The sequence below is a fragment of the Equus quagga genome, unplaced genomic scaffold (assembly GCF_021613505.1).
Source record: "Equus quagga isolate Etosha38 unplaced genomic scaffold, UCLA_HA_Equagga_1.0 HiC_scaffold_68_RagTag, whole genome shotgun sequence".
Lineage (NCBI taxonomy): Eukaryota > Metazoa > Chordata > Mammalia > Perissodactyla > Equidae > Equus > Equus quagga.
This window is the reverse complement of record NW_025794381.1, coordinates 228,140-300,228: the sequence shown is the minus strand read 5'-3', so window position 1 is coordinate 300,228 and position 72,089 is coordinate 228,140. Positions and strand designations below refer to the sequence as shown.

General features: G+C 40.4%; 2 protein-coding genes and 2 pseudogenes across 2 annotated transcripts; 2 read left to right on the top strand and 2 right to left on the bottom strand.

Annotated features, from left to right (window-relative positions):
* Nucleotides 1–17,899: 17,899 nt before the first annotated feature.
* On the top strand, nt 17,900–24,022 carry LOC124232501 (SLA class II histocompatibility antigen, DQ haplotype D alpha chain-like). The gene is made up of 5 exons (XM_046649462.1): nt 17,900–18,033; nt 22,138–22,386; nt 22,847–23,128; nt 23,371–23,545; nt 23,713–24,022. Exons 1-4 carry the CDS (start codon nt 17,952–17,954, stop codon nt 23,523–23,525), a joined length of 768 nt encoding a protein of 255 aa, XP_046505418.1. The 5' UTR covers nt 17,900–17,951; the 3' UTR covers nt 23,526–23,545; nt 23,713–24,022.
* A 9,437-nt stretch (nt 24,023–33,459) lies between these two features.
* Nucleotides 33,460–38,967, bottom strand: LOC124232499 (HLA class II histocompatibility antigen, DQ beta 2 chain-like; annotated as a pseudogene).
* A 7,214-nt stretch (nt 38,968–46,181) lies between these two features.
* On the top strand, nt 46,182–49,830 carry LOC124232498 (SLA class II histocompatibility antigen, DQ haplotype D alpha chain-like; annotated as a pseudogene).
* A 10,295-nt stretch (nt 49,831–60,125) lies between these two features.
* Nucleotides 60,126–65,989, bottom strand: LOC124232503 (HLA class II histocompatibility antigen, DQ beta 1 chain-like). The gene is made up of 6 exons (XM_046649465.1): nt 65,816–65,989; nt 64,075–64,344; nt 62,276–62,557; nt 61,613–61,723; nt 61,035–61,119; nt 60,126–60,487 (listed from the first exon to the last, which is right to left on the bottom strand). The coding sequence occupies exons 2-5, from the start codon at nt 64,277–64,279 to the stop codon at nt 61,052–61,054; spliced, it is 666 nt and encodes a 221-aa protein (XP_046505421.1). The 5' UTR covers nt 64,280–64,344; nt 65,816–65,989; the 3' UTR covers nt 60,126–60,487; nt 61,035–61,051.
* Nucleotides 65,990–72,089: the final 6,100 nt, after the last annotated feature.

Here is a 72,089-nt window from a genome sequence, read left to right as displayed (position 1 = left end):
ACTCAGTACACGTGTAATAGAGAAAACATCTTCTTTCCAAGTGCTCATGAGATATTTATGAAACTGATCATATTTTAGGTCACAAAAAATAACACTACAAATTCCATAAAGTAGAAATAATACAAACAGTATTCTCTGTGTACACAGTAGAAATTAGAAAATAATAACAAAAAAACAAAAATCCCTAAATGACATGCTGCTTATAAATTTGAGAGCTTCCGAAAATAATTCTTGATTTAAAGGCAAAAGAGAAATAAAAAATTTTAATTTCAGAAAAATGAATTAAAAACATGACATACACTGTGATATTAATTAAAGCAGTGTTAAGTATAAAATTCATAATAGTCTTACGTACACACAATCGATAATCAAATTTCCAACTCAAAAGCTACAAAACGAATAAAACAGTAAACTGAAAGACAGAGAATAAGAAATTAGCATGAAGCAGCTGACTGTCTCATCCTCCCCCACCCAAACTTTCTGAGTCTGGTTTCTGTGTCAGATCACTAACCTCTCTGTTCACAGCAGATACTGGACTTAACTATCCTTTCTGCTGAGAGGGGCTCTGGTATTACTTTGAGCTCCTTTAAATCTTTTTTTTTTTTTTCTGGAATAGTAGAGAATTACCTTTCTTACATCTAGTCTCATAGCCCCTAGGAATAATTCACAAAAATGGAATTCGAGAGAAGCTGCACTTCACTTAGTAGAAAATTGTTTTTCTTGCACTGTGAGTACGTTCAATTCCATCTGATTTCCATTAAAGAAGGTTTTTTGGCAGCTGCAAAAATATCTTTCCAAAGACAAAGAGAACAGATGAGAAAGAGAACTAGCAGCCTAGATAGTGCCAACAGAATGACCAACATTCCCACATCTCAAAGGTGAGAATTAATGCATGACTTTCTCAAGTGCACAGACAGGGAGAGACAAAGTGGGCTGTGTGTACATTCCCCTATTCCCTCATCCTCTCTCTTCAGTGCACTCTAAGCCTTCTCAAGATTTTCTATCTCTCAGGTGCAAGATTGTCTCTGTCCAGACATGGTCATTGAATTTTGTTATAGGATAGCTTTGGAGAAAATTTTCCAGCAGGGACAATTTATAATAAACTTCTATTATTTTAAATAAAATTTTATAAGGTATTTCTTTCATTTGAAGTATTTTACAAAAATTCCCAAACTTTGCATATCTGTAGATTACTTTTGCCCAGTATTCTGAGATATTGAAAAATTAAAATTCTACTTGTGTTATTTGCATTTTTAAAGTTCTGGTTAAATTATAATTTAAAATTCTCTAGGCAAATTACTTTAAACATATACGTTGACATTTGTTTAAAAAATATGTACTTTAAACAATATTTTTAAAGTTTTTGAGGAGACAGTGTCAAGATGCAAGTGTAGGTAGATTCTGAACTCACATCCTCCCATGGACACAACAAATTTACAACTAATCTTGGAGCAATTAAACTGAGAGAGAACTGAAACCTGAATAAAAAGGATCCCCACAATGAGGGACAGTGCTGACTGAGGTGGAAAAGGCAGAAATTCCTTCCTGGAGGAAAAAAAGCCACCTTTGTGAGGCATGGTGCTGCATGGCCAGTCAGCTGGGAGCAATCCTAAGGTACAAAGCCTTCCCTGGAGGAGTGGGGGGATCCAAGCAGGGCAGTGTTACCACTATAAACAGCTTTTAGACTCACCACAACTGAGATGAGTGTCATAATATCTGGCTGACTACAAACAGCAATGAGGAATACCCCTAGAAAAGCTATCAGACATAAGGGAAAGAAAAGCCTGCTCTTAAGTAGTCCATGCACAAATTTACCCATTTTGGAAAGCAACCTAAAATCACCAGAAAGAAAGTTGTGCAGTTCTTTGGTGAAAAGAGACTCACCTGATATGCTCTGGGTGCATCTGGGTGAGAGGTGAGACCTCCCCAGGGACTGCTACATTGGTGGCAGCCATTATTGTGACTTAGTGCAGGAGTGCTGACACAAAGCTGGCAGATGCCGTTGGAGTTGTTCCTAGCTTGGTAGCCCAGGCTCTGCTCCACCCACCAAAGCACTGATTTAATCCAACTCAACTAGGGAAAGCAACCTGCCCTAGGGACTGACACCACCCAAAAGCAAGCCCTTGAGTAACTTGTGGGCCTGCATAGGTGGAGTGCCTGGGAACTCTGCAGCCCTATGAGTGGGTCCACCCCCATGGAGTAGGGTGTGTGCAAGGAACAGGCGGAGTGTGTGGGGCATTGGTAGAGTGTATGGGACCTCTTCAGTGGGGTGATTGGATTTGCTTCAGTGGGTCAGGGCATGCACATGGTGCAGGACTGTGTTGACAGTGTGTGTGGCCCTGTGGGTGGTGGGGCTTGTCAGCTGCAGAAGATTTGTGCTTTTCAAACAGCCACATAGGGGACTAGTCCTACCTTACAAAACCTGAAACAATTGTGTGCTCCCATGCCTGGGGGGGGGGGCTATAATCCTGAGAGAGCTGACAACAGCCTTGCAGGCCAGAGGTCTACAGCAATTGTAAGTCTCTGAGCCTAGCAACCAGGCATGCTGGGGGCCTACTCACTTAGAAAAACTGCAAGAGGAATGTGGTATTAGACAATGCAACCAACTGTGCTAGGGCTCCCCAAACCTTATAAAGTGACTGAAGGGTCCATAACAGCCACACACAGCTGAGCATTACAACCAGCTGGCCAGGGGGACAGCCTAGCCTCCCCAGGCACTTGCAGCAAGAACAACTCTGCCACAAAAGATGGACAAATATAGCCCTCACAAGAGACCCTCCTGGAACATTTAGAATTGGTGATGAGAAGGAAGTGCACTTCTGAGTCTCATAAGGCATCTTTTACATAAAACCACCTCTCCAAGATTGGGAGACATAGCTGACCTACCTAATACATAGACATAAGTAGAAAGAAAGAGTCAAAATGAGGAGGCAAAGGAATACATTCCAAGTAAGAGAACAGGAAAACCCCAGAAAAAGAAAGAAACAATCTCTCCAACAAAGAGTTCAAACAAAGAGTCACAAGGATGCTCACTGATCTTGGAAGAAGAATCAATGAACTCAGTGAGAACTTCAACAAAGAATTGGAAAATATAAAAAATAACAAATAAGAAATAAAGACTACAGTACTGGAAATGAAAAATTCACCAGTGGGACTCAATAACAGAGTAGATGATACAGAAGAATGGATCAGTGAGCTGGACAAAAGACTACAGGAAATCACCCAAGCTGAACAGACAAAAGAAAAAAGGATTAAAAAGAATGCGGACAGTCTAAGAGACCTCTGGAACAACATCAAGCACACTAATATCTGTATTATAGGAGTCCCAGAAGGAGAAAAGAGAGACAAAGGGGCAGAAAACCTATTTAAAGAAATAATAGTCTAATACTCTACATGGCAAGCTTATCATTCAGAATGGACAGAGAGATAAAGAGTTTCCCAGAGAAGCAAAAACTAAGAGTTCATCACCAAGAAACCAACCTTACAGGAAATGCTAAAGGGACTTATGTAAGTGGAAAAGAGAAGACCACAAATAGGAATAAGAAAATTATTTTTGCAAAAAGCAATAAAATCACTGGTAAAGGCAAATATAGAGTAAAGATAGCAGATCAACAAAATGAAGGTCAAAAGACAAAAGTACTAAAATTATCTATTTCCATCATAAGAGGGTAATGGATACAAACACAGAAAAAAGAGGTGAGAAAAGATATCAAAAACGCAACATGGAAGGAGGGGAGTAAAAGAGTAGAGCTTTTAGCAACACGGCAAACTAAAGAGAGAATCAACTTAATATAGATTGCTATATATGTAGGTTATTATATATGAACTTCATGGTAATCACAGCCGGGAATCTATTATAAAAACACAAAAAATTAAGAGAAACGAACCCAAGCATAATACTAAATAAAGCCATCAAAGCAGAGGGGAAGAGAGCAAGATAAGAAGAAAGGAATAGAGAAGAACTACTAAAACACACATAAAAAATAACAAAATGTCAATAAGTACATACTTATCAATACTTACTTTAAGTGTCATGGACTAAATGCTCTAATCAAAAGGTATAGGGTGGCTGCTTGGATAAAAAATTAAGACCCATGTATATCCTGCATATAAGAGACACACTTCAGACCTAAAGACACTCACAAACTGAAAGTAAAGGGATGTAAAAAGATACTCCATGCAAATGTCAACGATAGGAAAGCTGGGTTGCCAATACTTATATGAGACTAAATAGACTTTAAAACAAAAACTGTAACAAGAGACAAAGGAGAGCACTACATAATGATAGAGGGAACAATCCAACTAGAGGATATAACACTTATGTCTATGCACCCAACATAGGAGCACCTAAATATGTATAGCAATTATTAACAGACATAAGAGGAGAAATAGTAACACAGTAGTAGTAGAGGACTTTAACATTCCACTTACACCAATGGATAGAGCATCCAAACAGAAGATCAATAGGGAAACCTTGGCATTAAATGACACATAAGACCAGATGGACTTATAGATATATACAGAACATTCCATCCAAAAAACACAGAATACATATTCTTTTTAAATGCACATGGAACATTCTCTTGGATAGATTACATATTAAGGCACAAAACAAGTCTCAATAAATTTAAGAAGATTGAAATAATGCCAAGCATCTTTTCTGACCACAATGGTGTGAAAATAGAAATCAACTACAGGAAGAAAATCAGAAAAGCCAAAAAATATGTGGAGATTAAACAAAAGCTACTGAACAATGATTGGGTTAATGAAGAAATCAAAGTACAAATTTTAAAAACCTGGAGACAAACGAAAATGAAAATACAACATGCCAATATTTATGGGATACAGGAAAAGCAATTATAAGAGGAAAGTTTATAGCAATACAGGCTAACTCAACAAACAAGAAAAATCCCAAATAAACAACCTAATGTTACAAGTATTTTTGGAAAAATTACCCTGGATAGAAAACTGAAAACTGGATAAAAAGAACCCCCACAATAAGGGACAGCTATGACTAAGGTGGAAGAGGCAGAAATTCCTTCTGGAGAGAAAAAGAGCCACCTTCAGGAGCAGTGGAGATTCTCAGCCGGCCAGGTGTCAGCCACACTAAGGTACACAGTCCTCCCTGGAGGAGTGAGGTCTGGACGGGGGGCCAATATTGCTATAAGCGTCCTTTAGACTCAGCACAACTGAGACAAGGGTCTTACTATCTTTAGCCGGCTATTAACTGCAGTGGAGAATACTCCCAGAAAAGCTATCAGATGAAAGCTGAAAAGACCTGGGCGTTTTTTTGTTGTTGTTGTTTGAGGAAGATTAGCCCTGAGCTAATATCTGCTGCCAGTCCTCCTCTTTTTGCCAAGGAAGACTGGCCTTGAGCTAACATCTGTGCCCATCTTCCTCTACTTTATATGTGGGTCATCTACCACAGCATGGCTTACCAAGTGGTGCCATGTCCGCATCCAGGATCCGAACCAGCAAATTCTGGGCTGCTGGAGCAGAACATGTGCACTTAACTGCTGCACCACAGGGCCACCAATGAAAAGACCTGGGTCTTAAATGGCCAATGCATACACTCACCCATCTCAGCAATCTAAAATCACTAGAGAGAAGGCTGACAATCCTTTGGTGAAAAGAGACTCACCTGACGGGCTCTGGGTGCATCTCAGTGAGAAGAGAGACCTCTCTGGAGAGTGAGACATTGGTGATGGCCATTGTTGTGACATAGTCCAGGTGTGCTGACACAGACCCCAGCAAACGCCATTGAAATTATTCCCCTGGCCTGTTAGCCCAGGGGTCTCCCACACCCAGTGGAGCACAGATTTAATCCAGTTCATCTAGGGCAGGTAGCCTGTCCTAGGGACCAGTCCCACTCAACAGCAAGCTCTCAGGCTGCTTGTTGCCTGCATTGACTGGGTGCCTTGATCCTCTACAGGCAGGAAAGTGTGTCCACCTCTGTGTGGCAGGATCTGTGTGAGGACAAGGTGAACTGTAGAGGGCACTGGTGGAGAGGTAGGGGCCTCTGGAGTAGGGCATCAGGATACACTCCAGGGGGTTGGGATTGTGCAGAGACCAGGACTGTGTTGATAGTGTGTGTGGATCTGTGAGAGCTGAGGCTTATCAGTGGCAGAAGACCTGTGTTTCACAAATAGCCATAAAAAGGATCAGCCCCACCTTCCAAACCTGAAACAATTGAGTGCTCCTGTGCCTAAGGCCAGCCCCACACAGCTGCACTCCTAAAAAGAACTTACAATGGCCTTGTAGGCCTGAGGCATATAGAAATTGTAAGCCCCTGAGCCTAGCAACCAGCTACACTTGGTACCCACCCAATTAACACAAAAACAGCAACAGGAGTGTGCTCTTAGACCTTCTAGCCAATGGTGCTGAGGCTCCCCAAACCGGAATTATAAACAGCTGGCCAGGAAAGGAAAGACTAGACTCCCTGGGTACCTGCATTAAGAGCAACCCTGCCACAGCAGAAGGACACAAGTAGTCCACAAAGGGGTTACTCTTGCGTCATTTGGACTGCAGATGAGAGGGAAGTACACTGCTGGGCCTCAAAAGGCATCCTTTACAGAAGGACACATCTCCAAGATCAGGAGACACAGCCAACTCAATTACATGTAGATATAAGCACAGAGAAAGAGGCATAATGAGGCAACAAAGGAATAAATTCCAACAAGGGGAACAGGACAAAACTCCAGAAAAAGGACTAAGTGAAACAGAAATAGCAACCTACCTGAGAAAAATTTCAAACAAAAACTGATAAGGATGATCACAGATATTGGGAGAAGACTGGATGAACAAAGTGAGCTCATCAACAAAGAACTGGAAAATATAAAAAAGAACCAATTGGGAATGAAGAACACAATACTGGAAATGAAAAATTCACAGATGGACTCAATAGCACAGTAGATGATACAGAAGAGCAGTTCAGTGAGCTAGATGAAAGACTAGAGGAAATCACCCAAGCAGAACAGAAAAAAGAAAAAAGAATTAGACAGAATGAGAACAGTCTAAGGGAATTCTGGGACAATATCAAACGCACTAACATTCATATTATAGGTGTCCCAGAAGGAGGAGAAACAAAGGGGCAAAAAATTTATTTGAAGAAATGATAGATGAAAATTTTCCTGACCTAAGGAAGGAAACAGACATCCAAGTACAGGAAACACAGAGAACTCCAAACAAGATAAGCACAAAGAGGCCCACACCAAGACACATTATAATTAAAATGTCCAAAATTAAAGATAAAGACAGAATCCTAAAAGCAGCAAGAGAAAGACAACAAGTGACATACAAAGGAAAACCCATAAGGTATTAGCAGACTTCTCAGAAGAGAATAGGATGACATATTTAAACTGCTAAAAGGAAAACACCTAAAGCCAAGAATACTCTATCCATCAAGGTTGTCATTCAGAATGGAAGGAGCGATAAAGAGTTTCTCAGACAAGCAAAAATTAAAGAAGTTTATCACCAAGAAACCAGTTCTACAAGAAATGCTGAAGGGATTTATTTAAGTGGGAGCGATGACCTCAAATAGGGATAAAAAAATTATCAAAAACCAGGCAATAAAATCACTGGTAAAGGTAAAAATATACTAAAGGTAGCAGATCAACAACCTGTGAAGATAATATGAAGGTTAAAAGACAAAAGTGCCAGGGCTGGCCCCATGGCCGAGTGGTTAAGTTCATGCGCTCTGCTGCAGGCAGCCCAGTGTTTCGTTAGTTTGAACACTGGGCGCAGACATGGCACTGTTCATCAAACCACGCTGAGGCAGCATCCCACATGCGACAACTAAAAGGACCCACAAGGAAGAACATACAACTATGTACTGGGGGGCTTTGGGGAGAAAAATGAAAAAAATCTTAAAAAAAAACACAAAAGTGCCAAAACTACCTGTTTCAATGATAAGAGGGTAATGGATAGACACACACAAAACAAGAGATTAGATATGATTTCAAAAACATGAAATGTGGGAGGAGGGGAGTGAAAAGTAGAGCTTTTAGAAAGAGTTCAAGCTAAGGAGTCTATCAGCTCAATATAGACTGTTATATACATAGAATATTATTTAGGATCCTCATGGTTATCAAAATCAGAATAACAATAATAATAAGTAAGCAAATTAGTAAGACAAAAGAAATCAAACATATTACTGAAGAAAACCGTCAAACCACAACGGAAGAGAGCAAGAGGAAAAGAAAAGAAGAGAGAAGAACTACTAAAACACCCAGAAAAAAAGAAACAAAATGGCAATAAATGCATATTTATCAATAGCTCCTTTAAATGTCAATGGACTAACTGCTCCAATTGAAGGCCATAGGGTTGCCAATTGGATAAAAAATGACCCATATATATGCTGAACACAAGAGACACACTTCAGACCTAAAGACACTGACAAACTGCAAGGGGGAAGATGGAAAAAGATATTCCATGCAAATGGCAGAGAAAAGAAATTGGGGGTAGCAATACTTATATGAGACCAAATAGACTTTAAAACAAAGACTGTAACAAGAGACAAAGAAAGGCACTATATAATGATAAAGGGAAAAATCCTTCAAGAAGATATAACACTTGTAAATATCAATGCAGCCAACATAGGAACATCTAAATATATAAAGCAACTATTAACAAATATAAAAGGAGAAATAGAAAGTAACACAATAACAGTAGGGGTCTTTGACACTCCACTTACACCAATGGATAGATCATTCAAACAGAACATCAATAAGGAAACACTGGCCTTAAACGATGCATTATACCAGGTGGACTTAGTGAATATATATAGATCACTCCATCCCCAAAACCACGGAATATACATTCTTCTCAAATGCACATAGAACATTCTCCAGGATTGATCACATATTAGGCCACAAAACAAGTCTCAATAAATTTAAGAAGATCAAAATAATACCATGCATCTTTTCTGACCACAAAGGTATGAACCTAGAAATCAACTACAAGAAGAAAACCAGAAAAGCCACAAAAATGTGGAGATTAAACAAAATGCTACTGAACAACAATTTGGTCAATGAAGAAATCAAAGGAGAAATGAAAACATTCCTGGAGACAAATGAAAATGAAAATACAACATGCCAAAATCTATGGGATACAGCAAAAGCAGTTCTAAGAGGGAAGTTTCTAGCAATTCAGGCCTACCTCAACAAAGAAAAACCCCAAATAAGCAATCTAACAGCACATCTAAAGCTACTGGAAAAAGAAGAATAATCAAAACCAAAAATAAGCAGAAGGAAGGAAATAATAAATGTCAGAGCAGAAATAAAGGAAATAGACACTAAAAAAAAGTAGAAAACATTAATGAAACCAAGAGTTGTTTCCTTGAAAAAATAAACAAAATTGACAAACCCCTAGCTAGACTCATCAAGAATAAAAGAGAAGTCTCAAATAAATAAAATTAGAAATGAAAGTGGAGAAATTACAACAGACACCTCAGAAATACAAAAGATAATAAGAGAATACTATGAAAAGTTATATGCCAACAAATTGGATAATATAGAAGAAATGGACAAATTCTTAGAAACATACAACCTTCCAAAACTGGACCAAGAAGAAGCAGGGAATTTGAATAGACTGATCACCAGTAAGGAGATTGAAATACAATCAAAAATCTCCCCCAAAATAAAAGACCAGGACCAGATGCCTTCCCCAGTGAATTCTACCAAACACTCAAAGAAGACTTAATACCTATCCTTCTCAAACTATTCCATAAAATTGAAGAGACAGGGAGGCTTCCTAACTCATTCCAGGAAGCCGACATTATCCTGATACCAAAACCAGACAAGGACGCCACAAAAATAGAAAATTACAGGCCAATATCACTGATGAACATTGATGCAAAAATCCTCAAGAAAATACTAGAAAGTTGAATACAATAATACATTTAAAAGACCATACACCATGATCAAGTGGGTTTGATTCCAGGGATGCAGGGATGATTCAACATCCACAAATCTATCAACGTGATACATCACATTAACAAAATGAAGAATAAAAATCACATGATCATCTCAATAGATGCAGAGAAAGTGACAAGATATAGCATCCATTTATGATAAAAAATCTAAATAAAATGGATATGGAAGAAAAATACCTCAACATAATAAAGGCTATATATGACAAACCCACAGCAAATATCATTCTCAACAGAGAAATACTGAAAGTTATCCCTCTAATAAGAAGAACCAGACAAGGATGCCACTTTCGCCACTCTTATTTAACATAGTACTGGAAGTCCTAGCCAGAGAAATCAGGCAAGAAAAAGAAATAAAAGGGATCCATATTGGAAAAGGGAAGTGAAACTGTCACTCTTTGCAGATGACATGATTTTATATATAGAAAACCCTAAAGAATCCACTAAAAAACTTTTAGAAATAAATGAATGCAGTCAAGTCGCAGGATACAAAATCAACCTACAAAAATTGGTTGTGTTTCTATACACTAAAGACGAAGTAGCAGAAAGACAAATTAAGAATCCAATCCTATGTACAATGGCAACAAAAAGAATAAAATACCTATGAATAAACTTAACCAAAGAGGTAGAAGGTCTGTACATTGAAAACTACAGAACATTGTTGAAAGAAATTGAAGAAAACACGAAGAAACGGAATGATATTCCGTGCTCTTGGATTGGAAGAATTAACATTGTTAAAATGTCCATACTTCCTCAAGCAATCTACAGATTCAATGCAATCCCTATCAAACTTCCAACACTTTCAACAGAAATAGAAGAAAGAATCCTAAAATTCATATGGAACAACAAAAGACCCTGAAAAACCAAAGGATTCCTGAGAAAAAAGAACAAAGCTGGAGGAATCACACTCCCTGACTTCAAAATATACTACAAAGCTACAGTAACCAAAACAGCATTGGACTGGCACTAAAACAGACACACCAATCAATGGAACAGAATTTAGAGCCCAGAAACACATTTATGGACAGCCAATATTCAACAAGGGAGCCAAGAGCATACAATGGGAGAAAGGAGAGTCTCTTCAACAAATGGTGTTGGGAAAACTGGACAGCCACATGTAAAACAATGAAAGTACACCATTAACTTACACCATGCACAAGAATCAACTCAAAATGGACTAAAGACTTGAATGTAAGACCCGCAACCATGAAACTTCCAGAAGAAAACATAGGCAGTACGCTCTTTGACATTGGTCTCAGCAGCATATTTTCAAGTACCATGTCTGACCGGGCAAGGGAAACAAAAGAAAAAATGAACAAATTGGACTACATGAAACTAAAAAACTTCTGCACAGCAAAAGAAAACATGAACAAAACAAAAAGACAACCTAACAATTGGGAGATGTTTACAACCCATATATCAGATAAGGGGTAAATATCCAAAATATACAAAGAACTCATACATCTCAACAACAAGAAAAGTAACAACCCAATTAAAAAATGGGCAAATGATCTAAACAGAGATCTCTCCAAAGAAGATATACAGATGGCTAACAGGCATATGAAAAGATGTTCAACATCAGCTACCAGGTAAAGCCAAATCAAAACTACAATGAGATATCACCTCACTCTGGTCAGGATGGCTATAATAAACAAGACAGGAAACAACAAGTGTTGGAGAGGATGTGGAGAGAAGGGAACCCTAATACTCTGCTGGTGGGAGTGCAAACTGGTGCAGCCACTACGGAAAGCAGTATGGAGTATCCTCAGAAAGTTAAGAATAGATCTACCATATGATCCAGCTATTCCACTGCTGGGTATCTTTCCAAAGAACTTGAAAAGGCAAAGGCATAAAGATACCTGCACCCCTATGTTCATTGCAGCATTATACACAATAGCCAAGACTTGGAAGCAACCTAGGTGCCCATCAAGGGGCAAATGAATAAAGAAGATGTGGTATTTATACACAAAAGAATACTATTCAGCCATAAAAAATGATGCAATCTGGCCATTTGTGACAACATGGATGGACTTTAAGTGTATTATGCTAAGTGTAATAAGTCAGAGGGAGAAAGTCAAATGCTGTATGATCTCAACCATAAGTAGAAGATAAAAACAACAACAATCACGACAGAGATTGGACTGATGGTTGCCAGAGGGGAATGCGGGAGGGAAGAGGATAAAAGGGAGGATTAGGTACATAGATGTGGTGATGGATTGCAATTAGTTTTTGGGTAGTGAACATGATGTAATCTACATAGAAATTGAAATATAATGATGTACGCCTGAAATTTATATAATGTTATAAACCAATGTAAGCACAATAAAAACTTAAAATTTTAAAAATGTGTATAAAAACAAAGTACACAGTCATATGTTTGTATAAAATTTACAACAATAAATATTTTGTGTACTTTATCTTCAAAAAATAATAAAGTTTTCATTTAATATTCTTTTTCTTTGTTTTCTGACTAATGCTAAGTTAAGATTTCTGCACAATGAATGTTCACAGTAAATACATTAGGATTGGCGAGCTCCTGGGAAGAGAACTGGTGACCACTGAAGCTGAAGAACATCATCTGTCTCCAGGAAGTCAGTCTGTAACCTGATTCAGATGAATTCAGGGCTTCAGTTCAACTCAAGAAGCATTTGTTTACTATATGCTATAATGTCAACACAAAGTCCTCATCAAATAACCTATTCAGTTCAGCTGAAGAGTTCCCTTGAGCTATGGTGAGAGTAGATCTTGACATGGAGATAATGCTGTATATTTTTCAGTGGAAAACTATTAGGGAGCAGTTTATTTAAGAGAGTCATCTAAAGCAACTAGCTCATAACATAGGAGTTCTTGGTGGTAAAGAATCAGTGGGAATGATATTTAATGAAAAACAGAATTGTCTTTGTAAGATTCATCTGTTTCATTAACTTTATCATTGTGATAACATGTGACAGGGTATCAACACACAGGCCTTTGTATCAGAATAACATGCTTGGTGACCACAAGATTACTTACAATTGTCCAAGTTTCTGTGTTTTCATCTGCAAAACTCTAAAAGAATCTTTGTGAAAATAAATCACAGCATTTTGAGCATATTGGAATTGAGAAAGCTGTGCTCTGTTTTCAATGGAGAAAAAGTAAAACAGTGACAGGAAGGTGAGTGGGTGGAATTCATTTCACATATGGAGGCACTCCAACTCTCACACACCAAACTTCTTTATACACTCAAAAGCCAGAGGACATTTGTGGTAAATTGAAAAAAATAGTCACAAATTCTTTGAGCTTGTTCTGTCAAGAAATGCAATCTGCTAACCCACTTGTTGATTAGAGCTGGTACTGTGACTTGCTTTGACTAATAGAATGTAGTGGAAGTGATGTTATGAGTCCAAGTTTAAACTCAACAGGCCCTACATTTTCTTTCTTGTACTAGGAGGCCTTCCAGCACCTGTGAATAAGCTTCAGTCAGCCTGCTCGCTGATGAACTTACATGGGGGAGGGGGGAGGCCCCGCAGTCCCAGCTGAACCAATTGAAGCCACAGACATGTGAGGGAGCCCACTTTAGAACAGCTGAGTCCAGCCCAGAACATAAATACTGCCCAAATAGGCCTAGCACAGAATCAAGAGAAAATAATAAATCCTTGCTTCAAGTCATTAAAGTTTGGGGTAGATTATTACATAGAAAAATTTGATGCAACTCTCTTCAAAGAAATTCTCTTTTCCAGGGAGCTTCTTAGTGCTTCTGTGGCTCCCAGGCTCCCATGTGCCTGGACTGCCACAGGGAGAAGATTGGATGAATGAGGGAAAAGTTATGGACTGTCATTGGCCTAGGAATGATATTATCATTAATATTTATATAGTATAAATATTATCTTATAAAGATCTTCCTTGACTTACAATGGGGTTACATGTCAGTAATCGAGTTGAAAAAATGTCTAAAATGTACTTAACCTACCAAACATCATAGCTTAGACTAGCCTACCTTAAACATGCTCAGAACACTTATATTAGCCTACAGCTGGGCAAAATCAACTAACACAAAGTATATTTTATCATAAAGTGTTGAATATCTCATGTAATTCGTTGAATACTGTGCTGAAAATGAGCAACAGAATGGTTGGATGGGTACAGAATGATTGTAAGTATATCAGTTATTTACTCTCTTGATCGCTTGGCTGACTGGGAGCTGTGGCTTGCTGCCTCTGCCCAGTATCATGAGAGAGATCAAGTATCCCACTACATATTCCTAGCCCGGGAAAAGATCAAAGTTTAAAATTTCAAGTACGGTTCTATTGAACGCATACCACTTTTGCACCATCATTACATATTAGTTATCATTTGGGAATACTTGCTATGTGCTAGGCACTGGACTGTATATAAACCTTATAATTTCTTCTTATAATTTTATTCATCATATTAACTATCACACAATAGTTTTTATCCCATTTCATAGAAAAGAACGCTTACATATTTTGAGTAACTTGCCCAAGGTGAGGCATCTGATAAAATCAAAAGCAATATTGAGTACTTATTTATTTGATTACAAAGCCCATCTTTTCACTTTGCTACTCTGGCCTCTGGTATTGTGAAGCACCTTTACTTCAAGACAGTGGACCTCTTGGCCTTTATAGTAAAACTTTATCAGTGCATAATAATTAGAGTTCTATCAGGGCAAAATAGTTGAAAGTTAGAACTAAAGAATTTGAAAATACACAGGTTCTTAGAGAGTGTTATAAATGTTAATTAGAATTAACGTGAGTTCTGTCTAAATAATTTCTTAGAGGGGTCACAAAGATGTAAATTTTAATGACATATTCCATTTATATTGACAATTACAATTATTAAATCAATGGCATGTAAATCAGTGCTTTTTAAGAAAATTGGTGGACAAAGTAATATTTTAAACTCCAAATTTTATTTCCACCATTAATTTATGAAAAGGGCCTTTTGTTTTCTTACTAGACAAAGGCAACATTAGACGAAAGTAACAAATTAATTTTGTCAAAATGGTACACCATTCCTCTGTCTGAGTCTAATTCACTAATAATTTTACCTTATGTTAAGATTATGACCTGAAGACAGAAGTGACTAGAACAAGGCTCAATATGTGATAGCTGGATGAAGCAGGAAGAGGAGAGACAGAGTCAGGTTAAAGACAGAGAGCTCATCTCCTATCTCTTAGTTAATGACAGTGCCTTGCTTCATCCCACAGGGTGTGAGACCTGAGACTGGACCTTCAACTTCTCATCCAAGATGTAATTCTGATCCTAAATGTTTAACACACTAACTACCTACTTCGAGCTGAATTTTTTTAACTGTAATATTAGTAGGTGAAATTATAAAGCATCATCAAGAAAGGTTTTGTCTATTCGCCCAAATCCTAAGCAATTTCTGCAAGATACAAGTCAGGTAAGTCTGGATCCAGGAAAAAGCATAGAAACATGTTATTTATTGCACAGAAAAGAGACTTCTGCATGGTAAATGGAGCACATCTCAAGTGCAACCTCAAAAATCCTCTTGGTTCAAAATGGCAGAGGCTAGAAAGAATGATAAGGCCACCTATAGGGTCAAGTGTCTATCCTAGTTATGTTAGGGCACTGAATTCTGAATTCATATGGAAGGAGACCCTCTCTCCCAGGAGAGAATCATGGCTTGTCCTTGTCACATTTTTGTTCTGCCACTTACCAGCTGTGTGACCCTGGGCAAATTCATTCACCTCTCTGAGTTTCAATGTCCTCCTTATAAAATGGAGAGGATATTAAAATATGACAAGTATATTTGAAGAGTCCTAGGAATTTTTCATTCCAAGTGCAGTATATCTATATTCTTCACAACAACCTAATGAGGAGCTGTTAATGCCTCCAGCCAAAGACCCTCAGGGCACCCCTATGGATGAACAAGTTGGTTTTATTGTTCATTGCAGTGAGGGAGTAAACTCCTCAGGGGGAATCATGAGGCATCTCAGAAAGAGGGTTTTAGAACTAAAGAAGCAGAATTCACAGGAGATATCTATTAAAAGAATTCTTGCAAGGAATTAGTTTACAGAATCATGAGGGTGGAGTGGGCAAATTAAAGATGGATGGGTTAGGCCATCGTCAGCAAGGGCAGGCTGGAACTCTCAGCACAGGCTGAAGCTGCAAGGTTGCAGTAGAATCTCTTGTCCCTCAGGGAAGCCTCAGCTCTGCTCCTGAGACTTCAACTGATTCGATCTTGTCTACCCACATTATCCTGGATAACCTCTGTTACTTAAAGTCGACTGATTGTGGACTTTAATCACATTTACAGAACATTGATGATTGATTGAGTAACTGGTGATTATAACTTAGCCAACACATAAAACTGACTATTAAATTCATAGGTTCTGGGTTTGTGTTAGGTGATTTTGAGGAGGCTTTAAGAACTAGAGACTTTGCTCTCAATTGGATTCTGTCAGAAGGTGGGTGGTGGAGTGGGGTAATTACATAATTTTGTATCTTAAGAAATCTTACCTAGAGGAAGGAAGACTATACTGAGGCTAAAGCTATAAATGGTAAAGAAGAAGCAGTCATTCATATTATCTAGGAGAGAGGTCTGGTTGGTCATTTTTTGGTCTGGACAATGTTCTTGTTTTGTCTGTGTTCAGACATGATTACTGAGCAGCTTTGTTTTCTGTTGTGACCCATTATGGTCACAGTATGGCTGTATGATACTGTCGTTCTATGACTGTTTATGTTATGCAGGAAAACACTAAAACCGAGCTGTGAGCACCAGGCCAGCTCCTGGCATCGCCAAGGCCTAGTTAATAGTATTAGGTAGCTCCCAGATGCCAAGGCTTTTTCTGTTTCACCCATCTTTACAGTTTTTGTCACTGTGAGGTAAGACAGAGTGTTGAGAAACTGAGGACCATTGAACAGGGTCAGGGCAATTGATTCTAAATGGAACCCCCATTAACTTGTGACTTCCATAACGTACAGAAAATTGATTCTTCTGAAAAAGAAAGTCTCCCTCCAATGACTACCTTTGACCTTAGCTCAATCCCTAATCCCTCACAAATCTCTGGAATATTAATGTCTCAGGATAAAGACTATGAAAAGATCCAGTAGGTTAAGGGAAGAAAACCACTTTTCTAAGTCACAGCAATTTCCCTCATTCCACTTCCAACATTTGACTTGAAGTTCTTAAACTAAAGAATAAAAAACAGTAAAAATCATAGATTAAGCCAGCCAGAACTTTCTTTAATGTAATCAATGTTTCCAAATTTTGTTTAAATGTAGAGATGCAGCACTGAAACACAGAGCACAAAGAATACTCAAGGCAGGGAAAAAATTCAGGTGAAAGATCATGCAGTTACTGCAGGCAGCAACATGATATTATAACTCCTTTTATTGCCCTGGGTGCAAATATTGAAGCTTTTGAGAGTATGAGAAGAAAAACTTACTCAACTAGATTTATGTAAGGAGAAAAGGCAAAGGTATTCCTTGGCTACTGCCTGCAGAGATTCCCTTGGTGAGTGAGTCAACTCAAAATTTAGAGAATTCCATACACACTATGGAAGCAAAAAGAAAGGCAGCCAAGCCACGTATAGAAGCCAAGGAAAAAGGAGGGAATGGGAACTACCAGGGAGGGGGACCTACTCAGGGGAGAATTCTTGGAGATTGTAACCCACAAAATCCCGAAGGACATCATATTAGTGATGACCTCATCTATCTGTGAGACAGCTCAGAAATTCCCACCCTTCTAGCCAGTAGTGGGATACACACATGTGAGAAGATTTGATTTAATACCATCTGTCCTTCCACAGAAAATTGCCTCAGGTCCTCTTTGAGTGGAGCCTGCATCAGAACCAGGGGATTTCCCAATCCGTTTCAGGCCTCTTAGTATAAAGTCTTCAACTGGCAACTGCAGTGTCATCACAGAGGATTTTTCTGATTGGCTAGAACCTAATCTGGGAGGGTTTGGTTTGGGTGTCTTTAGAGTTCTTTCTCAGCTTGGTCCTCACCACAGCTCTGCAACTCAGAACAGCAACTGCTGAGACCACCCTGAGAAGAGGATGATCCTAAACAGAGCTCTGATTCTGGGGTCCCTCGCCCTAACCACCTTGATGAGCCCAAGTGGAGGTGAAGACATTGTGGGTGAGTGCACGGTGAAGGGATGAGGGGACTAGTCTTGGGAAACAGGGAATTGGAAGGGAAAAAAGATAAAGATAGGCACAGAAATCAGAGAGATTCTTTAAAGGCATTCTCAATGTTAAGCAGATCTAAAAATTATGGTTGTTCCTCCATCAGGAAACTAGAGTCACAACCCGCTCTCTTTACTACCTGTGCTGTTGCAGAGTTCACCAAGGACATTATTCTGTTTCTGATATCGGATCCAGTGAATATAGCCTTGGGGGCTCTATGGCATTCATTCACGATTGCCTCAAAGATAAGAGGTGTTTTCACAAGTGGATGTTTTGTTTCTAAAATTTCATGAACTGTTGCTCCCAAATTTCTCTGAACAAGTTTTTTGTGTGTGAGGAAGATTGGCCCTGAGCTGACATCTGTGCCAGTCTTCCTCTATTTTATGTGGGATGCCACCACAGCACGGCCTGAGGAGCGGTGCTAGGTCCACGCCTGGGATCCAAACCTGCCAATCCCAGGTTGCCAAAGTGGAATGCATGAACTCATCACTATGCCACCAGGCTTGCCCCGAACAACTATTGAAGCTTTTTTTTTTTTTTTTTTGAGGAAGGTTAGCCCTGAGCTAACTACTGCCAATCCTCCTCTTTCTGCTGAGGAAGACTGGCCCTGAACTAACATCCATGTCCATCTTCCTCTGCTTTATATGTGGGACGCCTATCACAACCTGGTTTGCCAAGCAGTGCCATGTGTGCACCCGGGATCTGAACCTGCAAATCCCAGGCTGCCAAAATGGAATGTGTGCACTTAACTGCCGTGCCACCAGGCTGGCCCCTGAAGCTTTTTATATATTTCTCCTATAGTTTATCTTGGGGTAAACAGTTTCATGAATTACATATATTATGTAGCTTTAAAGAAGGGTGTCCTTTTCTTTGTCTCAGATTTGCACACATTTCCATGGTGGGAACTGGCACAGGTGAGGTGTGGGTAAATGTGCCCAGCTGAATGCCTTTAGACAAGTTATTTTACCATGTGGTCCTCACTTAATCTCAGTCACCTCATATGTGTCACCTCACACATAATCAAATAAAACAAGTATGTAGAAATGCTTTCCAAGTAATGAAAACATATAAATGTCAATGATCATTCTTGTTATTTAATTATTACTATTATAGGGGTAGCTTCATAATTTCTTTTCTTTAGCAAAGTAGAGAGTACTTGTTTTTATTTTAAAATTGAGAACTTTATCATGAAAAACTTGGTGAATTAAATTATATTATTCTCAAATCATCAGCCCAAATTACCTATCTTTCTCCTCACCTAATCAAGACCTATAAGGGAAAAACTGGGCAAGCACACGTTAATTATTTGTTCCCTTAGGCCCCTCTATCTTTGCTGTCCACCTCTTTCCACCCTCTCTTCATATATTACCCTATTCTTCTTTCCTGCCAGGACCTGTCTCTGGCTCTTTTCCCTGTTGTTTTATAGACATGAAGAGCGGGTTTGCAAAAACCAAAGTAGAAAAGCCAAATAGTTCAAATAGGAAGTGAAATGGAGGTTACTTTAATCTTCAGCAACTTTATTAACCATGGCTGCTCCCAGCCTAATTTGTTTGGTGGTAGAAGTTTCACCTGCTTCTCCAGAGCACTTCCAAGTTTTCCTTCTTCACACCAGGATGCCCTGCTCAGGCTTGACTTACACATTAGGCACAGTGGGCACAGTGCTGAAGATCTGCAATGCCTTTAGTGCCCCATAAAAATGTGTTAATTTCTTTTAAAATTAGAAGAAAAACTAGACTTCCAGGGTAGAATAAAATGTTTTAGTTTTTTATGTAGCCTGGATTTGATTTACCTTTGTACCAATTTTGTCATTAAAATGTGACTTGTAATATTTTTATGGAGGAAGGGGTCCATGAAAGCAGCAGTGCTTAGGGCTCACAAGTCATAATGAAGTCTTGGTCATTGCTGATCCTGACTTTCATATGGTTCTGCAACCTCTGTGCCTGTCAGTCTTCCAGAAATCTCTGTGATCCTCAAGAATAACAGTTGACATTCAATACACATTTTCAAGCATACAGTGCACTAGGTTTTGAGAATTCAAAAGTGAAAAGACTTGCTGTCTGCCCCCTAGAGTGTGCACAGATTAGTGAGGGAAAGGACATGGTGCAGAAAAGCAGAAGGGCCACTGGGGAGCAAGACAGTGGCCCCAGCTGAGGCTAAAACTATAAAAGTGAATTGGTTCAGTTGGCCCAGCACTGTGCTGTTCTTCATCAACAGTCAGAACCCCGAACAAGTACGAGATGAAAAGAGTAATTGCATATATTCATGTTTGAAAGGGATTTATTGCAAGGATAAAGAGGCTTTGTTAGAGGGCCCTTTAAATGATCAACTGAGGGGTTCATGCTGGATAGGGAAGGGAGTGAGCTGGGTGAGGAATAGACAAATCTAGAGAGCAGGACATTGAGATGGAGGGGTTGGAGGTCATAATATGGTACAAAACCTGTTTAACAAGAGAACTTAGCTAAAATGTTGGTAACTAAGCAGAAACTTCAAGAAAATTGGAGGTTTCTGGAAAATCTTCAAATATAACTTCATTTCAAAGAGAAAAATAGACCTCTTCAAAGACCAAAGAGGGGGCTGGCCCGGTGGCGCAGTGGTTAAGTGCCCACATTCTGGTTCTGAGGCCTGGGGTTCGCCGGTTTGGATCCCGGGTACGGACATGGCACTGCTTGGCAAGCCACACTGTGGTAGGCGTCCCACATATAAAGTAGAGGAAGATGGGCACGGATGTTAGCTCAGGGCCAGTCTACCTCAGCAAAAAGAGGAGGATTGGCAGCAGATGTTAGCTCAGGGCTAATCTTCCTCAAAAAAAAAAAAAAAAAAAAGAAAAAAGACCAAGGAACATGAAAAGATAATATAGTTTGGTTTGATTGGAAAATGTGGTATTTGTGGAGGATGTTGGGTTATAAGACTGTTGGTTTTCTCATCACTGAACTTATCACAATGTAACATATTGGCTTCTTTACTTACCTGGCTCTCCCACTATTCAATAAGCTCCTTGCAGGCAGAGACATGCTGATTGGTGTTTTTCTCCCTGCTCCTCAAAATGTCTGAAACCTCACTGATGCTCAGTAAATGAGGAAGAAAGGAAAGATGAAATAGTAAAAGGCTTGTATATGTCTTGACAAAATTATCCAGTTAGGCTGATGTGGGTGGAGTCATACTGTACTGGCTGCCATTCTGCTTTGGTATCCTCAGGTAAGTACATTGTCCAATCAAGGGAAAGGGTCTACCTTGAGTCCTCAATGAATATAAGTGTTGAGTCAGAAAATGGAGAGGTTCAGTAACCTCTTTCAAGAAAAATAAAGAGGAGTAAGGAATAAAAGAAAGCCAAAATCTAATAAAGCTTCCATTTTTTTTCAGAAGGAATCAGGTGCTCTCCCTTAAGGATCATTACTGTTAACAAAACAGAGAGCTTAGAAGCATTGCGTATTTTTAATGTATTTTTGTAGTATTGTCGCTATCCTTGTCATAATCTTTCTAATACCTGATAATAGTTAGAGGAAACTCTTTTAAAATAAAAAGATCCTGTGTGCTTTTCCTTGATCAAAAAAATGAGCAAGGAATCTCTGTATAGAAAATGTTCTGCTCTGAGCCAGTCCTGAGGGGAGAAAGGAACCATAATGAACATGTTATTAACTCATGAAAGGATCAAGCGAGAGAGAAATTTATGAAGCAGAGGGAAGTAAACTGAATCTCTAGGGTAGAAAGCTAATACCATGATAATTCATTCATTCCTTCTTTAATCTCATTACAGTCTTTATCATAAGCCTAGGATGTGCCAGGTGCTGAGCTAGGCATGCAGGGAACAGCAGTAAACACACCCATCAAATTTTGCAACATGGAGCATACATTATAGTGGAAAGACAGACTGGGTTCTAACTGGACAACTACCAACACTGAGGGGGAAGGAAAAAGGTGCTGGGAATTTTGCTTAGAGACTGTGCTAAAGATGAAGCCCACAATATTTGAAAGTCAGTTTCTTCTGTCACTTTGTTTGATAAAGTTGTTTTCTCTTCCTCTGTTTTCCACCTTCCTGCTCCTCACCTTCACTTATCAGCTGACCACGTTGCCTCCTATGGCACAAATGTCTACCAGTCTTATGGTCCCTCTGGACAATATACTCATGAATTTGATGGAGACGAGGAGTTCTACGTGGACCTGGAGAAGAAGGAGACAGTCTGGCAGCTGCCTTTGTTCAGCCAACTTAGACGTTTTGACCCACAGGGTGCACTGAGAAACATTGCTACGTTAAAACACAACCTGGAAATCATCATTAAACGCTCCAACACTTCTGCTGCTACCAATAGTATGTGTTCAGCATTCTGTCATTCTTTACTGAATCTATCCCTTCATACCAGGCCTCACTCCCTTCTTCCCTAGGAATAGATATCCTTCACAACTCTATAAAACTCTCTCCTTTCCAAAGAGTCTCCAGATTTTCTCATGATAATTACTGAACTCTCATCCTCTCCCTCCTTACAAATTATATTTCCATATAATACAAGGATCCTTCCTCCTATAACACAATCCTTGAATCTTTCAAGGAGAGGTCCTATAGACCTCCTACCTTAACAAGCAGGTCCACAGAAAGAAGGGAACAGGGATAAAGCAGAGGCAAGGTATTGGGGTTCCCAAGCAGAAGGGAAGCAAGAACTCTTCCACTATCATATGGGGAAATGTTGGTGGGAGAGCTCTTCCAGGATGCAATGCAGAACCTCAGGGCAGAGCTATTCTCAGTTCACACCAGTGCTGTTTCTTCACCATAGAGGTTCCTGAGGTGACTGTGTTTTCCAAGTCTCCTGTGATGCTGGGTCAGCCGAACACCCTCATCTGTCTTGTGGACAACATCTTTCCTCCTGTGATCAATGTCACATGGTTGAAGAATGGGAACTCAGTAACAGAAGGTGTTTCTGACACAAGCTTCCTCCCCAAGAGTGATCATTCCTTCTTCAAGATCAATTTCCTCACCTTCCTCCCTTCTGCTGATGATATTTATGACTGCAAGGTGGAGCACTGGGGCCTGGATGAGCCACTTCTGAAACACTGGGGTATGTATGAGTTCCACTCCTTTTGGAGACTTCTTTTCTCTGTCAAGTCCGGAACATACTGCCTATAATACCCTTACTATCATGGTCCTAAACTTAACACTTCAAGGGTTTCTAATGGTAGACTTCACTCCCCTCCTTAAGCCTTGTGCCCTAAGTCTTTCCAGAACCAACCCCTCCCCACCATCCCACAGACATGCACAGAAACGCTCTGTATTCTGACTTTCATAACTTCACTTTCACAGAAGCTGAGATTCCAACGCCTATGTCAGAGCTGACAGAGACTGTGGTCTGTGCCCTGGGGTTGGCTGTGGGCCTCGTGGGCATCGTGGTGGGCACTGTCTTCATTATCCAAGGCCTGCGCTCAGGTAGTACCTCCAGACACCAAGGGCCCTTGTGAGTCACATCCTAGAAGAAAAGGTAAGGATTCAGATTTATTAGACTGGAGACACACAGTACAGGAGGAAGGAAAGTGGGAGGAGCTTGTGGACATAAATGTGGTTGAAAAGTTGTAGAACTGGAAAACAGCATGATGACGGCAGAGGAGCCCCCTATGCCCCACTGATCTCATGTCTGTCCTGTTGCAGGTACATTGCCCATCTATGAGAGCAGAAGAGTGGACATGTTGGGTGACTTAGCACTATTTTTATGGTCAAGTTCATCATATTCCTTCTCTCTTCCTACACTCCTCCTCTCACTTCTTCTGTGGGACTTAAGGTGCTGTGTCCTCACAGAACTCACATATCTCTCAAAATTCTCCCCCTGACCTCCTAAGTTTTTCTTTTCTCAATTGTTACCTATTATGGGAACCCTGGAGTATCCTACTCTACTACCTAATCCCTCAGTGACCCCAAAAGAATGTCTCTATATAAACAATAAATCCCACTTTTTGATGTCTTTATTGAATTTTTTTCTGTCTTTCATCTCGGGGCTGACCAGAACCATGGCCCCTTATGCTACCTTTAATCTCATTTCCCAGATCATTTTTCATGCCCAATAACAAGGAGGAAACAAGTAGAGACTGATAATATTTTATATCTTGCCAGAGGCTAATATTTGTCTCTTCCTTTTGTTCCCACCCCCAATTTGGACATCAATGAAAATGATATATACCCTCTACCTTTTGTGTACTTCTTTTAGAACAGAAATTAAAATGTAAGAAATACATCTGTACTCATTTTAATGTAGCTTTTAAAAGTTATAAGAGGGAAATAAATTAGGAGAAAGGAATTTTGAATCTCAAAAGTACCAAAAGTCCAAATTGGTTTCCAAAATGTTTAACTTTTGAAGAACGAATGATGCTAAAAGAAGCTTTCTTCTTCCCTCCTCACAACTGAAGATATAAGAATTCTCTAGGCAGGAAAAGAAACGGAAGCTAGAGCATTAGGAAAGCATTAAAATAAAACAATAATGGGGGTATCTGAGAAGGATGAAATACTTTGTCCTTACTTAGGATTAGTAACAATGGGAAGAGGGATGAGAGTAGAAACCATAGACACATTTAGGGTCCCTAGAATACAGGTGTAGCTTGCCTCACCTCCTACATGAATTTCTGCTAGACAACCACATAGCGTTTCCTGTGCCACAATGGCATACAAGGGACAGTAGAGCAGGAGGTCTCTAGGCGATAAGCCTAAACCAGGCTCACTGAATCCCTGTGCATCTCCGTGTGCCCTAGGAAATAGCAAAACACCCCATATCCCCAGGCCCCGTCCCTTACCCTTCCACAATAAGGAAAGCATAAGCCTATAAGAGGGAAATCCCAGAAGGGACAACATGAATGAGATAATGTAGCAGCAGCTATGGATGTTGCATCCTCCTCTGGATTCACTGTGTCCTAGTGGAAACCCTTGCAGAGGAAACTGATCAACAGATGGGATTCTCTGGCTTTCCTGAGTGTGTCCAAGACGTCACTCTTGATTGTATGTAACCTGACTTAGAGTTTTACCCTTTGAAGTAGTTTTAGTCATGTTGCCTTAGTCGTTCCACTCTGCAATTACTGAGTCCATACATTGCACCTAGGATGGTATTATGGAAAAGCTATAAAATGTACGAGGCTGTCTCTGTCCATGTCATCTGCATTAGTGAGCTTAAAATATAATAGGGAAAAAAGACATGATATTAACAAAGTACTTGATACGGCATAGTTTGATGCAAATAAACTGAAGACCAAATCCAGGACTCAGCACTTTATAGCTAGTGTTTTAAACTTTATAACATTAGGTAAAGTATCCAACATTTCTGAGCTATATTTTTCTCATCCATAATGTGGGAGTGATAATACATTCCCTGCAGAGTTATGATCAGAATTTGAATAATCTTAATATATAGGCAGTGTCCCACACATAGTATACAAATACATAAAAAAGTTATTAGTTATATCCATAATTAAATCATTAGAAAGAATGGATTGTATATGAAAAACACTTTTGTTTTTCTGAGCCCTTTAATAACTTAAGAGATTCAAACATGGAGCTATGGATGAATTTCTTTCCATATGCTAATTGGAGGATTTTATTTTTAGAATGAGAGAGGCTGAGATTGGGTTAGGCTGAGAGAATAGATAGGGTATAGTGGTCAGTGACATATCATTGGTGAAAGGGGTGCTAAGAGAACTCAAGAGCAAGTTGTAATATTTGACTTTGAGTTTTTATTTTCTGATAAAAGATATGTCCCTTCCTTACGGCCTATAAATTTTTAGTCAAGCTATGTTATATGCAACAGATGTTTATGCATGTTTACTTTGGGCAGGAGGTGGGGGAGATTAAAAGCTACCTGTGTGGTAGAAGCAAGAGAATAATTAAAAATGCAGACTAGGAATTAGTAAATGCAGGGAATCTAAACCAGAGGTGATCCCGAAAATGTAGGTAATAGAGCGTACAGGATTTTTAGGGCAGTGAAACTACTTGGTAGGATAGTATAATACTGGATACATGTCATTATTTGTCCAAACTCACAGAATGTACAACACCAAGAGTGAACCCTAACGTAAACTATGGACTTTGATAATGATGTATCAATGTAGGTTCATCAATTGTAACAAATGCACCAGTCTGATAAGAGACGTTGCTAGTGGGGGAAGTTATGCATGGTGGAAGCAGGGGGCACATGGCAACTCTCTATATCTTCCATTTAATTTCGTCGTGAACCTAAAACTGCTCTAAAGTGTAGATGTTTAAAACTAGAAAAGATCAGCAATTATGATATCAAATGTATAAAATAAAATGTTTAGCATAGAAATAAAAATGTAGATCACTTAAAAATGCACAAACGTGCTGAGAAGTTTTTGGCAATAGGATTTCAAAAAAGTTTTATGTAAGTTTCAATAATTCATAAAACAGGAACCTAGAATTTTGGAGATGGTCTGTGTGTGTTATAGTAATAAAAGGGTTATAGTGAATGGCATTATGACCAGTGTCCCAGAAATACATAAATGCTGCCCACCTCAGACTCCTTCCCCATGAAGTCCTAAGGAGAGCAAATTTAAAGGTAGTTGCCTTTTATTAAAGGGATTCATTCATGAATGAATTTTGCATAATTTTAAAAAAGCAGAATTAAAATAAATTTAAAAATTTAAAAATTTAAAAAATTTAAAAAATAAGAGCAAATATTTCTTTTTATCATCTCAAAGCTAAAATTGGGATCACCACATGATATTACGATAAAGAAAGTTGGAAATCAGACCTCATGATTTTAAATTATGTGATTCTTAAACAATTATCTGAGCTATTTGAATTATTTCAGGTTGTGTGCATAAAGTGTGACTTTATTAGTATTTACTATCATACTATTTAAAATTTACATACTTTAAAAATCACATAAAATATATCGGGTTTGTACTTACCACATACAAATAAAATATTAAATATTTTATTACAAAACAAGCACTTTACACACTTCCCGGCACACAGTAAGCAGTTAGTAAATTTTATCCGTTGGTGTTCTTGTTATTTTCTGGAGCCCCAATCACAAATCCCATAGTAAATGACACCACAGGGGTGCAACCAGCAAGATCCAGAATATGGGAAGTTCTACTAAACAAACAACTCCATTTCTTCAGCAAATAATTTTCAAGGAAAAATAGAGAACAGAGAAACCATACATTAAAAAAACAGAAAAACTGGGGCTGCCCCGTGGCCGAGTGGTTAAGTTCGCGCGCTCCGCTGCAGGCGGCCCAGTGTTTCGTTGGTTCGAATCCTGGGCGCGGACATGGCACTGCTCATCGGACCATGCTGGGGCAGCGTCCCACGTGCCACAACTGGAAGAGCCCACAACGAAGAATACACAACTATGTACCGGGGGGCTTTGGGGAGAAAAAGGAAATAAATAAAATCTTTAAAAAAAAAAACAGAAAAACTACATCAACCAAATGCTAGGCATTCATATTAAAAAAAAATGTTAAAAAAAGTTTGGATTCATCTTCAAACAAAACAAATGTTAAAAATCAAATCAAAACAATTGAACACTGTATTAACAAACTATCTAGTTTTAGGTGTGGTAATGACATTATTTTTATGTTTCTAAAAAGTCAGCATATTTTCATAAAAATATTTATGTTTATATTTACATTTATAGTTATATGATGCCTGAGATTATCTTCAAAATAATCCAGTGTGTATGTAAGAGTAACTGGATGGGTTTGCAATATTGCCCATGAATTAACAATTCTTATAGCTCGACTGTTAATACATGTTACTATACTCCCTACTATTGTATATAGTTGAAATTTTCCATAATACAAAGTTAAAAAAAAATGTATTCCAGGAAAGCCAAAAAAAGGAGTAAAAGAAGGCTTTTGTTTGAAGTTATGTTGGTTTTTAAACTTTTCTTCATTTTTATCACACTTAGGAAACCCTGAGTATCCAAATGCTGCTCCAGACTACTGGAACCTCTCAGAAATGCAACCCTAGAGAATATGTATGCAACAAGGAATAATAGCAAAGCGAAGAAAAGTAATGCCCCCTTTATCATTGGTTGAACTAAGCCCCAAACCTTGTTAATATATTAGATAATTCAATCAATACTGCAAAAATGGTCATTGAGTACCAATGCTGTGATATATGACATACAATGCTCTGAGTGTAATAGAACAATGTGAAAACAGATACATTCATTGTCTTCAAAGAATTACACTTCAGTAGAAGGAAATATATGCATATGAAATAATTCCACAAACATAATTACAAACTCTGAAGAATTTACAAAAGAAAAGAACAGGGTAACATGGGAGAGTATTGTACAGAAACCAAGTATAATTTGGTAGAGTTTAGAGAAGACCTGAAGAAATGTACCTTGAGATGAAATAAGATGGTGTATAGCATGTGAAGCACAAGGTTAAGGAGGGCAGAGCAAATGTTTGAGAAAATCTTGCAATATGAAACAGAAGATGAGAATAAAATGAAAATTATCACAGACTTAATAGAGAAAGTTCATGTAGGAGCAAACAAGTTATTTAATGTATTTCTAATTAGAATTCTTAAGAGTGAAGAGATATTGCATCTATAAAAGTAATAATAGGGGGCTAAAAAAATGGAAAATTTAATAGAAAAGTAAGAAAGTTAAATCAAAATCTCCCCAAATTAAAAAGAAGACAAAGAGAGGTCTGGCCTCATGGCCGAGTGGTTGAGTTAGCGTGCTCTGCTTCAGCAGCCTGGGTTCACAGGTTTGGATACTGGGCACAGACCTACACACCACTTGTCAGGCCATGCTGTGGTGGCATCCCACACTGAAGAACTAGAATGACCTACAACTATCTACTGGAGATTTGGGGAGGGGGAAAAAGAAAAGAGGAAGATTGGCAATAGATGTTAGCTCAGGGCCAATCTTCCTCACAAAGAGAAGAAGAAAAAGAAGACAAAGAAATGTGATATATGGTAGAAAACATAAGACATAGAGAATAGACCCAGGAAGTCAACACCAAGTAACAGAGCTAGAGAGAGAAGTACAGAAAATGAAGGGAGAAAATTATGAAAACAAATAATAAGGTAAAATTTTCCAGATAGAAAGGATCTTATTCTTTACATAGAATGGAACTGCTCTATATTTAGAAAGATTAATGAAAAAAGCTTCATCCCTAAATACATCACTTTAAAACTTTCAGAACCTCAAGGGTTAAAGGAAGATCATAAAATATCCCAATGGGGGAATATAAAATAATCTGACAACAGAGAAAAAGTCAAACTGCCAGATATTTCTATCTTGGAAATTCTAAAGGAAAATTATTATAATTAATAAATGTATACCTTTTCAAAATCACAATCAAGCATTAAGAAAGAATAAAAATACTGTTAGACATGAAAGAATATAAAATTTACTTACCACACATAGTTTTATTGGAAGCTGATTAAGAATATGACTTAGTAAGTGAGGTTGTTATTCAGGAAATAGGAAGGCGAGGATTCCAAGAAATAGTGGATTCAACCCAGGACGCCACTGAAAAGAGATCCAAGTACAGTAGCTCAGTGGCGAGCCTAAAATGCTTGACTACGTAAGTGATATTTATAAAGTGATAAACAACTTTTTTTCAGCTTAGAATTAAGCTATGAGCAAAGCACAAAGACATTATTATAGTAGAATGTCAATATTTTCGGCTTTGACAATATAAAAAGAAGTTCAGATCCCTCAATTTCGCAAGTGGAGAGTAAAGGAGAGGGGAAAGAAAAGTTAGTGATGCTAATATCTTCATCTTTCAAGAATGGGTAAAGAAGACATTGCCACACGTAAGAGAAGAAGACACAGAAATAAATATATTTAAATTACAATAGAAACAGAAAGAAGAATTATGTAAGATGACTCATGAATTAAACCAGGATTTTAAGGTCAGGCTGTTATGGAGTCAAAACAATGTCCTCAGCCAAACGCCCAGGGAATTCTGATGCTTTAGGAGCCATTGAGAGTTGGCCCAAGTTAGAGTGGGGATCAGGACCTGTATACACCCACATTGAGCAGTCATTGGAGATGAGTTCTTGGGAAGTGGGATGAAATTGGATGAGACACTTCTCAAGCAAGGTAATTCCAGAGGAGGGCTAACATCTGAGGGCCGTCAGCCAGTAACATTCCTTGTGACTAAGGGAATAAATCCTTTAGTCTCAAAGAAAGGGATGTAGGTGGATCAGTAAAACATCCCCTATAAAAGCACTGTTATAGTCACTAGGAATACATATTTTTTTGAGTAGAAGAAAACAAACAAATGTTTTAAAAAAATCATCATCTCTTAACTTCCATTAACTCAACTGATTCACCCTTTTAACTTATGAACTCTATTCCTTCAGTTAAACATTCATCATCCTAGGCAGGAAGGGCAAGGTTATGCTGGAGTAAGATTTTAACCTGCAGTAAAAATTAAATCTCAGGGGACTGATCCCATGGCATAGTGGTTAAGTTCCCATGCTCCACTTCAGTGACCCAGGCTTTACTGGTTCGGATCCTGGGTGCAGACCTATGCATGGCCTATCAAGCTGTGCTATGGCAGGCATCCTACATATAAAATAGAGGAAGATGGGCAAAGATGTTAGCTCTGGGCCAGTCTTCATAAGCAAAAAGAGGAGGATTAGTGGCAGGTGTTAGCTCAGGGCTAATCTTCCTTGGGCAAAAAATAAACAAATAATTAAATCTCCGTGGCTTATCTCAATAAAAGGGACTCAAGTCCACAGTCATTCAAGGGACTCAGGTTATGGAGTTTCCAACATCTTGTACACTCTCACCTCAACAATGGCTTCCAGGCTTGCGGAGCAGTGGAAGACAAAGCAGACAGAGCTTACACCGCTTTTAACGCCATTGACTGGTACTAGTCACGTGACCCCCATCTAACTGCAGAGGAGGCTGCGAAATGTACAGAAGCTTATGGAATATTGGTGAACTGATATGATTGACGGTAAGACCACATGCTGATGACTAGTAGGTTGTTTTCCAGTACACCCATACACTTTTGCTCAAGGTATATGGCTACTAAGATTTCAGCTATTTTGTTAGCAAACTTGCTTATAAAGGGCATAGTTGTTATTTTAATTAAATTATGAATTAAAGATTTCATTACTCAGTGAAATCTGGGTGCAAAAAAATAACTCCTATGAAACTGCCACTGGAAGGAAGGGAAGATGACTCTGATCCTCTCATTAAGAAAAAAATCTTCCAACATGGGGCCAGTGTGACAATGTTAACTGTAAGAATGTCCCAGAATATAGTCTACCACTCACAATTATGATAGGGCTTAAGTTTCAACTACAAAAAAGTCATATCTTAATGTCTCCCTAAACTCTGAGTCTGGTTCAGTCTCCAGCCCTGCCTCTTGCCTTTGCAAGGTCAAAAGCAAAGAGCTACATATAGAGACCAAGGGCACCCAGTACAAGTCCTCCTCACTTGTCCAAGGTGTCACTCTTCTTGAACGCTATGGTGAATGACAATGCCCACCCTGAGGAAGGTGACAGAACCAGTACAGAATCTCGGACCACTCAGCATCTTGTTCTCGGCAAATTCAGACTACCACATTGGAGAGCAGAATCCAGAGTGTCACTGTCTGTCTCCACACCCCACAGTGTCCCTGCCTAACGACCTTTAGTACAGCCTGGAATAAAGGAGATGAATGTCTCAAGGAAGCTTAGTTCTTCATTCTGACCTCATCCAGGGGAGGGAAGGAACCACCATTGGCCCCTCAGGCCCAATGGGTAGCTGAGGGAGCAAGGAGGATGGGATGCCTACTGCTTAGGACCATGGCCTTCCATAACCTCAGAGATAAACTTAGTGGTCTTAATGCCAAAACCCAGAGACTAAGAAGGAGATCAGCTTTCAGGACTGGGTCCATGTCTAAGGAACCTTAGTGTATAGTGACCTCCTAACACCTGGGAAGAGAATGTCATCAGGAATCAACAGGTCATTATATTCACAAAGGGAATTCTGTCATCTGAGAATTCTAGCTCAGCAGTACCATCAGGTGACTGTATGGGAGACAAGCGAAGGGATAAGTCTGAGCCATCACTCTCCAAGGAGGGACCCTAGAACCAGAGGAAGCTCTGCCATTTGTCTTGTGTGGCCCACAAGAAACAAACTGCCCCTGACACCACTCAACTGCGAGGGGGCTCTGGATGCTGGGGGTGCTCCATGTAGCAGATGTAGACATCTCCACACTAGGAAGTCATTTCCAGCAACACAAGGATCTGGATAATCCAGTCTCTGTTCCTAATAAGGGTGAGGGGCACAACGCAGGCATTCTCCATCCCATGTACAGGATGAAGTTTTTGAAAGTTGTGCATGTTACCAAGGCTGGGCCAATCAGAATCTTTCCTAAAATGGTTAAAACTCTGGTAGACACTCCAGAAACATACAACACACACACACACACACACACACACGGAAACAGAGATGAGATAAAATGTAAGGTGATGAGAAAGAAAGATGCAGAAAATAGTGAGAGATGCAAAAAGAAACACAGAGATATGGAGAAGCAGATAATTAGTGACAAAGATGCAGACAGAGAAAAATGAGAGGGAGAGAAAGAGAGAGGAGGGCAGGAATGCACTGAAAGACACCCAACAAGGGAAACAGAGACAATGATGCAGAGAGACACAGTGAAAGAAATATACAGGGACAAAGAGAGACACAGAGAAAGAGAGAAAGGTGCACAGATAGAAATACAATAGAAAGAGATGAGAGATGAAATCTCACTGAATGTCTGGATCTGGTTGCTTCTGAAATCAATTTGACCCCAGGCTTCCTTGTAACATGCACAAAATAAACTTGTGTTGGATTGTTATCATTTAAAATCAAATTTGTTGCTGGTTATACTTTGCCCAAAATAAAAACTGTCCTCAATCAATGCGACTTGCCAGGATATATCTGAAACACCAGTGACCCAGGGTCATATATCGGTCCAAAAACAATTCCACCATGCTTACTTACTTAAACAATACTAACTAAAATGGAAGAGAGGCTGGCACATCCTAAGGCCACTGCACTAAACATCAATCCTAAAGAATGATGAAGGATCCCACAATTGAATTGATATTCTATCTCCTTCACCCAAACTTACATGACATGCAAGGTGCTTCTAGTCTCCTTTTAAGGAATAGCCCCTCTGTCTGGTCCCAGGTTCCTCAAAATATGTTCCTTCATTCTACAGTGGTTTCCTATCTCTGCTCATTTAAGGAAGTTCAGGATACAGATAACTCAGAATCGTGTTTAATTATGATAAACGTTCTATAGTCAGGTAAATGGTTTCAATGTGCTTCTCTTGAATGGTCTCTCAGGGAAGAACAGAAACAGAAAATACCCTTGGGGTCTGCGTAGATGCAGCTGGCAGCACACAGGCAGAGGCTACAAGGCCAGTGCAGGAAGCAGCGTCACAGTAAGCTACTCTGGTTGGGGGTCACAGGAGGTGAATTGGTGACTTTGTTAGAGTCACTGTAGGACTCTGATCTCAGAGAGGGACAGGCTGACAGGCAGCTGGGAATTCTGAGGAGGGATAAGCAGGCATTACAGAAGAATGAAGACCAATCCCAAAGTACCGTCAGGAATCAGTGGAAGAGAGAAAGAATGATCAGCACATGGCATCCTGAGGGATGTGCCCACTCCCCTCCCCTCAGGGTCCCTGCAGCTTCAGACAAAGAAAGCTGAGGTCCCGGGCATAGGGTCATCACCTCCTCCAATGTCTGTGTAAAAGGGAAATTAGCTAAAGAAGACGCAGCACTTCAGCTCCACACACATCTGTGGGAGGCAGAGGAGCAGCTGTTATCCTTCCGGGGAATATGAAGATTTCACTCTTTTTAATAAATTAGATGATAACTCATCTTCTTTCCATCACTAGTAGCCTCATTCAGTCACTTATAAATGCACAGAGGCAGTAGTCACCAATATGTGGCACAAAGTGGGCATCATCCTGGTGTCTAATATCCAAAATGTGGTTCTGGCTCCAAGTGTCACAGAAAGATGCCACCAAAGTTATGGCCTGGTTCTGGGGAACAACCTTGGGAGCTTCCTACAGAAATTGGGCAAACTTCTCACCTAACCTGGATGCCTGTAGCAGGGAAAACACCATGAACCCAGACCATTGTGCCCAGTACACTCACCTCAGCCCTTCCCTATTTACTTGTCCCCATGCCCCCACTGAATCCGAGCAGAAATAGTACCTGCTGGTGGAGGCCCACGAAGTCCTACGAAGGAAGTGACACAGAGAAATGTCTCATTACAGCAATAGCCAGTCCCCCACTCACCCCAAAGGGAAATGAGACACACAACTTGATTGGATATTTATTTCCTCCCTACCCATTGTCAGTGTCGCAATCCAATGTACACATCAGGATAGATGCAGAGAGGGCTCATGGCCACTCTGAGTTTATTATAACCAGCGTTTCAATATATACATAGCTTACATCTGTTAAACATACACAGGTGTTCTGGATGAAGTAATTAGCAAATGCCAAGAATTCTTAGTGATTTCTCAGGGAGCCCTCCCTCGGCCTCTGTTTTGATATTATCATGTTTTTGCTGTGCTCGTATATTTTTATCTCAGAGCAGGCAAGGGCTCCTAGGCAAAGGCCCCTCCTGCTCCCGATATTGATATCGTGTCTCCATCTGTGCCCCCAAGTAACCACGCCTGTCTTAGGTTGCCTCCCCCTGGAGGTCTTACCCGTCATTGGCTGACCAGCCTTCTCACCTCTGGGCCACAGTTTGTTGGCAAGCCTTTTCCAGTGATTATTAACCCTTCCTGCATCAGGGGCAGCTACACCCATCAGCCTCCAGGTCTTAACTGCCCTAAGTTAAAATCCTACAACATGAATGAAACTCTCATTAGAAGGAAAGGAAGCCTGACTCTGGTAAAGAAGGAAGTTTTTGGAAAGGAGCCAGTGAGACATGATGAACTGCAAGGAAGTCCTAGAATAAACTCCACCTGTTACCAGATTCCATAGTCTCCCCCTAGGGCTCCTCCCACCACCATCCCAACCTCCCGCCTTTCAGGGTCAGCAGAAAGAGGTCTCCCGGAACATCTAGAGGCCGATGACCCCTGGTCTCAGTCACAGCTCATCCTCCCCATTTCCCCACAGCACCTTACCTTTCTGGTTCCTGTGATGTATTATAAGGCCCAGCATGAGGAGGATCAGCCCCAGCACAAAGCCCCCGATGCCACTCAGCGTCTTGCTCTAGGCAGATTCAGACTGCGCCCCTGGGGAGCAGAGCCTGAGTGTCAGCGTTTGTCCCCGTGCCCCACAGCGTCCCTTTGGGAAGCCTGAGGTCCAGTCTGAGGTACAGGAGGTGGAGGCACCAAGGGAACCTAGTTCTCCATTCTGACCACTCCTAAGGGAGGGACCAGCCGATAGATCCTTGGACATAGTGGGTGGGTGAGACAAAGTGGGGAAGCAGATCCCTGCTCCTCAGGACACATCTAAATCTTAGACCCTAAACTCCAGTCACCAGCCATGGTAGCCAAGCCTTCAGACTTTTCAGGGCTGGGTTCTGGGGCCACAGTGTGTTAACTGAATTCCTAGTATCTGGAAAGGCAATGAGATCAGGATTCTTCTGATGCCCTTGCTATGGGGCAAGAGGCGCTCTAGTTTCCTGTGATTCCCAGATTAGTAGTGGCATCAGGGATAAGGGGTGAGAAGGGATGGGCTGAGCCAGAGAAGCTCTGCCCTCTGTCTTGTGGGGCCCATGGTGAAAGGAAACAAACTGCCCCTTACTCCACTCCACTGTGATGGGGCTCTGGAAGCTGGAGTGCTCCATGTGGCAGGTGTAGACATCTGCACGCTGGGGAGTCATTTCCAGCATCATGAGGATCTGGAAGGTCCAGTCCCCATTCCTAATAAGGGGGGCGGACACAACACCGGCTGTCTCCTCCTGGTCATTCCGGAACCACCGAACTTTGATCTGGCCTGGATAGAAGTCTGTCACCGAGTAGACCAGCAGGTTGTGGTGGTTTAGAGCCTCTGTCCTGGATGGGGAGATGGTGACTGTAGGTTCCACTGAGGAGAATAACAGACAGGAAAATGTATAGCAAGATGTGAGACCATACAAGTCTTCCCATGGGGAGAGTCCTCCTTGGCACCAGAGTGAAGAACCCTGGACTCCAAGTCTTGGGTTAGGATCTGAGCTTGGCCACTTTATTAGCTTCAATAAACGCATTAGTATGTTCACTTTTCAGAGTCACAAGAGATAATAGTAATCATCCTATGAGAGTTACTCTGTTGATACTAATTGATAAAAATGAACCACTTTAAAATCATAAATTGCTATGTTATACAAGCCACTATTCACAAAACTTTTAAAAATAAAAATAATAAACCTGGACTTATTTTCCCCAACACCTATTGAAGGTGACCAACAGGACTAGCTCTAGAGACTCATGGTAGGACAATGACATTGTTTTCTGTTAAACCGAGTGCTCCCCACAGTAGAGAAAATATAGCAGCTTTGACTCTCTCCTGCTGGCTGTGAGACCATTAACACAAGTCATGGCCCCACAAACAGTAACATGGACTGAGAACTAAGAATGTATAGATGTTTCTATGTCCAACAAAGTAGGATAGCAGTGACCATCACATCTTTCCTACAAAGCAGTGCTTCTCAAACAGTCTACATTCCATAATTCCCAGCCTGTAATACTAATGAAATTTAAGAGCAAGAGCACTGCATACAAGCTGCCAAACAACAAAACACCTCTCAGCTTTTAGCCTAAGCTTTGCTCTAATGCCACAAACGCCCCACAAAAAATGTATATTATTGAATACATGATCTTCCATCTCCCCATCATATATGCCACCTAAAGTTTTTTCATCCATTGATTCATTTTTTTTATCAATTCAACACATATAAATTTGACAAGCACTGGGAATCCAAAGATAAACAACAGACCATGGTCCCTGCCCTTACAGAACTTGCAATCTAGTAACAGACAAAAAATTAATGTTATTTCAAAAGCTTGTAATTTTTGAAGGAAAAGAAAGGGAACCTTGAAAATAAATAGCACTGATAAACACCACATTTGTCCACGCCTTGATTCCTATATCTTCTCAGATTGCTACTCAAGGTCAATACCACATACCTCTCCCTACCTATTTTATACATCTTATCCTTTACCTCTCCAGCCATTTTATTCCATCTCCCTTATTCTCTTAGCATGAAACTATAGTAAATATGTTATGTGTTTTATTTACTTGGTAATACATTATGTTTTCTCATTTTCTCTTTTTCCCTAATTTTTTTAACATTTGAGTTTAATTACTAGCTGCCTACCCTACTCCCTCCCCCCATTGTTAAGAATTACTTCCTTGTTCGGGTAATTAGACATTATTATCATGAATGTTCTCTATAGAAAATATTCTGAGATTCTTGCAGAGGTTGGCCTGGGTTAATGAGAATGTAATGTAAACGTGAAAGTATAACTGGGACTCACTGAGGTCAGCGGGCAGACTCTGCATCTGGATTAAATGGCACCCATGAGCCATTATCTGGAGGGAACCACGCTTCCAGTTTGACTTTAACTCTTGTTCAGGTTGTCCTTCCTTGGAGTCTGACTGAAATCAGGTCAGCTATACGGATTTACAAAATCTTTTCATCTTAAACAAATTGGGAGTAAAAATAGAAGGCAAAACTTCAAGAAAAGAATGTTAGAATAATTTTTATGAAAAAGAACTGAAATGGCAAAAATATAAGTACTTGGTTGCATTAGGATGTGAGTCAGAAGGAAAGAGAGTGTAAAGTCAGCTAAAAGTGATGTGAACATGATAGATAACACTGTGGTCAGATTAGGATTAATCAGTGAGTTTTTAATCCCCTGAAAGTATCATTTTGTTCCAATATTGAAAATAGGCAGGAACAGACTCATGTTGCTGCTTCCGGTCATAACAGGCTTTCAAGAGGTATTGCTTCCCTTTGACTCTACGAAGATGTAGTAAAGAACATCATGCAGGACACTCCCTGAGTGGTAGAAAGGAGCATTTTATTCATGGAAAGAGCACAGACTTTCGAATTAGATAAATTGGATTCTAATTAAACTTTGCCAGTTACCAGCTTGGGCAGGTTTCTTAGACTATCTAAATCGTAAGTACAAATGTATAAAAGGAAGTCACAACATCTACACATAGGGTATTAGGAAGATCGAGAGGGAATTTATATAAAGATACTAATCTGTGTCTGAAGTGAATGGTTTCTCAACATGTGTTATTTTCCTTCTTTACATTTTCATTTCTCCTAAATTTAGTTCACCATCAACTCAAGTCATGAATCCCACTCGTCACCATTTGACAATAAATCAGTGAAACTTGAAGACTGCCTGTCTGTTGTTACCCTGTCAGCTTCACTCAAATAGCAAGAATTCGCCTCCACCAGCCCTCCACTCAGAGTCAGGAGTGTAGAGTCCTTTTCTTCAAATATGAGACTACAGAGACCATTACTGCCCTCTGATTCCCCAACCCAGAGTCCCACAGTACTTAGCTCACATTCTGAAATGGGAAATCCCACTGTGTCTTCTTTGGAGAAATTCATATCTTCAAAAATAACCCCATGCTCACTTTGTCCTGTCTCTGGTGGTAGATGCACACTTTGTCTTCTCCCCATTATAACATGCCTGGGCTTGAGCCCATAGGATGAGGATTATCATCGCCTCATTATTAGAAGGTAGAAATGAGAATGTAACATAGCTCTCTTTCCCACAGAAAGGCTATATTCTAAAATCATAGAATCCCCACACCCCAGCCTTAGCGTCCTTCAGAGGCTGCTCCCCAGAGTGATGGCTCTGGAGAGCAGCGGCCCTGCACTTGCGTGGAGACTCTGCCCTCAGCCACTGGGGTGCTCAGCACCACCAGCATCCCCATCGCAGCTGCTGTCCAAAGGCCTCTGGGGATCTGTGGAGCCATCTTCCCAGACATAATGAAGAACAGAGGAAGAAGTAATGGTAGTCAACACAGCTCGCACCTGGTGGATCTGATGTACCCACTTCAGTGAATAAAGACTGAGGGAACTTCCATGCGCAGTAGGGTTGGAGAGTCCCTAGGAAAGGAACCAATCAGCACTGGAGCTAAAGGACCTCATCTGTCTCTGGGCAGACATTTTTTGTGAAGGTTCTCAATCTACTGCTTGGCACTGTGTCTTCATGAGATTTCACTGGATGAACGTTGAAGTGAAGATTTTCTCTCAGTTATAGAAAATCTGAAGATTGTATGCCTTAGGGGTTTAAAGAACTGAGAGAAAGGTGATTCAGGAGTAGACATCTTTGTCATATTTATTTAAAACATATTGTTCTTGTACTTGAGATTTTTTTGGTAAGGGAAAATAAATGGGGATCATATTTCAGGGGAGAGAAAATAATTGTCACAGAGATGTTCACTTCTGTTATCTTAGACACTCTGAGCAGCCTTAAGTTGTGGTGGGAGGAGCAGAGTTAGAAGGAAATGGTTTTGAGCTGCAGTTCTACCACTGATGTGCTTTATGAGAGTCTGCAAATGACTGAACTCTTTTTGCCTGAGGCGTCTCTGTAAAATGTGGATCATGTTTCATACATTTTATACCTACGTCTTCATATGTACAAACTTAAGTGTAACATGACTTGTTTAATATTATAGAATGTTCCTCAGCTGCCATGTGCAACTGTTGGGAATATCAGATTAATATGCGGAGCAAGAAAACAAGCAAAAAAAAAAATCTACATCGAGCCTTGCTGGCAAGTGATTCTTCATTAAGCAAGAATATATTACATTCCTGTTCTTTGAATGAAAGTATTTGAAAAGTTAAGTTGACTTTTCTATGATAAACTCTTCAGCTGCTTAAATCCTCCCTGAACTATGAAACAGTGGGGTCAACTGTGAACATAATAATCATCTTGTCACCAAAAGGGCCATGCAGGACCCTATTCTGCATTCACTTCAGGAATCAAAAAACACTGTATATTCTGAAGGGTTCTGTGGCGTCCTTAATGCCAGTAGCAATATAATTAGACATGCTGCCCCCAGAATATTATTTCCCTTTAATAAAAATTTATCAAGCAATTATCCATAATTTTTTCTAAGTGTTTGTGAAGCTACTTACATACGTTCACTATATCAACCCTTAGGTAACCAATTATATGAATTTTCCATGACAAACATAAAGTAGGTCCTTTATCCTTGAACAAAGTTATCTCTTTAAAATCACATTTTAAAGAATCTGAGGAAAGAGTCAAATTAGTAGCAGAGTGACCATGGACAAGCCATTTCAGCTCTGAAAGACTTGATTTTGCCCTATCTGTAGAAAGCATACACACTTCACAGGACCACTGTCATGAATGCAGATATAATTTGTAAAAGTTCTCTGCAATCTGTGGTGAGCGACATACCTATTAGTTTTTAATATAATTGTAGTGAGTTCATCTTTTTTTAACATCAGTAACAAAGACAGAAGAGTCTTCTTGTTATTTCTCATCTCTGTTCGGATGGTGGAATCATTATGGTTTCGAATCCCTTCCTCTTACCTCATCATTATGGAGAGAAAGAGCAGGGAGAGCACATTAGTTGTATTTGATCATGAATCCACAGCATTTTCCCTCTCTGAAGTGACACAACTACCCCTGCATAGAACTGCCATTTTAACTATAATTTCAGATCTCAGAACCTGGTTTTCCTCTCGGTGGTCACAAATGTGGAAAGTTGAGTACAAGACACAGAGCTTCAATACAAAGTGATGAAGGAAGAAGAAAGTGAATGCAGCTTTGTGAGCTACATGGACTTTTATGGCAGAGAGTTCAGGATCATATTTCACCCATCTTAATTGGATTTAGAGGAAGAAGGACTGGCCACTCCTCATTGTAGCTTCTGACAAATGTCTGAAAGCCTGTCCTGTGCCACAGCCCAAGTGCCCTGCATTCCTCGCCCTCAGGATTATGTATCCCCTGTGTGGAGCTCTGACACATCGTTGTGGTTTTGTTTGCAGTAGTTTGGTCTCCTTTCCCAAAAACCCAACAGATCCCAGGTGGTGAATATTGTCACTTAGCAGTATTTTTTACACCTCTACAGAGTTAAGGTCCTGAGTTTCAAAGATGAAAATACATGGATCCTGCGTTTTAGGAGTTCACACATTGGAGGGAAGACATAAATGGGGAAAAATAAAAGAAGCAAAAGTTCACAACAGCCAATAAGGGAAATGTCAGATACTACAGACTAAAGACAAGACTGAACAGTGTTGGACGTCATGAGGGACCCACTTAAGAACAGCTGAGGCCAGCCCAGAAAATAAAGACTGCCCAAGTTGGCCTAGCACATAATCATAAGAAAATAATAAATCATTAAGTTTTGGAGTAGATTGTTAAATAGAAAAGTTTGATGCGAGTTTCTTCAAAGAAATTCTATTTTCTGGTGATCTTTTGGTGCTTCTGTGGCTCACAGGCTCCCACATCCTGGATTGTCACAGGGAGAATGTTGGATGAATGAGGGAAAAGTTGTAGACTGTCACTGGCCTAGGCATGATGCTATCATTATTAATATTTATATAGCATAAATATGATACTATGCAGATCTTCCTTGACTTACAATGTGTTTACATCCCAACAAATCCATGGTAAGTTGAGAAAATAAGTCGGAAACGCACCTAACCTACCAAACATCATAGCTTAGCCTAGCCTACCTTAAATGTGCTCAGAACACTTATATTACCCTACAGTTGGGCAACATCAACTAACACAAAGCCTATTTTATCCTAAAGTGTCAGATATCTCGTGCAATTTATTTTATACTGTACTGAAAGTGCAAAACAGAATGGTCTTATGAGTCTAGAATGGTTGTCAGTGTATAGGTTGTTTACCCTCATGATCGTGAGGCTGAGTGTTAGCTGTAGCTTGCTGCTGCCTCCCAGCATCATGAGAGAGGATTGAGTATCACACCTCACATGGCTAGCCTGGGAAAAGAACAAAATCCAAAATTTGAAGTACAATTTCTACTGAATGAGTATCACTTTTGCATCATCATAAAGTTGAAAAATCATAAATTGAACTGTTGCAAATCTGGGACCATCTGTAGTATATATCACTATACAGTAGTTATCATTTGGGACTATATGCTATGTGCCATGCACTAGACTGTACTTAAACTTTATAATTTGTACTTATTTATAGCTTTTCTTCATATATTAAGTATCATATAACAATTTTCATCTCATTTTATAGAAAAGAAACCTAAGGCTTACATATTTTGAGTGACTTGCTCAAGGTGATGCAGCTGACAAAATCAAAAGCAGAACCAAATGCTTATTTATTTGATAAATAAGATAAAGTCTATCTTTTTACTTTGCTACTGTGAACTCTGTAATTGTTGTGAAGCACCTTTAATTATTTCAAGATGGTGGAGGTTTTTGCCTTTACAGTAAAACTTCACCAGTGCATAACTAGAGCTATATCAGGACCAAATAGTTGAAAGTTAGAAATAAAAAATTTGAAAATACACAGGTTCTTAGAGAATGTTATGAATGTTAACTAGAAATAACATAAGTTCTCCCTACATAATTTCTTATATGGCTCTCAATGATGTAAATTTTAATGACACATCTCATTTATATTGACAATTTTAATTATTAAATCAATGGCTTGTAAAGCAGTGCTTTTTAATAAAATTGTTGGACAAAGTAATATTTTAAACTCCAAATTTTACTTCCATGGTTAATTTATCAGAAGAGTCTTTCATTTTCTTATTAGACAAACGTAACATTAGACATAGACAACAAATCAGTTTTGTCAAAATCGTACACCATTCCTCTGTCTGAATCTAATTCACTAATAATTTTAGTTTATGTTAAAATTATGACCAGAAGACATTAGTGGCTAGAACAAGGCTCATTGTGTGATAGCTGGATGAAGCAGGAAGAGGAGAGACAGAGTCAGGTTAAAGACAGAGAGCTCATCTCCTATCTCTTAGTCAATGACAGTGCCTTGCTTCGACTTTCACTCCATCCCATAGGATGTGAGCTCTGAGACTGGGCCTTCAACTTCTTATCCAAGATACAATTCTGATCCTATATGTTTAACACACTAACTTCCTAATTTAAGTTGAATTTTTTTAAATTGCAATATTAATGGGTGAAGTTGTAGAGCACCATCAAGAAAGATTTTGTCCATTTGCCAAAATCTTAAGTAATTTCTGCAAGATACATTCTGGTAAGTCTGGATCCAGGAAAAAGCATAGAAACATGTTATTTATTGCACAGAAAGGAGACTGCTGCATGGCAAATGGAGCACATCTCAAGTGCAACCTCAGAAACCCTCTTGGTTCACAATGGCAGAGGCTAGAAAGAATGATAAGGAAACCTATAGGGTCAAATATCTATCCCAGATCTGTTAGGGTGCTGGATTCTAAATCCACATGGAAGGAGACCCTCTCTCCCAGGAAAGAATTAGGGGTTGCCCTTGTCACATTTTGGGACTGACATGTATCAGCTGTATGACCGTGGGCAAATTCCTTTACCTCTCTGAGCTTCAAAGTCCTTTTTTAAAATAAAATGGCAATGATATTAAATTATGAAAAGTCTATTTAAAGTGTCCTAGAAATTTTTCATTCCAAGTACTGTATATGTGTATTCCTCACATCAGCCTAATGAGGAGCTGTTAATGCCTCTAGCCATAGACCATCAGGAGCACAGCCATGGATGAACAAGTTGGTTTTATTGTTCATTGCAGTGAGGGAAAAAAAACTCACTGTGGGGAATCATCGGGTATCTCAGTAAGAGGGTTTTGGAACCAAAGAGGCAGAACCAATAGGAGATATCTATTAAAGGAATTATTGTAAGGAATTAGCTTACAGAATCGTGAGGGTGGAGTAGGCAATTCCAAGATCCATAGGGCAGGCCATTGTCAGCAAGGGCAGGCTGGAACTCTCAGCACAGGCTGAAGCTGCAGGCTGCAGTGGAATCTCTTCTCCCTCAGGGAAGCCTCAGCTCTGCTCTTGAGACTTCAACTGATTTCATCCGGCTCACCCAGATTATCCTGGATAACTTCTCTTGCTTAAAGTTAACTGATTGTGGACTTTAATCATGTCTACAAAATATCAATATTTGATTGAATAACTGGCCACTATAACCTAGCTGACACATAAAACTGGCTATTAAACTCATAGGTTTTGGGTTTGTGTTAGGTGATTTTGAGGAAGATTTAAGAAATAGAGGTTTTGCTCCTAAGTGAATTCTGTCAGAAGGTGGGTGTTGGGGTTGGGTAATTACATAATTTTGTATCTTAAGAAATCTTACCTAGAGGAAGGAAGACTATATTGAGACTAAAGCTGTAATTGGTAAAGAAGAAGCAGACATTCATATAATCTAGGAGAGAGGTATGCTTGGTCATTTTTCTGGTTTGTATAACATTCATGTTTTGTCTGTGTTCAAACATGGTTATTGAGTGGCCTTGTTTTCTGTCTTGATCCATTATGGTCACAGTGTGGCTGTCGGATAATGCTGTTCTATGAAATTGTTTATGTTTAGCAGAAAAACACTAAAACCCAGCTGTGAGTACTAGCCCAGCTCCTGGCATCACTAAGCCCTAGTTAATAGTACCAGAAAGCTCCCAGATGCCAAGAGTTTTCTGTTTTTACAGACTCTGATGCAGTGACATACAACAGAGTTCTGAGAAACTGAGGGAAATCTAACAGGGACAGGATAATTGACTCTAAATGGAACTCCCATTAACTTGTGGCTTCCATAACATACAGAAGATCAATTCTTCTGAAAAAAAAAATCTCCCTCTAAGGACTGCCTTTGACCTTAGTTCACTCCCTAGTCCCTCACAAATATCTTGAGTTTTAATGTGGCAGGAAAATGTGAAAAGATCCAGTAGGTTAGGGGAAGAAAACCAATTTTCTAAGTGACAGCTATTCCCCTCATTCCACCTGCAACATTTGACTTGACATTCTTAAATTAAAAAAATAAAATCATAGAATGAGCGAGCCAGAACTTTCTTTAATGTAATCAATGTCTCCAAATTTTGTTTACACATAGATAGGCAGCAGTGAAACACAGAACATAAAGAGTACTCAAGGCAGGAAAAAAATTCAGATGAAGGATCATGTAGTTGCTCTAGGCATCAACATGATATTATAATTCCTTTTCTTGCTCCAGGTGCGAATATTGGAACTTTTGAGAACGTAGTTGTTCTTCCTTCAGGAAACTAGAGTCCCAACGCACTCTCTTTGCTACCTGTGCTGTTACAGAGTTCACCAAAGATGTTATTCTGTTTCTATTATTAGATCCAGTGAATATAGCCCAGAGGGCTCTATGGCATTCATTCATGATTGCCTCAAAGATTAGGGATGTTTTCTTGAGTTGATATTTGGTTACTAAAATTTCATGAACTATTGCTCCCAAATTTCTCTGAACAGCTTTTGAAGCTTTTAATACATTTCTTCTATAGTTTATCTTGGGGCAAAGAATTGGATGAATTCCATATGCTCTGTACATTTAAAGAAGGATTTCCTTTTCTTTGTCTCAGATTTACATACATTTCCATGCTGGGAACTGGCACAGGTGGGGAGTGGGTAAGAGAGCCCAGCTGAATGCCTTTGGACAAGTCATTTTACCATATGGTCCCCCTTAATCTCAGTTACCTCATATGTATCACGTAACAAATGATCAAATAAAACAAGTTTATAGAAATTTTTCCAAGTAATTTAAACATATAAATTTCAATGATTATTCTTGTTTTTTAATTATTACTGTTACACGAGTAACTTCATATTTTTTCTTTAAGAAAGTAGAGAATATCTTTATATTTTAATTGAGAACTTTATGATGAAAAACTTGGTGATTAAATTATATTATTCTCAAATTTTCAGGCTAAATTACCTGTCTTCCTCTTCATGTAGTGAAGACCCATAAGAGGAAAACTGGGCAAGCACAGAGTAATTATTTAGTCCCTTATGCCCCTCTACTTGTGCTGTCCACCTTTTTCTAACTTCTCTTCTACATTCCTATATCTTCCTTTCCTTCCAGGATCCATTTCTGGCCCTTTTCTTTATTATTTTATACACATGAAGAGTGGGTTTGTAAAAACCAAAGTAGAAAAGCCAAATAGTTCAAATAGGAAGTGAAATGGAGGTTACTCTAATCCTCAGTAACTTTATTAACCATGGCTGCTCCCAGTCTAATTTTGTTTGGTGGTGGAAGTTTCACCTGCTTCTCCAGAACACTTCCAAGTTTTTTTTTGGATGTCACACCAGAGTGCACTGCTCAGGCTCGACTTACAGGTTAGGCACAGTGGGCACAGTGCCAAGAGTCTGCTTGTGGGGTCTCATGAAACGTTTTAATTTCTTTTAAAATAAGAATAAAGATGGACTTTCAGAGTAGAAGAAAATGTTTTAATTTTTAATCTAGCCTGTATTATATTTGCCTTTGTACCAATTTGGTCATTAAAATATGTTTTAACGTTTCTGTGGAGGAAGGGGCCAACAAAAAACAGTGTTCAGGGCTCACAAGCCATAATGCAGCTCTCATGACCACTGACCCTCACTTTCATATGGTTCTGCTACCTCTGTGCCTGTCAATCTTCCCTCAAATCTCTGTGATCCTCAGAATAGCAGTTCACATTCAATATACATTTTTAAGCACACGTGAGCTAAGTTTTGGGGATTCAAAAATGAAAAGATATGTTGCCTTCCTCCTAGAGGGTGCACAGATCAGTGAGGGAAAGCAAAAGGACCATTGCTGAGCAGAACAGTGGACTCAGCGAGGCTGAAACTGTAAAAGTGAATTGATTCAGTTGGCCCCTTACTGTGATGTTCTTCATCAACAGTCAGCAGCGCAGGACAAGGACCAGAGGAAAAGGATAATTGCATACATTCACGTTTGAAAAAGGAGTCAAAGAGATTCATTGCAAGGATAAGGAGGCTTTGTTGGAGAGCCTTTATAGTTTTCAACTGAGGGGGTCATGCAGGGTAGGGAAGAGAGTGAGCCGGGTGAGGAATAGACAAACTTGGAGAGCAGGACATTGAGATGGAAGGGTTGGAGGTCATAATGTGGTCAAAAACATGTCTAACGAGAGAACTCAGCTAAAAAATTGGTAACTAAGCAAAACTTCAAGAAAATTTGCGATGTCTTGGAAATCCTAAAAGATAACTTCATTTCAAAGAGAAAAACATATCCCTTCAAAGACCAAGGAACATGAAAGGATAATATAGTTTGGTTTGACTGGCAGATGAGGTATTTGCGGAGGATGTTGTGTTGTAAGGCTGTCGATTTCCTCATCACTGAACTTACCACAGTGTAACATATTGGCTCCTTTACTCACCTGACTCTCCCACTATTCAACAAGCTCCTTGAGGGCAAAGACCATGCTGATTGGTGTTATACCCTCTGCTCCTCAAGCTGTCTGAAACCTCGTTGATGCTCAGTAAATGAGGAAGAAAGGAAGGAGGAAATGGTAAAAGGCTCATATATGTCTTGACAAAAGTGCCCAGTTAGGCTGATTTGAGTGGAGTCATACTGCACTGGCTGCCCTTCTGCTTTGGCATCCTCAGATAAGTACATTGTCCATTCAAGGAAAAGGGCCATAGTTTACTTTGAGTCCTCAATGAATGTAAGTGTTGAGTCAGAAAATGGAGCAGTTGGGTAACCCCTTGCAAGAAAAAAAAAAGAAGGGTGGGTAATAACAGAAATCCCAAATCTGATAAAAGATTCCATTTTTTATTTCAGAAGGAATCAGGTGCTCTCCTTTAAGGATCAGTACTGTTAACAAAACAGAGACTTTAGAAGCATTGTGTGTTTTTTATGTATTTTGTAATGTTGCTGTCCTTATCATTCTCTTTCTTATACCCTATAATAGTTAGAGGAAACTCTTTTAAAATAATAAGATCCTGTGTGCTTTTCCTTAGTAAAAAAAGAAAAAATTAGGAAGGAATCCCTGTGTAGAAAATGTTCTGCTCTAAGCCAGTCCTGAGGAGGGAGGAACCAGAATGGATGTGTTTGATGAAAGGATTAAGTGAGAGAGAAAATTTACAAAGTAGAGAGAAGTAAACTGAATCTCTGGGGAAGAAAGTTAATACCATGCTAATTCATTCACTCCTTCTTTCATCTCATTACAATATATATCATATGCCTACCATGTGCCAGGCACTGAGCTAGGCATGCAGGGAATAGCAGTAAACATGACCTGTGAAATTCTGCCCTTGTGGAGCATTACATTGTAGCGGAAAGACAGACTGGGTTCAAACTGGGCAACTTTCAACACTGAGGGGGAAGGAATCAGATGCTGGGAATTTTGTTTAGAGACTGCCAGGATGAAGCCCACAATATTTGAAAGTGGTATCTTGTGTCACTTGGTTTAATAAGGTTCTTTTCTCTCCCTCTGTTTTCCACTTTCCTGCTCCTCACCATCACTCATCAGCTGGCCCTGTTGGCTCTAATGGCATAAACGTCTACCAGTCTTATGGTCCCTCTGGCCAGTTCACCCATGAATTTGATGGAGATAAGAAGTTCTATGTGGACCTGGAGAAGAAAGAGGCAATGTGGCAGCTGCCTCTGTTTAGCAAGTTTAGAAGTTTTGACCCACAGGGTACACTGAGAAACATAGCTGAGTTGAAAAACACCTTGGACATTCTGATCAAACGCTCAAATTCTACCACTGCTACAGATAGTATGTGTTCACCATTCTACTTCTTTTTATTGAATCTATCCCCTCACACCAGGCCTCACTCCCTTCTTCCCTAGGAATAGATACCCTTCACTACTGTGGAAAACTCTCTTGATTTCAAACAGTCTTCAGATTTTCTCATGGTAATTACTGAATCCTCATCCTTTCCTTTCCTACAAATTACATATTTCCAAGTAATACAAAGATCCTTACTCCTATAATGCAATTCTTGAATCTTTCAAGGAGGGGTCCCATAGACCTCCTACCTTAACAAGTGGGTCCCACAGAGAGAAGGGCACAAGGATAAAGTGCAGGCAGTGTACATTGTTTCCTAAGAAGAAGAGAGAAGCAAGAGCTCTTCCACTATCAGATTGGGAAATGTTGGTGGCAGGGCTCCTCCAGGATGCAATGTGGAACCTCAGGGCAGAGATATTCACAATTCATATCAGTGCTGTTTCCTCACCATAGACGTTCCTGAGCTGACTGTGTTGTTTCCCAAGTCTCCCGCGATGCTGGGTCAGCCCAATACTCTCATCTGTCTTGTGGAAAACATCTTCCTTCCTGTGATCAATGTCACATGACTTAGCAATGGGCACTCAGTCACAGAATGTGTTTCTGAGACCAGCTTCCTCTCCAAGAATGATCATTCCTTCTTCAAGATCAGTTACCTTCCCTTTCTCCTTCTACTCATGATATTTACGACTGCAAGGTGGAGCACTGGGACCTGGACGAGCTACTTCTGAAACACTGGCTTTGGTAAGAGTTCCACCTCTTTTGAAATCTTCTTTTTTCTGTCAAGTCCAGAACATCTTGCCTATTATCCCTTAACAGTCGTGATCCTAAACTTAACACTTCAAGGGTTTCTAATGATAGACTTCACTCTCCTCCCTAAGCCCCGTGCCCCAAGTGTTTGCAGAACAAACCCCTCCCCACCCATCACATATACATGCACAAGAACACTCTGTATTCTGACTTTCATAACTTCACTTTCTCAGAAGCTGAGATTCCAATGCCTATGTCAGAGCTAGCAGAGACTGTGGTCTGTGCCCTAGGGTTGGCTGTGGGCCTCGTGGAAATCATGCTGGGCACTGTCTTCATTATCCAGGGCCTGCGCTTAGGTGGTACCCCCAGACAGCAAGGGCCCTTCTGAATCACATCCTAGAGGGGAAGGGAAGGATTCAGATTTATTAGACTGGAGACACTGTAGAGGAGGAAGGAAAGTGGGAATAGCTTCTGGACATAAATGTGGTTGAAAAGTTGTAGAACTGGAAAACATCATGATGGCATGGGAGACCCCTAGGATCCATCCATCTCACCTCTGTCCTGTTGCAGGCATATTGCTGATCTATGGGAGCAGAAGAGTGAACATGCTGGGTGACCTAGCACTGTCTTCTGGCCAAGTTCATCATATTCCTTCTCTCTTCCTATGTTCCTCCTCTCACTTCTTCCCTAGGACTTAAGGTGCTGTATCCTTTCAGAGCTCACATACCCCTCAAAATTCTCCCCTGACCTCTTAAGTTTGTTTTTCTTTTCCCAATTGTTATCTGTTATTGGAACCCTGGAATATCCCATCCAGCTATCTAATCCCTCAGTGACCATGGACTAATATCTTTGTGTAAACAATAAATCCCCCTTTATGAGATCTTTATTGAATTTTTTTGTCCTATCTTTCATCTCAGCGTTGACTAGAACCATTGTTACCGAACCTGAAGTGAGTTCGCTCACCCGTTGCCCAGCAAGCCAATCTCTGACACTGGGTGTGGTGGAAGAAAGTAGGAATTTTATTTTTGCACAGCGCTGAGCAAGGAGAGAGGGCAGCTAACGCTCAAATCCCAAGCTCCCCGAAAAGCTAAAACGAAGGGTTTTTATTTGGGGTTTTAGGTAGGGGAGAGGGAGCATATGGCCTTGCTGGTCAGAGCTTTCCCACCAGCCTGTCTTTGACCTTGAGACACTTGCAGAGAGGAAGGAGCCCGTGACCTTGCTGGTCAGCAGCTTTCCCACCAGCCTGTATCTCTTTGCAGGGAGGAGATAATCCAGGTGCTTGTCCTTGACGGTGTCTGTCTCCATGGAGGATAGTGGATTCTGGAGCCAGGAAGCCAGAGAGTAAGAGGGAATGAGTGTTTTGGTTTTAACCACATATATGCTGGGTTTAACGTGGGGAAACTGATATCAGGGTCGATATCACCATGGCCCCTTATGCTTCATTTAATCTCATTTCCCAGATCATGTTTCATGCTTAGTAACACCAAAGCAACCAAGTATAGACTGATAATATTGATGTCTTAGCTGAGGTTAATATTTCCTTCTTCCTTTTATTCCCACCCTTGGCCACTGTCACCCACTGCCCAATTCAGACATCAATGAAGGTAACATATACCATCTGCCTTTGGTGTATTTTTGTTAGAACAGAAATACAAAGACCAAGAAATACATCTTTACTCATTTTAATATAGCTTTTAAAAGTCATGATGAAGAAATAAGTTAGGAGTAAGGAATTTTGATTCACAAAAGCACCAAAACTCAAAATGTTTTAACTTCTGAAGAGGAATGATGATAAGAGAAGCTTTCTTCTCCCCTCCTCACAACTGAGGAGATAAGAATTCTCTAGGCAGGAAAAGAAATGGAAGATAGAGCATTAGGAGAACATAAGAATAAAACAATAATGCAGTTATCTAAGAAGGACGAAATACTTCGTCCTTACTTAGAGTTAGTAACAACAGGGAAAGGGATGAGAGTAGAAACTATAGACATATTTAGGGTCCCTAGAATACAGGTGTAGCTTGCTCACCTCCTACATGAATCCCTCCTAGACAAGCACATAGCCTTTCCTGTGCCACCATGGCATGTCAGGGACAGTAGAGTAAATATGGCTGCAGGAGGTTTCTAGGCAGATAAGCCTAAACCAGGTTCTTTGAGTTCCTGTGCATCTCTGTGTGCCCTTGGGAAACAGCAAAACAGCTCAATATTCCCAGCCCCTTGCCCCTCATTCCTCTTCACTAAGGAGAGCACAAGCCTGTGAGAGACAAATCCCAGGAGGGACAAACAGTTAAGATAATGTAGGAGCAGCTATGGGTGATGCATTCTCTTCTAGATTTGCTGTCTCCTAGTGGAAACCCTTGCAGTTGAAATGGATCAACAGATGGGATTCTCTGACTTTCCTGAGTGTGTCCAAGACCTTACTATTGAGAGTGGATATGAGTTGACTTGGAGTCTTTTTACCCTTTGAAGTAGTTTTAGACACGTTGCCTCAGTCTTCCAACTCTGCAATTACTGAGTCCTTACAGTGCATCAAGGATGGTATTATGTATAAGATTGTTCCTGTTCATGCCATCTGCATCAGTTAGCTGAAAGTGTAATTGGGAAAATAAAAACAAAATAATTGATAAAGCATAGTTTGATACAAATAAACTTAAATTCAAATCCAGGACTCAGAACTTTATAGCTAGTATTTTAAACTTTATAACATTAGGTAAAGTATCTGACTTTTCTGTGCCTTATTTATCTCATCCATAATGGGGGAGTAATAAAACTTTCCTTGCAGTTATTGACAGACATTGAATAATTTTGACATATAGGCAGTGTCCTATACATAATATACAAATACATTAAAAAATTACTAGCTATATCCATAATTAATTCATTAAGATGAACGGATCGTAAATGAAAAGCACTTTTGATTTCTGAGCCCTTTAATGACATAAGAGATTCAAATTGGAGCCGTGGATGAATTTCTTTTCATATGTTATTTGGAGAATTTTTTCCAGAGTGAGAGAGGCTGAGATTGGGTTTGGCTGAGAGAACAAAGTATTGTGGTCAGTGACATATCTTTGACGAAGGGATTGTGAAGAAAACTCTTAGGGCAAGTTGCAATATTTGACTTTGGATTTTTCTTCTTTAATAAAAGATACATTCCTTCTTTACGGCCCACAAATTTTTAGTCAAGCTATATTTTATACAATGGATCTTTATGCATGTTTACTTTGGTGAGGAGGTGGGGAAGATTAAAAGCTACCTGTGAGGTAGAAGCAAGAGAGTAATTAAAAATGCAGACTAGGAATTAGTAAATGCAGGGAATCTGAACCAGAGGTGATCCCGAAAATGTAGGTAATAGAGCACAGAGGACTTTTAGAGAAATGAAATTACTCTATATGATACTATAATAGTAGATACATGTCATTATGCATTTGTCCTAACCCGCAGAATGTAAATCAAGAGTGAACGCTAATGTAAACTATAGACTTTGAGTGATAATGATATCTCAATGTAGGTTCATCAATTGTAACAAATGTCCCACTCTGATGAGGCATGTTGCCAATGGGGGATATTATGCCTGATGGGGGCAGGGGATATATAAGAAATCTTTATACCTTCCACTTAATTTTGCTGTGAACCTAAAACTGCTCTAAAATAAAGTGTACATATTAAAAACCACAAAGGATCAGCAATTATCCCAAAAGTGCAAAATAAAAATTTTAGTATGGAAATAAAACTGTAGGTCACCTATCAATGCATAAATGTGCTGAGAATTTTTTGGCAATAGGATTTTCAATAAATTTCAATAATTCTTGAAATAAGAACCTAGCATTTTTGAGGTGGGGGTGTGTGTGTATGTGTGTTATTATAATATAAGGATTATATTGAATGGCATTATGACCAGTGTCCCAGAAATATACAAATGCTGCCTTACTGAGACTCCTTCCCCATGAAGTACTAAGGGAAGCAAATTTAATGGTAGTTGCATTTTATTAAAGGGATTCATTCATAAAGTCTTCATATAATTTTAAAATAGCAGAATTAAAGTTAATTCTAAAAATAAGAGCAAATATTTCTTTTTATCAGCCCAAAGTTAAAAGTCAGATCACCACATGACATTACCATAAACAAAGTTGGAAATCATTCTTCATGATTTTAAATTATGTTATTCTTTTTTTTTTTTTTTTTTTATTAATGTTATGATGGATTACAAGCTTGTGAAATTTCAGTTGTACATTTTTGTTAGTCATGTTGTGGGTACACCTCTTCCCCCTCCGTACCCTCCCCCCACCCCCCCCTTTTCCCTGGTAACCCCCGATCGGATCTCCTTCTCAATATACTAATTTCCACCTATGAGTGGAGTCATATAGAGTTCGTCTTTCTCTGACTGACTTATTTCGCTTAACATAATGCCCTCGAGGTCCATCCATATTGTTGTGAATGGGCCAATTTCGTCTTTTTTTATGGCTGAGTAGTATTCCATTGTGTATATATACCACATCTTCTTTATCCAATCATCAGTTTCTGGGCATGTAGGCTGGTTCCACGTCTTGGCTATTGTAAATAATGCTGCGATGAACATAGGGGTGCAACGGACTCTTGAGATATCTAAATTATGTTATTCTTAAAGAATTATTTGTTATTTGAATTATTTTAGATTGTGTGCATAAAGTATGACTTTATTAATATTTAATATCATACTATTTAAAATTTACATAATCGAAAAATCGCAAGAAATATATCAGGTTTGTAATTACTACCTACATACATGGATTTTGAAGGATTAAATGTTTTATTACAAATCAAGCATTTCACACACAGCCTGTCACATAGTAAGCAGTCAACAGGTGTTATTGTTATTTTCTGGAACCCAAACCACATCCCATAGTAAATGACATAATAGGGATGCAACAAACAAGATCCAGAATATGGGAAGTTCTACTAATCAAACAACTCCATTTCTTCAGCAAATAATTTACAAGGAATAATAGAGAACAGAGAAACTATAAATTAAAAAAAGAAGAAACATACCAACTAAGTGCTAGCTTTGTTTGGATTTGTATTCAAACAAAACAAGTGTTAAAAAAAAATTGTCAGGCCAGCCCTGAGGCCAAGTAGTTAAGTTCATGCACTCTGCTTCCCAGGCCCAGGGTTTCGAGGGTTCAGATCCTGGGCGTGGACCTAGCACCACTCATCAAGCCATGCTGAAGTGGTATCCCACATAGCACAACAAGAAGGGCCTATAACCAGAATATACAACTATGTACTGGGGGGATTTGGGAAGAAGAAGAAGAAAAACAGAAGATTGGAAGCAGATGTTAGCTCAGATGCCAAGCTTTAAAAAAAAAACAAAACTTGTGAGACAATCAGAAAAATTGAACACTGTATTAAGGAATTATTTATCTAATTTTAGGTGTGGTAATGACCTTAAGGAATTATTTATCTAATTTTAGGTGTGGTAATGACCTTATTGTTTTGTTTCTAAAAGATCATTATGTTTACATATAAATAATTTATGAATGGAATTATATGATGGCTGAGATTATCTTCAAAATAAACCAGTGTGCATGTAAGATTAAGTAGATAGGTTTACAAAACTGCCCATGAATTGATAACTGTTAAAGCTGGACTGTTGATATATGGTACTATTCTCTCTACTACTGTATATAGTTGAAATTTTCCATAATACAAAGTTAAAAAAAAAAGTATTCCAGAAAAGCCAAAAAATTAGGCAGAGAAGCATTCCATTTGAAGTTATGTTGGTTTTTTGAAGTTTTCCTCATTTTTATCACACTTAGGAAACCCTTAGTAACCAAATACTGCTCCAGACTACAGGAACCTCTCAGAAATGCAACCCTAAAGAATATGTATGCAACAAGGAATAAAAGCAAAGGAAAGCAAAGAAATGCTCCTTTTATTATAGGCTAGGCTAAGCCCAAAACTTTGTTAATATATTCAATAATTCAATCAATAATTGGTAATAACTACCAATGTTGTGATACATGTCATACTATGCTCTGAGTATATTTTAAAAATGTGAAAACAGATACATTCATTGTGTTCAAAGAATTTACACTCCAGTGGAAGGAAGTATACACATATGAGAAAATTACACAAACATATAATTACAAACTCTGAAGGATTTATAAAGGAAAAGAACAAGGTAACATAAGAGAGTATTGCACAGAAACCTGGTATAATTTAAGAGTTTAGAGGAGACATGAAGAAATGTATCTTGAGAGGAAATAAGAAATATATCTTGAGAGAAAATCTTGCAATACAGAAGAAACAAAAGACGAGAATAAAATGAAATTTATCACAGAGAAACTTCACGTAAGAACAAGCAAGTTATTTAAAGTCTTTCTAATTAGAATTCTTAGAAGTGAAAAGATATTGCATCTATAAAAGTAATAATGGGGGCTCAAAAACTGGGAAAATTTAGTAGAAAGATTGGAAAATTAAATCAGGAAAATCTCCCTGAAATTAAAAAAGAAGACAAAGAAATATAATATATGGTAGAAAAGATAAGACATAGAAAACAGACCCAGGAAGTCAACATCAAGTAACAGAGCTAGAGAGAGAAACAGAAAAAATGAAGGGGGAAAATTATCAAAACAAATAGTAAGGGAAAATTTTCAAGATAGAAAGGACCTAATTATTTACATAGAATGGGGGCTGTCAGATGTTTAGCAAAATTAATGAAAAAAGACTCTTCCCTAAATACATCATTTTAAAACTTTCAGAACCTCAAGGGTTAAAGGAAGATCATAAAATATCCTACTGTGGAAACAAAAGAAAACAAACTGACAACAAACAAAAAATCAGACTATCAGAATTTGTATTATTAAGACAATGAAAAAGATCTGGAAATTCTAAAGGAAAACTATTTTCTGTTAATAAATGTGTATCTTTTCAAAATCACAATCCGGCATAAAGAAAGAATAAAAATACTGTTACACATGGAAGGATATAAAATTTACCTACCACACATAGTGTTGGACGTTGGTTAAGACGTTAGACGTTGATTAAGAATATGACTTAACAAAGTGAGGTTGTCATTCAGGCAATAGGAAGGCAAGGAATCCAAGAAACAGTGGATTCAACCCAGGATGCCACTGAAAAGACATCCAACTAGATAGCGAGCCTAAAATGCTTGACTACGTAAGTGATATTTATAAAATGACAACAACTTTTGTTCAGCTTTTAGAATTAAGCTATAAGCAAAGCCCAAAGACAATTATTATTATAGTAGAATATCAATATTTTCAGATTTGACAATATAAAAAAAAGTGCAGATATGAAGGGTAAAGGAGAGGGGAAAGAAAAGGTAGTGATGCCGATACCTTCATCTTCCAAGCAGGGGATAGGAGACATTGCCATACTTAAGGGAGAAAGACACTAAAATAAATATGTATTAATTACAATAGGAACTGAAAGAAGAATTATGTAAGATGACTCATGAATTAAAGCAGGATTTTAGAAGTTGGGCTGTTACACAGTCACAAAACAGTCCTCAGCCTGATGCCCAGGAAGTTCTGAAACTGCAAAAGCCCTTGAGAGTTGGCCAAAGTTAGGGCGGAGTTCAGCACCTCTATATCCCCACACTGAAGACACTAGAGGCGAGTTCCTCTAGGAAGTGGGGTGAAATTGGGTGAGACAGCTCTCCTCACCTGAGGTAATTCCAGAGGAGGGCTGACAGCTGAGGGCTGTCAGCCAGCAATATTCCCAGCAACTGAGGAATATATCCTTCAGTCCTAATGGGAGGAATCCAGGTGGATCAACAGAGCATCCCCTATAGAAGCATGTTCTAGTCACTGGGAATATATACATTTTCAGGTGAAAGAAAACAAACAGACAAATAACTGTTTTTAAAAATTCATCGTCTCTTGACTTTCATTAAGTGAACTGACTCACCCTTTTAACTTGGGAACTCTCTTCCTTCAGTCAAACATAATAAGTCAGGAAGGGCAAGGTTATGCTGTAGTGAGATCTTAACCTGTAGTAAAAATTAAATCTCAGTGGTTTAGCTCAATAAAGGGGACTCAGTTCCGCAGTCATTCAAGGCACTCAGGTTATGGAGTTTCCAACATCTTGTACACCATCACCTCAACAATGGCTTCCAGGCCTGCGATAGGAAGGGGAAGACAAAACTGACAGAGTTTACACCCACTTTTAAGTTCCATTGGCTGGTACTATTCACATGACTAACCTAAGTGCAGGAGGCTGGGAAATGTATAGAAGTTTATGGAATATTGGTGAGCTGATATAATTGAAGGTACGACCAAATGCTCATGACTAGTAAGTAGGTTGTTCTCTAGTACACCTATATGCTTTTCTCCAAACTATATGGCTACTAAGACTCAGGTCTTTTTGTTAGCAAACTTGTTTATATGGGATGTACTTTTTATTTTAAATAAATATTAATTAAAGATTACATTACTTGGGCCGGCCCAGTGGCGCAGTGGTTAAGTGCACACATTCCGCTTCGGTGGCCCAGAGTTTGCTGGTTTGGAACCCGGGTGTGGACATGGTACCGCTTGGCACGCTGTGTTGTAGTAGGTGTCCCACATATAAAGTAGAGGAAGATGGGCACGGATGTTAGCTCAGGGCTAATCTTCCTCAAAAAAAAAAAAAAGATTACATTACTCAATGAAATCTGGGTGAAAAAAATAGTTGTTTCTATGAAATTGTCACTGGAAGGAAGAAGATTTTGACCCTCTCATCAAGAAGAAATCTTCCAGCATGGAGCCAGTGTGACAATGTGAACTGTAAGAATGTCCCAGAATATAGTCTACCACTCACCATTATAATAGGGCTTAAGTTTCAACTAGAAAAATCAGATCTCAATATCTCCCTAAAGTCTGAGTCTGGTTCAGTCTCTAGCGCTGCCTCTTGCCTTTGCAGGGTCAAAAGCAAAGAGCTACATATAGAGACCAAGGGTGCCCAGCACAAGTCCTCCCCATTTCTCCAAGAGCATCACTCTGTCTTGATTCCTATGGTGAATGACAATGCCCACCCAGACGAAGATGACAAAACAAGCACAAAACCTTGGAACACTCAGCATCTTATTCTGGGCAAATTCAGACTATGACCTCGGGGCGCAGAATCCTGAGTGTCCCTGTCTGATGACCTTCAGTACGACCTGGAGTACAGGAGATGAAGCTCACAAGGAAGCCTAATTCTCCATTCTGACCTCATCCAGGAGAGGGAAGGACCTGCCACTGGCTCCACAGGTCTAATGGGTGAGTGAGAGAGTAGTTAGGAGGGGATGCCTGCTCCTCAGGGCCATGGCCCTCCATAACCTCAGAGATAAGCTCCCAACCACCTGTCTTAATGACAAAACCCAGAGAATGAGATGGAGACCAGCTTTCAGGACTAGGTCCATGTCTAAGTAGCCACAGTGGGTAGTGCCCCACCACCCAACACCTGGGAAGAGAATGTTACCAGAAATCAACAGGTCATTATGGTCACAGACAAGGGGAGCTCTCTCCTCTGGGAATTCCAGCTCAGCAGTGCCATCAGGTGACCGAAGACAAGGGATAGGATGAATGTAAGCTGGCACCCCCCAAAGGAGGGACCCTAGAACCAGAGGGAACTCTGCCATTTGTCTTTTGGGGTCTACAAGCAACAAACTGCCCCTTACAACACCCCACTGTGAGGGGGCTCAGGAGGCTGGGGGTGCTTCACATAGCACGTGTAGACATCTCCATGCTAGGAAGTCATTTCTGGCCACACAAGGATCTGGAAAATCCAGTCCCTGTTCCTAATAAAAGTGTGATGGGCACAATGCTGCTGTCTGCACCGCGTGTACAGGATGATGTTTTTGAGAGGTGTGCATGTTTACCAGGCTTGACCAATCAGAATGTTTCCTAAAATGACTAAAACTCTGGTAGACAGTCTAGACACACACAAGAGACATGCACACACACACCACAGAAATAGAGATGAGATAAAATGTGAGGCGATGAGAAAGAATGATGCAGAAAATAGAAATGCAAAAAGAAACACAGAGATAAAAGGATGCAGTAAACATTAACAAAGGCGAGAGAAGATGACAAGAATGCATTGACAGAGACAAAGACGCAGAGAGACACAGTGAAAGAAGTATACATGGACCAAGAGAGACACAGAGAAAGAGAGAAAGGTACACAGACAGAGATATAACAGAAAGAGAAGAGAGAGATGAAGATCTCATTGACTATCTGGATCTAGTCACTTCTGAAATCAATTTGACCCCAGTCTTCCTTATAAGATGAACAAAATAAATTTGTGTTGGATTTCTATCATTTAAAATAAAAAACAAAATACTTTCTCAAAAACAAAAATTGATCTCTATCAATGTGACTTGCAAGGATATATTTGAAACATCAGTGACCAAGGGTCACTATATTGGTCTGCAAACAATCCCACCATGCTTACTTACACAACACTCACCAAACTAGAGGAGAGGCCGGCACATCCTAAGGCCACTGCACTAAACGTCAGTACTAAAGAACCATGAAGGATATGACGATTGAATTGATTTTCTATCTCCTTTGCCCACACTTACATGGCACCCCAAGATGCTTCTTGTCTCCTTTCAAGGAAAACCCCTCCTTCTGGCCCCACGTTGGCTGGGTCTCCTCAAAATATGTTCCTTCATTCTACAGTGGTTTCCTACCTCTGCTCATTTAAGAAGGTTCAGGACACAGATAACTCATAATCATGTTTAATAATGATAAAAGCTCTATAGTCAGGTAAGTGGTTTCAATGTGCTTCTCTTGAACAGTCTGTGGAGCGAGAATGGAAACAGAAGAATCCCTTCGGATCTGAGTAGAGGCGGCCGGCAGCACACAGGCAGAGGCTCTGGGATCAGCGCAGGGAGCAGCATCGCAGTCAGACCCTCAGGGTGGGAATATGAGGTGACCAGGTGACTTTGTCAGAGTGACATTTGGACTCTGATCTCAGAGGGAGACAGGCTGACAGGCAGCCAGGGATTCTGAGCAAGGAAAAGCAGGCATTACAGAAGAATGAAGACCAGTTCCAAAGTATCCTCAGGAGTCAGCGCAGGAGCCCTACATAAGACAGAGTGATCAACAGAGAGCATCCTGAGGGACGTGCCCTCTCCCCTCCTCTCAGGACCCCTGCAGCATGAGAGAGAGAAAGCTGAGGTCCAGGGCATATCATCATCACTTTCTCCAATAACTGTGTAAAGGTGAAATCAGCTAAAGAGGACAGGGCACTTCCGTTCCACGCATATGTGTATGATGTGGGGGAGCAGCTGTTATCCTTCTGGGGAATATGAGGATTCACAGTTTTTAGTAAATTAGATGATAAATCACTTTCTTTCCATCACTAATAGCCTCTTTCACTCATTTATAAATGCACAGAGGCAGTAGCCACCAAAATGTGGTACAAAGTGGGCATGATCCTGGTGTCTAACACCAAAGACGTGGATCTGGCTCCAAGTTTCACAGAAAGATGCCACCAAAGTCATGGCCTGATTCTGGCGAAGAACCTCGGGAGCTTCCTACAGAAACTGGGCAAACTTCTTCCCCAATCTTGATCCCTGTAGCAGGGAACAGGCCATGAATCAAGACCATTGTGCCCAGGTACACTCACCTCAGCCCTTCCCTCTTTCACCTGTCCCTACGCCCCCACTGAATCCAAGTAGAAATAGTACCTGCTGGTGGAGGCTCACGAGGTCCTACGAAAGGAAGTTATACAGAGAAAGGTCCCATTACACAAACAGCCAGTCCCTCACTCACCCCAAAGGGAAATGAGACATATAACTTCATTAGAAATTTATTTCCCCCCTGCCAATCCGCCTCAAGGCCCTCACCGCCCTAAGGTAAAATCCCCCAAAATGAATGAAACTGTCACTAGAAGGAAGGGAAGCCCATGCTCTGACTCTCTCAATGGAAGAAGATTTTGGAAAGGAGCTAGCAAAGCATGATGAACTGGGAGGAATTGCTAGAAAAACTCCACCAGTCACCTCTGTGGTGGGGCTACCTTTCAACCAGTAAATTCAAGTTCCAGTGTCTCCCCCTGGGTTGTTCCTTCCCCTCCCACCACCAGTGGTACCTTCTTTCTTTCAAGGTCAGGAGGAGGAGGTCTCCCTGAACATCTAGAAACAGAGGCCGCCTGACCAGAGGGTCTCAGTCACAGCTCATTTTCCTCCTTTCCCCACAGCGCCTTACCCTTCTGGCTCCTGTGACGGATGATAAGGCCCAGCCCGAGGAAGATCAGCCCCAGCACGAAGCCCCCGACGCCACTCAGCATCTTGCTCTGGGCAGATTCAGACTGCGCCCCTGGGGAGCACAGCCTGAGTGTCAGTGTCTGTCCTCCCACCCCACAGGGTTCCTTGGGGAGGCCCGAAGTCCAGTCTGAGGTACAGGAGACAGAGGTGCCAGTAGAACCTATTTCTCTATTCTGACCACTTGTTGGGGAGGGATCCACCAATAGATCCTTGGACACAGTGGGTGGGTAAGAGAAAGGGTGGAAGCGGATCCCTGCTCCTCAAAACAAATCCTTAACCTTAGACCCTAAGACCTCATTCACCAGCTATAATAGTCAATCCTAAGACTTTATTCACCAGCTATAATAGTCAATCCTTCAGAGCTATCAGGGCTGGGGTCTGGGGCCATGGTATTTTAAGTGACCTCCCTAGTATCCAGAAAGGCAAAGCAATGAGATCAGGATTCTTCTGATTCCCTTGCTATGGGACAAGAGGCGCTCTAGTTTCCTGTGATTTTCAGGTCAGTAGTGACATCGGGGATAAGGGATGATGGGAGGGGCCAGAGGAAGCTCTGCTTGCCCTGTCTTGTGGGGCCCACAGTGAAAGGAAACCAAATGCCCCTTACGCCACTCCACTGTGATGGGGCTCTGGAGGCTGGGGTGCTCCACGTGGCAGGTGTAGACATCTCCACGCTGTGGAGTCATTTCCAGCATCACGAGGATCTGGAAGGTCCAATCCCCGTTCCTAATAAGGGGGGTGGACACAACACCGGCTGTCTCCTCCTGGTCATTCCGGAACCACCGAACTTTGACCTGTCCTGGATAGAAATCTGTCACCGAGCAGACCAGCAGGTTGTGGTGGTTTAGAGCCTCTGTCCTGGATGGGGAGATGGTCACTGTAGGTTCCACTGAGGGGGATAACAGGGAAAGACATCGTGAGATATGAGACCACACAAGTCTCCCCATGGGGAGAGCCCTCCTTGGCACCAGGGTGGAAAGATCCTTGGACTCCAAGTCTTAGATTAGGACCCGAGCTTGGCCACTTTATTAGCTTGAATAAACACGCTCGTCAGTTTACTTTCCAGTCTCAAGCGATAATAGTAATCATCCGATGGGAGTTATTTTGTTGATACTAATTGATAAAAATGAAGCACTTTAAAATTATAAATTGCTATGTTACACAGGTCACTATTCATAAAATTTAAAAAAATAAGAATAATAAACCTGGATTTCTTTTCCCCCACACCTATTGATATAGAAAGTGGTCATGCTAATCCCTAACACACAAGGCAGTTGTGAAATTAAATGGCAAAATATAGATGGTGTTTGGTAAGGTAATTGTCAAGAAACAGGTGCTCATTAAACGGCTATAATTAACTTTCAAAATGTCTACTCCTGAAGCAGACGGTGATACTGGGGGGAAGGGGCAGGGGGAGGGAGGACAGGCAAGGTTTAGGCCAAAAGAAACCTGAAACAATTTTTATTCAATAATTTAATAGCATTAATTTATTTACTCCAAAACTTCAGCTCTTTCTATTGTGCCATTTGCTGAGCTTTACTAAGAAATTAAATTTCTGTCTTATGACACCATTCAAGTGTTGTTTTTATTTTTCGCAAACATTTTTTTCCTCAAACTTTGCATTCACAAATTCTAAATTAAGATCCAAGTCACAAAGTTTACTTTAAAGCGTTAAGCAAAACAGTAAAGGATAATTAATAAAGTCAGTTTGTAAGTCTCTATGTACCACTCTGTTTTCTCTCAAGCCTAAGTCGATGGGCAGTAGAGTATATTTATTCATTAATTTAACAAAAGTTCATTGAACTCTTACTGCGTGCCAGTCAGTGTCAGGTACCAGGCATAAAACGATAATTAAGACAGGCCCTTGCCTGAAAGAGGTCCAGTTCTAGTGACTGCTATTTAAGATAACAGGATTAAGATGATAATCAAATCAAATTTGGTTTCAAATCAAACCAAAAAGTCAAAATATATTATTTTATGACCATAATATATTACCACATGTGCAGGGTGCTCTGCACGCACTTGTGGAGCAGCTCTAACCCCACACGACTGAGCCTGTTAAGCTTGAAGGAAGCAACACACCCGCCTCAGGCGCCAGGCAGGGATGCGCAGAATTAGCAGAAAGAAGAGCAGAGGGAGCGCGGCCACACCTGGGAGGCCTGGAGCGCCTTTGCGGGGAATGTTTCAGGGCTGTCGACTTCCACGCGCCTACACTGCCCTCAGTCCTCGCCCCTCCGTCGCAGGACGCACCCCGCCTCCTCGTCCCCTCCGTGGGCCCTGGGGCTCGGGTCCGAGAGGCCGCCCTTCCCTGCCCGCTCAGTCCGGCCCGATCCCGCCGCCCTCCCCCCGCGGAGACTCGGCCTCGCCCAGTGTGGGCCCCGCGGAGGGCGGGCGGCCGGCGCTTACCTCGGCGCTGCAAGGTTGTGCGGACCTCCAACTGGTAGTTGTGTCTGCATACGGTGTCCACCGCAGTCCGCGCGTCATCCAGGACGTCCTTCTGCCCGTTCCAGTACTCGGCGTGCGGCCGACCCAGCTCGGTCACCGCCCGGTACTCCCCCACGTCGCTGTCGAAGCGCACGAACTCCTCCTGGTTGTAGATGAATCTCTCCATACTGTGCACCCGCTCCGTCCCGTTGATGAAGTAGCACTGAAACTTAAACTGGATCACGAAATCCTCTGCGGGGAATCACCGCCCGTCAGTCCAACGCAGCAGCCGCCGTGCCTGACGGACATTCTGGGTCGTGGCCGGTTGTGCTGGAAAAACCTGAAACCTGGCCACGACATCGGGTTCCCGCCCAACCCGGATCCTCAGGCAGCTCTTCCCCAGGCCTGCACACAGTCACCCCCGCCCACCCCCAGCCCCAGGGCTTCCGGGATTGTCTTCATATAAGGAAAGAAGAGCCCTGTCTCTAAGGGCTATCCTGAGCTTCTGGATCCCTGCATGAGCCTGAGAACTGAGTAGAGAGGGCAGTCACGGTGATTTTACATTCATCTCTATAATTAGAGGAATCAGGACGTTCTCACATGAAATCCCATTTTCCATAGAACTCCTGGGAACCCCAGAGACAAAAGAGTATCCACATAAGCAGGAGAGTTCAAGGGAAGGACGAGAAAGGTCTAGAATTAAGCTTGTCCTCCTACTGACAAGCATATTCTCTTGGTCCCTGGCAAAGTGCCTTCATCCCCATACCGGGTTTACTCTGAGTTTCTGCCACCCTCACCCCACCGCAGGGTGAGGCTCTCTCACTCCTGTTAAGAAGGGACTCTCACCTCCAGAGTCCTAGAAAGGAACATTTTATTCATGGAAACAGCACAGGCTTTCGAATTAGATAAATTCCAGTTAAACTGTGCCAATTACCAGTTTGGGCAGATTACTTAGATTATCTATATCGTAAGTATAATTGTATAAAAGGAGGTCATAATACCTACACATGGGGTGTTAGGAAGATTGAGAGAGAATTTACACAAAGATACTAATCCTGTGTCTGAAATGGTTTCTCAATACATATTATTTCCCTTCTTTACAAACTCCTTTCTCCTAAATTTAGTCCATCATCAACTCAAGTCTCTGAATGCCACTCAAATTAGTTTGACTGTAAATCTGTGAAACTTATGGTTAAGAGTCCTTTTCTGTGGTCACCCAGTCAGTTTCACTCAAATACCAAGAGTTTGTGTCTGCAAGCTATCCATTCTCCAGAGTTAGGACTGTAGAGTACTTTTCCTTAAATATGAGACTACAGAAACCACTGCTGCCCTCCATTTTCCCAACCCAGAATCCCATAGTATTTAGTCCAGACAAAGTCTGGGGGAACCTTGAAATGACAAATTCTGCTGTCTCTTCTTTGGAGATGTTCTTATCTTCAAAAATAACCCCATGCCCACTTTGTCCTGGCACTGGTGGTAGATGCACACTTTGTCTCCTCCCCATTATAACATCCCCAGGCTTGAGCCCATGAGATGGGAATTGTCCTCACCTGGTCATTAGAAGGTGGAAATGAGAATGTAACATGGCTCTCTTTTCCAAAGGGAGGGAAAGTGTGATAAAAGACTGTATCCTGAGATTATAGAGTTCACCACCCCAGCCCAAGGTCCTTCAGAGCCTGTTCCCCAGAGTGATGGGTCTGGAGAGCAGCTGCCCTGCACTCACATGGAGAGTCTCTGCCCTCAGCCACTGGGGTGCTCAGCACCACCAGCATCACCATCGCAGCTGCTGTCCAAAGGCCTCTGGGGATCTGCAGAGCCATCTTCCCAGACGTAATGGAGAATAGAGGAAGATGTAATGGTGGTCAACACAGCTTGCACCTGGTGGATCTGATGTACTCACTTCAGTGAATAAAGACCTGTGAGAACTTCAATGCAGGATAGGATTGGAGAGCCCTAGGAAAGGAACCAATCAGCACTGGAGCTGAAGGACCTCATCTGTCTCTGGGCAGACATTTTTTATGAATGTTCTCAGTCCACTGCCTGGCGCTGTGTCTTCATCAAGTTGTGCTGGATGAACATTTGAGGTGAAGATTTTCTCTCAGCTATAGAAGGTCTGAAGGTTGAATGCCTTAGAGGTTTAAAGAACCAAAAGAGAAAAATGATTCAAGAGTTGACATCTTTGTGATAATTTAGTTAAAACCTATTGTTCTTATACTTGGAACTTTTAGTAAGGGAAAATAAGTGGGGATCATATTTCACGGGAGAGAGAATTGTCACAGAGATGGTTATTATCTTAGATGCTCTGAGGAGGCTTAAGTTGTGGTGGGAGGAGCAGAGCTCTTAGAAGGAAATGGGTTGGAGCTGCAGTGCTACCACTAATGTGCTTTATGAGGGTCTGCAAATAACTGGACCTCTTTTTGCCTCAGGCTTCTCTTTGTAAAATCTGGATCATGTTTCACGCATTTTATACCTACATCTTCATACATACAAACTTAAGAGTAATATGACTTCTTTAATATTGCAAAATGTTCCTCAGCTGCCGTGTGTAACAATTGGGAATATCAGGTTAATGTGTGCAGCAAGAAAACAAGCAAAAATCATTGACACCCAACCCTGCTGGCAAGTGATCCTTCATTATGTGTGAATCTATTGCATTCCTGCTCTTTGAATGAAAGTATTTGAAAAGTAAAGTTGACTTTTCTCCTATGAGCTCTTCAGCTGCTTAAATCCTCCCTGAGCCATGAAACAGGCTCATCTGATGTCAGCAAAGCCGCAATCCACAAACATGCACAGCATTGGGGCAAGGTCACCTTTAGTTTCGAGGACAGAGAGCAAAGAAGGTGGAGCAGCATTTCCTGGGGCCTGTATAGTGTTAACGAGGAAGCAGATGTTTAGAGTTACAGATTGTACTGTACCAGTCCTGAAGGTCAAAGCCCAAATGGAAGAAGTATCGATGTGTGTTTTTTAATTGTGCTTGTTATATGTTTTTTCAATTTATCAGGCTCCTCTTGCCCAAGACTGGGGCAATAGTAAATGGTTATCAAACAATTAGAGCAGTGCCTAGCAAACATTAATGAACAAGACAATAAGTATCTCATACTCCCTCCCTCGTTGCTTCCCTCCCCCTCTCTCTTCCCTATATTTTATGTTCTCCTTTTAAAATAGAGAACAAGATCTAAAAGCAGAATATAAGGAGTTTGCCAGGTAAAAAGAAATAGGGAAGGGGAAACAACAACAAGTTTCCATTAGTGGCACATGGAGGCAGTGAGTTACTCCAATATTCTGTATGAGGTACATAGTTCCAGATCACCTGAGACTGGAGTATTTGTGACTGGGCTTCCACCAGCGGTGGTGTATCAGGATCCGGGGAACTCCAGAATAGGGAGGCTTTCCACAGTGGGGTGGAAGCATAAAGAAGGAACACCAAACTCAGACCTGGAATAGGGTTGCGGGGCCAGGAAGAATGGTCAGGGAGGGACTTTGAAGATACCTTAGTTCCCTCATTCTTCACCTTAGAGTCCCTCTGAATAATAGAGGCCTCTGGTCATGCCCTCCCTCCTGTCCTAAGGGGGAAACGTCCCTCAGTTCTGTTCTGGGGCTGCGCAGTGGAGGCTGCATCAGACCTGGGGATTTCCCAGCCTCACAGGCCTCTTCACACAGAATTTTCAACTAGCAACAAAAGTGTCACCTTAGAATCTTTTTTCTGATTGGCTAAAACCTCATCTGAGCTGCTTCCCTGGACCCAGTCAGCATTTTTTACATTTTCTAGCATTCTCTGCCTTGCCCATATCCCTGCTACATTACTCAGCGCAGCCACTGCTGTTCTGGTCTGAGAGGAAGACAGCTTGGACAAACGTCCTGATTCCAGGTACTTGCGTGAATCACCCCGCCTGGCCTCTGTGGAGGCAGGGCACTTAGACTGAGGGCAGTGTGTGCCCACTTGGATAACAATGGGATAAAAAAACACTTATTGATATGGATCAGGGTTTCAGTAGGGAGACTATCCCCAAGGGGCATCCTCTGTTCCCTCAGGGTGGAAAGTAAAAGTTGTGGACTTCTTCCTTGTGGAAATTCAGGGAGAAAACATCTGCCCTGATCAGCATCCCTTAGGATCTGTGCTTGGTCAGTGGGGTCAACTGTGAACATAGTCATCTTGTCACCAGAAGGGCCATCCAGGACCCTATTCTGTGTTCATTTCAGGAATCAAGAAACATTGTATATTCTGAAGGGTTCTGTGGCCTCCTTAATGCCAGTAGTAATATAATTAGAAATGATGCCCCCAGAACATTATTTCCCTTTAATAAAAATTTATCAAGCATTTATCACTAAGCTTTTCTAAATCTTTGTGAAGCCACTTGCATATGTCCCCTATATCAACCTTTAGGTAACCAGTTATATGAATTCTCCGTAACGCATTCCTTGCCATCATCATCAGCGATCCCCTGCGTCTGAGCTCTGACACAGCAATGTGGTTTTGTATTCAGTAGTTAGTTCAGTAGTGGGATCTTCCCCACAGATCCCACAGGGTAGGTATTGCCACTTAACAGCAATTTTTACACACCTACAGAGTTAAGGCCCTGGTTTTCAACAATGAAAATACATGGATCCTGCCTTTAACTGTTCACACAGTGGAGGGGAGACATAAATGGCAAAAACATAAAGGAAACAAAAGTTCACAACAGCCACTAAGGGAAATGTCAAATACTGCTGACTAGAGACAAGACTGAACATTGTTGAAAGTTCAGGGGACTCAAAACTATAAATTGATAGTGGTGCCCGTTGGTTCAGTTATTTTCTTTTCTCTTGGAATGGGTTGGTGACATAGGACTAGAAGAAGATTATTATTTGTGTATTAATTCACGAATAATAATTTTTCAAGATGAGGAGTATGGAGAGTTGATGGTGTAAAAGTCAGGAGAGAATTGAAAGACAGGCTTTCCAAGTGCACTTCTCAGAGGAGGTGAGGGTTCAGCAGATATAAGACTATAATCATTCCAGGCAGAAACACTTACCTGAGTGCAGGCAGGGAGGACTAGCAAGACCAGGGCCAAGGGTGTGGGGTTGGGAGGGCAGTGTGGGGGTGGATGATCAATCACAGTGTGTGGTTTGGTATGGTTTGAGGGTGGGATTTACGCATCCTAGTCTTTATGAGGTTTGACCACAGCATCATTAAAAGTTGCCTGGGTTTTCTTCACAGTATGACAAGAAAAAATAGAGGAAATTTAAACACAGGAGTGCCAGGACATGCTTTTGCATTCATAATGCCACCTTGAAAGCAGTGTGGAGGGGACTTTTCAGAGGGTCTGTAGATTACTTTATGTGATTAAAAAAGGATCCCAGTCAATTTAATGAATCCAATCAACCAAAAGCCAGTTTACTCAGGAATCAACTTGCCAAAATTATTAATGTACTTCAAACTCATTTCTTTTTTTTCCTAAAGTTTATTTCAATTCATGTTTGATGGTTTGGAAGTATATTAGAGGGCTCTGAGTTGTCGACCTCAAGTTTCTGAGGCCCCCTTGCTCTCTTATGGGCCCCATTCTCTTGCTCCCTGGGACTCCACTCCATCCTTCTGCCAACAAACAGCCCCAAGTTTCCACGAAGATTTCTAACAAATCACTGATAAAGACAAAGTGAAAACTAGGCAATTACATTTCACAGACAACTTTGGAAGCTTTTAAAAACGGTTTTAATATAAATTGGAATAAACTTTTAAATATTTAAAAAAATATGTTTTGGTTGAATTTGTTAAATTTTACGAATTGACCCCTCAGAGAAATTAGCAAAAGAGCATTTAAAATGCTAGAATTTATAAAATAAAATGTAACTTTTAAAAGGATTTGATACCAATGTAAATACAAAGTGAAAAATTTCTATCCAAAATCCTGACATTTTTGTAATATTCACTAGACAAATAATGAATAAATTCAGTAAAGCTATTCCTCAGGCAAAATTTTGGTAAGTTACTAAATTTACTACATCTGGTCAGTATATCACTCAGCTAACTGATGGCTAGTTGCTGTGAATTGGCCATTCATTCATGAATTTTCGACTGATTATTAGCTAACTGACCCCTAAAGCACATCCTTGAGAGCGAGCAGCAACCTCAACTCACAAGCTATTTGTCTATAGTTCTTATTTCTGAGCTAGACTTCTTGAATATAAGATCCTCCAAAGGAAACCCCAGACACCTGGGGAACCTGAGAGAAAGAGAAAAGAAATTGGCATTTTGTACTCAGGCTCTTTCAAGTGTTTGTTCCATTCTGATTAGTGTGCATGCACATTGTCAGATCCACCCTCCTTTATTCTTACTCATCTTCTTCTCTTTTCACACTCTGCCATCTTTGATCACTAACTAACCTCATAGGCACTTTGGCACACTCTCTACCCCAGTTTCCCTTCAATTTTGATTAACTTCTATGTGGAACCTGGAAAAGAAGACCAAGTAAGAGCAACTTGAGATTGACAGGTTTGTAGAATATAACCTCCCTGGAGTGCTGAGGAACACTGCTCACTCAAAGACCTGTTTGGACATCATGACTGTATGTTCCAACTCTGTCCACACTCTAATCCCTGTTCTCTGATCACTGGACCCTTTCTGCATTGCAGCTATCCACTGGGTGCTGTCCTTTCTAGTCCCAACATCTCCTCTTTTCCCAGAATCCCCGTTGCCAACTCATTTTCAAAGAAGAGAGACACTGGTCTATGGTAGTTGACATGGGCATTGTAGAGGACTCCTTCCTCATCAGCCACGGGCTGTGCTTGAACAATGCTTCTTCCAAGCAAGGGGTCATGAGGGAAACTCCATAGCAGATTTCAGGTAAGGACTTGGAGGATGTTGGAGGATGAAGGGACCAGGACCATGGGAAAAATTTTATCAGGAAGATAGCAAATAAGGTGGCACAAGATATTTGGAAAATTTGGAGGTAAATGGGAAATGTAGGTGATCCTATGATAGAATCCCAGAACTCACCTGTTTCATGGTTCTTCTGGCTGCAGGGAAATGGCCCTTGAAAACAGAAGAAGAATGAGGTGAAAATCCAGACTGCCTGCTATGGACTATATGACTGATCTTTGTCTCCTGATCCATTTCTTCAGTTTCCTTGTTTCTCTCAGTCTCCTCATCCAATCTCCTCCTCAGTGGGGCCACTCATTGGTGATGTAACCACTCAGAGCCCATCTACACATGCCGCTTATTCATGCTCACTTCTGACTTGTTTTTTCTCACATCTCTGATTCTGTTTCCCTGGTGATTCCTGGGATATTTCCAGAGACCACTCTTCCTCCAGCTTCTAGATCTGTCCTTATCATGTTGCTTTATCTCAAGAAAAACCTTAAGTATCTCTCTGTGGGATATTTATAACATCTCCCTCTTCTATAAGTTTTTACCAGTAAAGAGAGGTCCTAATATTCAGTTATACATTCATGCTTTGCACATTTCAGTCAACGATGAACTGCATATAGGATGGTGGTCCATTAAGATTAGCACCATATATCCTACATGTGTAGTAGAGTACACCATCTATGTTTTTGTAAGTATGCTCTATGTCATTTATGCAACAACAGAATCACCTAATGACGCATTTCTCAGAAGGTATCCCCATGATTAAGCAATGCATGACTGTATGAAAGATATTTCAGCCTACTTAAACTCATACCCGACGTCATGATTTACACACAACAGCAACATCAGCAATAATATTTTGGGGAGAGTGATCTTATATCCTCAAATAGGAAAACTTAAGCTATCCTGAGGGACCAGGGACTGAGGTGGATGTTATACTACATCCACCATTACTCTCAGCTCCTCTGATAGTCTTACTTGAAGAAGCATATGAAGCCAGGATGAGATTTTACAGTTCTGGATGTGTGGCCAAGCCACACTCACAAGAGTGATATTATCTGGCTTAGAGATGGTTGACTAAAGTCTCTCTGGCTTCTCTTAGACACCTCTCCTCATCCAATATTCAGCATCTACACTGAACCTGGAATGATGC

Excerpts from the sequence above, each read along its gene's own strand:
- LOC124232503 (XM_046649465.1), bottom strand. The coding sequence starts at position 64,279 with ATGGAGAGATTCATCTACAACCAGGAGGAGTTCGTGCGCTTCGACAGC. Across the intron at positions 62,558-64,074 it reads CACAACCTTGCAGCGCCGAG|TGGAACCTACAGTGACCATC; the intron begins GTAAGCGCCGGC and ends TATCCCCCTCAG. Across the intron at positions 61,120-61,612 it reads CCGTCACAGGAGCCAGAAGG|GACCTCGTGAGCCTCCACCA; the intron begins GTAAGGCGCTGT and ends TTCCTTTCGTAG.
- LOC124232501 (XM_046649462.1), top strand. The coding sequence starts at position 17,952 with ATGATCCTAAACAGAGCTCTGATTCTGGGGTCCCTCGCCCTAACCACC. Across the intron at positions 18,034-22,137 it reads TGGAGGTGAAGACATTGTGG|CTGACCACGTTGCCTCCTAT; the intron begins GTGAGTGCACGG and ends TTCACTTATCAG. Across the intron at positions 23,129-23,370 it reads GCCACTTCTGAAACACTGGG|AAGCTGAGATTCCAACGCCT; the intron begins GTATGTATGAGT and ends TCACTTTCACAG.